Source organism: Pristiophorus japonicus, chromosome 16 (genome assembly GCF_044704955.1).
Source record: "Pristiophorus japonicus isolate sPriJap1 chromosome 16, sPriJap1.hap1, whole genome shotgun sequence".
In the NCBI taxonomy this organism is placed as follows: domain Eukaryota; kingdom Metazoa; phylum Chordata; class Chondrichthyes; family Pristiophoridae; genus Pristiophorus; species Pristiophorus japonicus.
Window position 1 is genome coordinate 135,163,778 of NC_091992.1, and position 72,089 is coordinate 135,235,866.

Genomic DNA, 72,089 nt, shown 5'->3' on the forward strand with positions numbered 1-72,089 from the left:
CGGTCCGGGGTCAAACAGGGCTGCGCCATCGCTCCAACCACCCTCTCAATCTTCCTCGCTGCCATGCTCCAGGTGCGTGCAGAGAGCCGGGAGGTGTGTGGAGAGAGTCGGGAGGTGCGTGGAGAGAGCCGGGAGGTGTGTGGAGAGCTCGGGAGGTGTGTGGAGAGAGTCGGGAGGTGTGTGGAGAGAGTCGGGAGGTGCGTGGAGAGCTCGGGAGGTGTGTGGAGAGCTCGGGAGGTGTGTGGAGAGAGTCGGGAGGTGCGTGGAGAGAGTCGGGAGGTGTGTGGAGAGCTCGGGAGGTGCGTGCAGAGAGCCGGGAGGTGCGTGGAGAGAGCCGGGAGGTGCGTGGAGAGAGCCGGGAGGTGCGTGGAGAGCTCGGGAGGTGCGTGCAGAGAGTCGGGAGGTGTGTGGAGAGAGTCGGGAGGTGCGTGGAGAGCTCGGGAGGTGCGTGGAGAGAGTCGGGAGGTGTGTGGAGAGCTCGGGAGGTGCGTGCAGAGAGCCGGGAGGTGCGTGGAGAGAGCCGGGAGGTGCGTGGAGAGAGCCGGGAGGTGCGTGGAGAGCTCGGGAGGTGCGTGCAGAGAGTCGGGAAGTGTGTGGAGAGAGCCGGGAGGTGCGTGGAGAGCTCGGGAGGTGCGTGCAGAGAGTCGGGAGGTGCGTGGAGAGCTCGGGAGGTGCGTGGAGAGAGTCGGGAGGTGCGTGGAGAGAGTCGGGAGGTGTGTGGAGAGGTGAGGCTTGTGCAGCTACAGGGAGAAGGCAAAAAAACAGCAGAAAAAAATAGAAAGGTGACGTCACAGCCAAAGGGGTAAGTGATAGGCTGATGACTGGTAAGTAGTTTTTCTTTTTTCTCTTCTATATCAGTGAGTAACTTGGAGCACTGTTGTTGCCAATTTAAGCTAATCTAAGGGTTGAGACATGGCAGGAGAACTCGGAAACGTGATATGCTCCTCCTGTACCATGTGGGAAATCAGGGACGCCTCCAGTGTCCCTGTCGACTATGTGTGCGGGAAGTGTATCCGCCTCCAGCTCCTGACAGACCGCGTTGCGGAGTTGGAGCTGAGGGTGGATTCACTCTGGAGCATCCACGATGCTGAGAATGACGTGAGTAGCACGCTTAGTGAGTTGGTCTTACCGCAGGTAAAGGGTCCGCAGCCAGATAGGGAATGGAAGACAAGCAGGAAGAACAGTGCAAGGAAGGTAGTGCAGGGGTCCCCTGTGGTCATCCCCCTGCAAAACAGATACACTGCTTTGAGTACTGTTGAGGGGGATGACTCATCAGGGGAGGGCAGCAGCAGCCAAGTTCATGGCACCGTGGCTGGCTCTGCTGCCCAGGAGGGCAGGAAAAAGAGTGGGAGAGCGATAGTGATAGGGGATTCAATTGTAAGGGGAATAGATAGGCGTTTCTGCGGCCGCAACCGAGACTCCAGGATGGTATGTTGCCTCCCTGGTGCAAGGGTCAAGGATGTCTCGGAGCGGGTGCAGGACATTCTGAAAAGGGAGGGTGAACAGCCAGTTGTCGTGGTGCACATTGGTACCAACGATATAGGTAAAAAATGGGATGAGGTCCTATGAGACGAATTTAAGCTGCTAGGAGCTAAATTAAAAAGTAGGACCTCAAAAGTAGTAATCTCAGGATTGCTACCAGTGCCACGTGCTAGTCAGAGTAGAAATCACAGGATAGCTCAGATGAATATGTGGCTTGAGCAGTGGTGCAGCAGGGAGGGATTCAAATTCCTGGGGCATTGGAACCGGTTCTGGAGGAAGGTGGGACCAGTACAAACCGGACGGTCTGCACCTGGGCAGGACCAGAACCAATGCCCAAGGGGGAGTGTTTGCTAGTGCTGTTGGGGAGGAGTTAAACTAATATGGCAGGGGGATGGGAACCCATGCAGGGAGACAGAGGGAAACAAAATTGAGACAGAAGCAAAAGACAGAAAGGAGATGAGTAAAAGTGGAGGGCAGAGAAAACCAAGGCAAAAAACAAAAAGGGCCACTTTGCAGCAAACTTCTAAAGTGTGTTAAAAAGGCAAGCCTGAAGGCTCTGTGCCTCAATTCGAGGAGTATTCGGAATAAGGTGGATGAATTAACTGCGCAGATAGCAGTTAATGGATACGATGTAATTGGCATCACGGAGACATGGCTCCAGGGTGACCAAGGCTGGGAACTCAACATCCAAGGGTATTCAACATTTAGGAAGGATAGACAGAAAGGAAAAGGAGGCGGGGTGGCGTTGCTGGTTAAAGAAGAAATTAATGCAATTGTAAGGAAAGACATTAGCTTGGATGATGTGGAATCGGTATGGGTGGAGCTACGGAATACCAAGGGGCAGAAAACGCATGTGGGAGTTGTGTACAGACCACCAAACAGTAGTAGTGAAGTTGGGGAGGGCATCAAACAGGAAATTAGGGGTGCATGCAATAAAGGTGCAGCAGTTATCATGGGTGACTTTAATATGCCTATAGATTGGGCTAACCAAACTGGAAACAATATGGTGGGGGAGGATTTCCTGGAGTGCATGAGGGATGGTTTTCTAGACCAATATGTCGGGGTACCAACTAGAGGGGAGGCCATCTTAGACTGGGTGTTGTATAATGAGAGAGGATTAATTAGCAATCTCGTGCGAGGCCCCTTGGGAAAGAGTGACCATAATATGGTGGAATTCTACATTAGGATGGAGAATGAAACAGTTAATTCAGAGACCATGGTCCAGAACTTAAAGAAGGGTAACTTTGAAGGTATGAGGCGTGAATTGGCTAGGATAGATTGGTGAATGATACTTAAGGGGTTGACTGTGGATGGGCAATGGCAGACATTTAGAGACCGCATGGATGAATTACAACAATTGTACATCCCTGTCTGGCGTAAAAATAAAAAAGGGAAGGTAGCTTAACCGTGACTATCAAGGGAAATCAGGGATAGTATTAAAACCAAGGAAGTGGCATACAAATTGGCCAGAAATAGCAGCGAACCCAGGAACTGGGAGAAATTTAGAACTCAGCAGAGGAGGACAAAGGGTTTGATTAGGGCAGGGAAAATAGAGTATGAGAGGAAGCTTGCAGTGAACATTAAGATGGACTGCAAAGGTTTCTATAGATATGTAAAGAGAAAAAGGTTAGTAAAGACAAACGTAGGTCCCCTGCAGTCAGAATCAGGGGAAGTCATAACGGGGAACAAAGAAATGGCAGACCAATTGAACAAGTACTTTGGTTCGGTATTCACTAAGGAGGACACAAATAACCTTCCGGATATAAAAGGGGTCAGAGGGTCTAGTAAGAAGGAAAAACTGAGGGAAATCCTTATTAGTCGGGAAATTGTGTTGGGGAAATTGATGGGATTGAAGGCCGATAAATCCCCAGGGCCTGATGGACTGCATCCCAGAGTACTTATGGAGGTGGCCTTGGAAATAGCAGATGCATTGACAGTCATTTTGCAACATTCCATAGACCCTGGATCAATTCCTATGGAGTGGAGGGTAGCCAATGTAACCCCACTGTTTAAAAAAGGAGGGAGAGAGAAAACAGGGAATTATAGACCGGTCAGCCTGACATTGGTAGTGGGTAAAATGATGGAATCAATTATTAAGGATGCCATAGCAGCGCATTTGGAAAGAGGTGACATGATAGGTCCAAGTCAGCATGGATTTGTGAAAGGGAAATCATGCTTGACAAATCTTCTGGAATTTTTTGAGGATGTTTCCAGTAGAGTGGACAAGGGAGAACCAGTTGATGTGGTGTATTTGGACTTTCAGAAGGCTTTCGACAAGGTCCCACACAAGAGATTAATGTGCAAGGTTAAAGCACATGGGATTGGGGGTAGGGTGCTGATGTGGATTGAGAACTGGTTGGCAGACAGGAAGCAAAGAGTAGGAGTAAATGGGTACTTTTCAGAATGGCAGGCAGTGACTAGTGGGGTACCGTAAGGTTCTGTGCTGGGGCCCCAGATGTTTACATTGTACATTAATGATTTGGATGAGGGGATTAAATGTAGTATCTCCAAATTTGCGGATGACACTAAGTTGGGTGGCAGTGTGAGCTGCGAGGAGGATGCTATGAGGCTGCAGAGTGACTTGGTTAGGTTAGGTGAGTGGGCAAATGCATGGCAGATGAAGTATAATGTGGATAAATGTGAGGTTATCCACTTTGGTGGTAAAAACAGAGAGACAGACTATTATCTGTGTTGTAGAGAGTAGAAATATATATATAGACTTAGGCATTAGGCACCTGCTGGATATTTAAAACTCACATAAGCTTAAATGGACACACACATAAAATGGCTGCCCAGGCATGATGGGAAATCAGGTAGTCAAGCTGTGAACTGTTGAACGTTCACTGACCGAGCAATAACCCTGTGAGGCCCACTGTAGGAATGCCTGGGAAGACAGAGATAAGAAGGAAACCATCTCCTGTGAACAAGGCCATAAACCAATTAATTCCCCAGGAAGAAAGATAAGAGGGAAACCATTTGCTGTAAACAAATAATTGCTATATACCAATTATTTCTCCCAGATGAAAGAACTAGGGAGAGAACCTATAAAGTCATCGATCAGCCCAAGCTGACAATAACCGAACATATGGTTCCCTGGATACTAGGAGAATTCTATTGGGTTAAAAGAACCTATATGTAATCTATAATCGTTGTGATTGGCTTGTGTCCAGCCGTGATGGGCTGTGTAACTGTAGTAAACTGTTTTGTAACTGTTGTGAAACATATAAAGGTACATGTAACTCTTTGTTCTGTGGAGAGAAACCTGGATACGGTCCTGTGTGTTTCCTCCCCGCTGAGCGTTATTAAATGCCGCCAGGCATTGGAACCGACTCTGAGTGTTGAGTGATTCTTCTAAGAAAACACTAACGCTAACAATGGCGTAGTCGACGGGATTTCCCGGAGTCGCTGGACGCCCTTGGAAAAAACCCGGGTGAGTATAAAAAACAATTTTTAAGTATAAAGGGTGCGGAAGGTGGAAGCTGGTTGATCGACATGAGGAGACGGTCTAATATCTCAAACGCCTAGCCTGAGCCTGAATTAAGAGGACTTTTGTCCCACGTGACGGCCAGGAACCAAGTAGGCGTCGGGAACACACTTAGACCGTGGGATCGTGATACCGAGAGACATCTTCCGGACCCAGTAGTGAAATTTGAAATACCCCGGGGTAGAACCAAGCGGTGTACAGCGGCTAACGGAATCCAAACCTGTGAACAGGGTCGGACCAACGGGCTGAGCGGTGGTAGGTAGTCGTTAAGGATACGTAGAGCACTGCGGGAATTGCTTAAACGCGTTTTTAAGAATTGTATAAGTTTGTGTAACAGCAGAACTTGTGACCTGACAGTAGCCAAGAGACAGTTTACTACAAGTCGCGCTAGAAAGAAAGCGGACCGCTGAGAGTAGATTCCTAACGGTACTAGTCCTACCCAGGAATGGCCATGAAAACAAGTAAACTCGAGTGGGGACCAGAAGGGTCGCTTACCCGCCACCTGGCGGAAAAACAAAAGAAGCTAATTGAAAAAATGATTAAAGCAGGGTGGAATCCTCAGGAACTAGTTATGTGAGGAATTATTTAGATAAAACTACGAATTCCCTGAAAAGTCATGGATCCAAAAATAGAGCCGGCCAAAACAAGAAGAGAGACTGTTGTAAATGTATGATCGTTGAGTGAGAAGTGTCTGTGTGATTTTTGACTGCAGAATGAATTTTTTATGTTTTCATGTTCCGAAAGCCTGGTTGGAAGAGGAATTCAAGTGTCTGTTTATTTTAGAAACAGAGTGAAAGTCTTTTTTTAACCCTTTGTAATGTTGTCCTGTATGTGGGAAGTTTTAAGAAATTTAAGTTCGAAACGCAGGTGTGGATTTATTCGGATGATAAGTTACGGAGCTAGGAAAATAAACAAATAAAGAATAGGTTTGTTGAGCAAAATATTTATTTGACATGCTCACTTACTTGCCGAAAGAAAACATGCAATGATTGATTGGGTTGAAAGACATAAATTTAGTCTCGGAATGAGATAAAGAATGCTTTAAAAAAAAGAGCTTCTAAAAAAAAAAGTTTTAAATAAAGATTGAAATTACAACGTTTGAATTGGGATTTTGAGATATTCAGAGAAGGCACAGGAAATACTGAGGTGGATTTAAAAAAAAAGAAAAAGATTAAATTAAATCTGATCAGGTCAAACTCCTGGGCAAGTGGCGAGCTATCTGCGAAGGTGTAAAAGGAACTTTTGGAAAATGTTAAAAACAGCAAGCTTTAGTAACGACTTTGAAACTGGAGCATTTTGAGATAACGAAAGGCAGCACTCAAACTCTCAAAGCTGGACTCCATTCCAGTTATGGAGAAAAAGAAAAAGATAAAGACGCCACTTTGAAAGTAAACAAATGATTTTAAATTAACAACTTTATGGAGTTACGAACCCTCCGTGTAAAATACAAAACCTAATTTGAAGAAAGAAAAAAAAGATGTAACGGACTAAATGGAAAAAGACATAACTTACTAAATACTAGTTGATGTTTGCTGTGAAAAAGATATTGGTTTAATTCGAAGAAAAAAAAAAAATTCGGAATAAGTAAAAAACACTCTACATGGATTCGAAATTTAAATTATGAAAAAGTTTCAATGCAGTTTGAAAAGATTTCCAAAATGGACAGTGTTTATCAAAAATGTCCCGAACAGTTTAAACAAGCAGGAGGGTTTTGAAGATAACGAGGAGAAAGAGAGAAATAAAAAAAAAACAGAATTGAATTTCAGTAAACAAAATTGCTATTGTATGTGTGGTCTTGTTTTAAAACCATTAAAAAAAAATTCTTTGGCAAGTACTTGAATTAGAAGTTAAGAAAACATTGGAGTTTACTCTAATGATTTATGCTGTTTTTAACGGATTCCTAATTTCGAAGCCAGTTTTGAAGGCACAAAGACTTTTTTTTTTCAGATGATTACGTGAAGTCACGTAATGACATCAGGTCTTCTTACAAACCTGGAAAGGAGTTAACCCTTTCCATTGACAGCCGTTTTATACTGAACATTATTAATTTGGATTTCTTAATAGGAAAAAAAAAGACTCACCTAACAGAGGAAACAAAAATAAAAACAGAACTAGCTTATGTAATAATACTTGCCTGATACAATAAAGAAATAGATACTCAATAAAACAAATTGAAGAGTTAAAAGCTAAGATAAACAGGCTGGAAGAGATAACGGGTCTAGACGGATAGTGCAATGCGCAGCCATAGCACCATCACCTCTGGCAATAGAGCCAATGTACCCCACGGTGGGTAGGTGTAGTCCACAAACCCAACCTAACGGTAAAGCAGACAGCGATGTTTGGAGGAATAGCTTTGGCCTTGGTCATAATAGGAGTTTGGGTAATATTTAAGTGGGTAAAGACACGGGCGCATGCCCTACAGATTCAGCTCGAAATGGTTCGATTATAACCTTGTCCTTCTGATTTTGCAGGGTGACAGGGACACTCGTAGAGCAAAAAACTTAACCCCTGGTGACGACCAGGCCGTCTGTTTAAAATTACAGATAATACTTACCGGAATGGGAATACGAAAGGCGCTACTCGTAATATGGATAGCCCTGCGACATGCACGTACCCTGGGCAACACCGACGGACAGCAGAGCACGCTGGAAATAAACAACTATATGAACTATGGAGTCTTGTTTAATTTAACGGACGGAATGTGCATCCCAGCAGCCAAGGACTGGAGCAAGGACAGGACTTATTTTAATGCATGGTTACAAGTGAATCCTAATAAGAATCCTAATAAGAATAAGAGTATGTGTACAGTGCTCCACGGGTATAAGGAGCAGATGCATTAAACGGAGGGATGTCAAAGGGCCTGATGAATGTACTTTCGGCATAATTTGCGCGCCTCCGGGACAATCCCGGCAATCAGTCATCCGCAAGAAGGGAATGGGGCTGTGTGGGTATTACGAGAAGGCGGGGGCGGCTGCAATATAATTGTATGTATGTTTCTCACCCCCTCCGACACCGCGCCCCATAAGAATCACTACATTGCCCGAAGAACTGCCTTGTCCCATAACTACTAAGGGACCAGAAAATGGGATTGCAATGTACAACGAAGGGGAATTATTGTATGATAATGTTAAACATGAAATTGTGCCTGTTCTGATCAATATTTCAGGCATCCAGATGCCGGAATATTGTACCGAACAGTCAAGGAAGATGTACAATGTATTAAGTAAAGTCGTAATGCAGCAGGCTGCCGATGCCATGGGTGCCAGTAGGTTCCGGGGACAGGGGTTAGCACCCAGGGTGAAGAGGGAAATAGTAAATGATGTTGCTACCGTTTTCAATACAGGAACCTCCGTAGTGAACTCGATAGACATACAAGGGTTAAATGAGAGGGTAGAACAGCTTAAAGGGGTGATGAAGGGGTTATTGGAGAGGGTGGAGCAAAACCAGGAAGACCAGGCCAACCTAGGAAAGGAGGGTGCCGAAATCCAGTTGGATGGCATCTCAGTCCTGGAAGCTCACGCCAAAACCATCAATCACCTCATTGATAGAGAACAAGAAGATACAATAAAGCAAAGACAGGGGCAACTCTGTCATGCTTATGGTCTGTGGATGGTGGGACAGATCCGCCACAACCTCGACCAGATCCAACGCGGGGAAGTACCCGATTGGATAGACAGTTCACATTTGGCTCAGTTGGCGAACCAAAGGGGGACACTGGATAATTGTACTCTGAAGGGACTGACCCGAGTATACCCCGCAATTCCAGATTGCCAGATGGGTAGGACTACCGGGATAGGGATAGTCCTGTTGATCCCCATAGCAACGCCGGACTCAGGGCCGTTCCCCTTATACCAACTAGAGAATATCGGAGTAATGTCTCCATACGCTACTACCTAACCACCACCTCTGCCGTTCGTCGAAACAACATACTTACTGGGATTTCCCAGTCAGATTGCAAGCAAAGGGGGGAAATCACAGTATGCCCTCACCCGGTGGGCCGAGGGGAACTAGACGAGTGCGGGTTTAACCGAACCAACGGGTGTGTACTAGAAATAGTGCCCGCACACATGCACTTCGCGAGGGCAGGCTACGGAGGGAGGGGAAGATACTGCGTCTCTACTACTGAGCGTTCATACCAGTATAATGACCTGCAGTGCCCTATACCGCAGCCAAACTTTTGCTTTACACCACTACGACCTGTCGCGATCGGGCAAGCGCATATCACCCAGGTTAGGCGCAGGAAGTCCGAAGTTATTGAAGTAACTGATCAGCTCCATGATCATTTGCAGGATTATGACGAGCCAGAGCAGGTCCCTATCCCACATCTAACCGAAGTATTACGGGAGTTGAGGCTCAGAGTGGGTCAATCTGTAAAACTCTATCACCAGCTACAAACTAAAATCAAAGAACTGGAAGAAGATACCGAGGTAGACTTACAAAGTCAGAGTTGGTGGAGAAAGGTCTGGGACTGGGGAATAAATGTGAACATCCACCCATGGATCCGAATTATTTCACACACACTGGTCGGAATACAATTAATCTTAGCAATAACATGGGGCGTGATGGCCTGCCAGGTATGCAGGTGCCACAAACGGCGGAAACGGACTAATCACCGTTCCCTGGATATTAAACAGGCCTGTTTGATAAGGGGACGGGAGGAGCTAGCCTTTGTTAATTTGATTTGAGCAACCGGAACTCCTGAAACCGCGTGACTGGCCAGCACGTTGAGGCAAGGAGTACCGGGCAGTGCACAAATATCAGATAAAGGCAGTATTTCGGTTAAAAGGGGACTAGGACTAGTCCCTTTACCGAAAGGGGGAATTGTTGTAGAGAGTAGAAATATATATATAGACTTAGGCATTAGGCACCTGCTGGATATTTAAAACTCACATAAGCTTAAATGGACACACACATAAAATGGCTGCCCAGGCATGATGGGAAATCAGGTAGTCAAGCTGTGAACTGTTGAACGTTCACTGACCGAGCAATAACCCTGTGAGGCCCACTGTAGGAATGCCTGGGAAGACAGAGATAAGAAGGAAACCATCTCCTGTGAACAAGGCCATAAACCAATTAATTCCCCAGGAAGAAAGATAAGAGGGAAACCATTTGCTGTAAACAAGGCTATATACCAATTATTTCTCCCAGATGAAAGAACTAGGGAGAGAACCTATAAAGTCATCGATCAGCCCAAGCTGACAATAACCGAACATATGGTTCCCTGGATACTAGGAGAATTCTATTGGGTTAAAAGAACCTATATGTAATCTATAATCGTTGTGATTGGCTTGTGTCCAGCCGTGATGGGCTGTGTAACTGTAGTAAACTGTTTTGTAACTGTTGTGAAACATATAAAGGTACATGTAACTCTTTGTTCTGTGGAGAGAAACCTGGATACGGTCCTGTGTGTTTCCTCCCCGCTGAGCGTTATTAAATGCCGCCAGGCATTGGAACCGACTCTGAGTGTTGAGTGATTCTTCTAAGAAAACACTAACGCTAACAATCTGAATGGTGACAGATTAGGAAAAGGGGAGGTGCAACGAGACCTGGGTGTCATGGTACATCAGTCATTGAAGGTTGGCATGCAGGTACAGCAGGCGGTTAAGAAAGCAAATGGCATGTTGGCCTTCATAGCGAGGGGATTTGAGTACAGGGGCAGGGAGGTGTTACTACAGTTGTATAGGGCCTTGGTGAGGCCACACCTGGAGTATTGTGTACAGTTTTGGTCTCCTAACTTGAGGAAGGACATTCTTGCTATTGAGGGAGTGCAGCGAAGGTTCACCAGACTGATTCCCGGGATGGCGGGACTGACATATCAAGAAAGACTGGATCAACTGGGCTTGTATTCACTGAAGTTCAGAAGAATGAGAGGGGATCTCATGGAAACGTTTAAAATTCTGACGGGTTTAGATAGGTTAGATGCAGGAAGAATGTTCCCAATGTTGGGGAAGTCCAGAACCAGGGGTCACAGTCTAAGGATAAGGGGTAAACCATTTAGGACCGAGATGAGGAGAAACTTCTTCACCCAGAGAGTGGTGAACCTGTGGAATTCTCTACCACAGAAAGTTGTTGAGGCCAATTCACTAAATATATTCAAAAAGGAGTTAGATGTAGTCCTTACTACTTGGGGGATGAAGGGGTATGGAGAGAAAGCAGGAATGGGGTACTGAGGGAATGATCAGCCATGATCTTATTGAATGGCGGTGCAGGCTTGAAGGGCCGAATGGACTACTCCTGCACCTATTTTCTATGTTTCTATGTTTCTATGTTTCCACCTCACACTCGACAAGCTCCCTGCTGGAGTGGAACTAAACTACAGAACCAGTGGGAACCTGTTCAACCTGCGCCGTCTCCAGACCAGGTCCAAGATCACCCCAACCTCTGTCGTCGAGCTACAGTACGCGGACGACGCCTGCGTCTGTACACATACAGAGGCTGCACTCCAGGATATAGTCGATGTATTCACTGAGGCGTACGAAAGCATGGGCCTTACGCTAAACATCCGTAAGACAAAGGTCCTCCACCAGCCTGTCCTCACCGCACAGCACTGCCCCCCACTCATCAAGATCCACGGCGTGGCCCTGGACACCGTGGACCATTTCCCATACCTCATGAGCCTCTTGTCAACAAAGGCAGACATTGATGCGGAGATTCAACACCGCCTCCAGTGTGCCAGTAAAGTCTTTGGCCGCCTGAGGAAAAGAGTGTTTGAAGACCAGGCTCTCAAACCTACCACCAAACTCATGGTCTACAGGGCTGTAGTAATACATCCCTCCTGTATGGCTCAGAGACATGGACGATGTATAGAAGGCACCTCAAGTCGCTGGAGATATATCACCAACGATGTCTCTGCAGGATCCTGCAAATCCCCTGGGAGGACAGACGCACCAACATCAGTGTCCTCGACCAGGCTAACATCCCCAGTATTGAAGCACTGACCACACTCGATCAGCTTCGTTGGGCAGGCCACTTAGTTCACATGCCAGACATGAGACTCCCGAAACAACTAATATATGTGGAGCTCCTTCATGGCAAACGAGCCAAAGGTGGGCAGCGGAAACGTTACAAGGACACTCTCAAAGCCTCCCTGGTGAAGTGCGATATCACCACTGACACCTGGGAGACCCTGGCCGAAGACCGCCCTAAGTGGAGAAAGTGCATCCGGGAGGGCGCTGAGCTCTGTGAATCTCAACACTGCGAGCGTGAAGCGGTCAGGCGCAGGCAACGGAAGGAGCGTGCGTCAAACCAGCCCCACTGACCACTTCCCCTGACGAATGTCTGTCCCACCTGTGACAGAGTCTGTGGTTCAGCCACCAAAGGACTTACTTTAGGAGTGGAAGCAAGTCTTCCTCGATTCCGAGGGACTGCCTATGATGATGATCGTGAAAGGCACGACATAAATTAAATTCTTTCTTTTTCTTTTTAATCACAGCCATCAATCTCGATCAGTGAGTCTACACTGACCCAGACACGGTGAGGAAACCTCTGGTGGGGGAGAGCTTTGGGAACCAGAGGTCCAAGGTCACCTCTTCCTCCCGAGCTCGCTGCACCCCCTCCCCCACATCACAGCTCACATCACTCACTTACTGCAGCACAAAATGTGATTTGTAATCATTTGGAAAACAGGAGGCTGGACAGTAACAACGAATTGACTGTGTAGAAGACAGGGTTCATTATCCAGATACTTGCAACTTCTGAAAGTTAATTGGGGGAGAAATTGGACCCAGTTTTGCCCAAGGTCGCTAGAAAGGTGTCTGGCCTGATATTGGGTCGCGGCATTTTTCAGGCGTTGCTGGTGGCCACCCAAGACAGACGTTAGGCCCCTGATATATGTAAATGAGAGAGGCCAGCGTCCATTTTAAGGAGAAATTTCTCCTGATCTCAGTCCTAACTGGCCGACTCCTTACCCTGAGACTGTGACCCCTGGTTCTAGACTCTCCAGCCCGGGGGAAACATCCTCTCAGCATCTACCCTGTCAATCCCCCTCACAATCCACGGCGGTGTGCGAGGCAGTAATTTGGTCTCGGAGGCCAGTGCAGGATCGTGAACAGATCAAACTCCCCTCGCACAGTTTATTGCAGGGTGGGAGCTGCAAACTCGTTGTACTATCTGATCACGAATTCACAAACCTCACGGGCAAGAGCTTGAATCAACTCGCGTCCAGCAGACCCCGGGGTAACAGCGGCAAGTCGGCTGTGCAAAGAGAACAGAACTCTTTGCGTTTCAAAGAGGGCTCTGTGCCCATGGATAAAGAAAGACCCAAGTGCTCCAGCGCTGTCAATAAAATTCTTATGATCCAGCATCGCTCAATCAGAATAAGAAATCGCAGAGCAAGAAAGAGAGTGGCTGATGTTCCGTTCGATACGCCCCCGCCCTCCCCCCCAAGACCGAGATGTGTGAGGTCCTAGTCATTCCTATTGATTTATTTACCTCACATAAGTGGAGAGACTGGAGAAGCTTTGATCCTTTGGAGCAGAGACGGTTAACAGGAGATTTGACAGACATGTTCCAAACCATGAGGGGTTCTGACAAGAATAGGTCGGCAGAAACTGTTTCCAGTAGCAGGAGGGTCAGTAACCAGAGGGCACAGATTGAAGGTGATTGGCCAGAGGCAACATGGAGAAAGATTGTTTTACGCAGTGAGTTGTTATGATCCGAAAGCAGATTTAATAATAACTTTTAAAAGGAAATTGGATAAATACTTGAAGGGAAATATTACAGGGTTAGAGTGGTGGGGGGCAGGGGCAATGATTGGATCGCTCTACCAAAGAGCTAGCACAGACATGACGGCCTCCTCCTGTGCTGTGTCAGTCTATGATCCCATCAGCCTGTCTCTGAGAGTTTACGTTCCCCTGAGTGCTGTTCTTCATCTGCACAGCATGAATGTAACCCTCACCTCGGGGCTCACTATCCTGGTATTGGACGGATTACCGTCCCTGCCTCTGGGCATTTTCATCCTGGATCCATGGGATTTAGGCGTAGTGGGGATTCCCATCCCGATACACCGGGGATTCCCATCCTGAGGCGCCGGGATTCCCATCCTGATACACTGGGGATTCCCATCCTGGTCACCGGGGATTCCCATCACTATACACCGGGGATTCCCATCATTATACAGCGGAGATTCCCATCCTGATACACCGGAGATTCCCATTCTGGGACAGCGGGGGGAAATTAATGAAAATAACCTACACTGGTTTACAAGTAAATTACGGTTATAAAGTCATAGTAACATAGAAAATAGATGCAGGAGTAGGCCAGTCGGCCCTTCGAGCCTGCACCGCCATTCAATGTGATCATGGCTGATCATGCAACTTCAGTATCCCATTCCTGCTTTCTCTCCATACCCCTTGATCCCTGTAAGAGTCACATCTAACTCCCTTTTGAATATATCTAACGAACTGGCCTCAACAACTTTCTGTGGGAGAGAATTCCACAGGTTCACATTTCTCTGAGTGAAGAAGTTTCTCCTCATCTCAGCCCTAAATGGCCTACCCCTTATCCTTAGACTGTGATCCCTGGTTCTGGACTTCCCCAACATTGGGAACATTCTTCCTGCATCTAACCTGTCCAAACCCGTCAGAATTTAATATGTTTCTATGAGATCCCCTCTCATTCTTCCAAATTCCAGTGAATATAAGCCTAGTCGATCCAGTCTTTCTTCATATGTCAGTCCTGCCATCCCGGGAATCAGTCTGGTGAACCTTCGCTGCACTCCCTCAATAGCAAGAATGTCCTTCCTCAGATTAGGAGACCAAAACTGAACACAATATTCCAGGTGAGGCCTCACCAAGACCCTGTACAACTGCAGTAAGACCACCCTGCTCCTATACTCAAATCCCCTAGCTATGAAGGCCAACATGCCATTTGCCTTCTTCACCACCTGCTGTACCTGCATGCCAACTTTCAATGACTGATGTACCATGACACCCAGGTCTCGTTGCACCTCCCCTTTTCCTAATCTGTCAACATTCAGATAATATTCTGCCTTCGTGTTTTTGCCACCAAAGTGGATAACCTCACATTTATCCACATTATACTGCATCTGTATTAGAATTCACTGAAGCTGGTTCAAATCCCTTTGTCCAAATTCCCGCAGTAATCAGGGTGAAATATTTTAAGATGAGTTGGACAGAGAATTAAAACCGCTGATAGACGAGAACCATAAGCAACTGCAACAGTGGTTTGACACTGACTGGATGGTGGATTCACTGGAGATTGTTTCCCTCATACCTTTTGCCTTGTGCACCTGTTTACTCTTTTCCCTTTACACAACTCAAACACCGAGGCAATCGCAATATCGTTCTCATTCAAACTGTGAAACATTGTGTAGCACAGATCTGAGGTCTGCGATAAAGGAGCATGGTGGAAAATGAGGGTCAATAGGGAACAAAAGAATCAGGAGCAGGAGTCGGCCATTCGGCCCCTCGAGCCTGCTCCGCCATTCAATAAGATCATGGCTGATCTTCGACCTCAACTCCACTTTCCCGCCCGATCCCCATATCCCTCGATTCCCCTAAAGTACAAATGTCTATCTCTCTCTACCTTGAATGTTTCTATGGGGTATGGTGAGAAAGCAGGAAGGGGGTACTGAAGTTGCATGTTCAGCCATGAACTCATTGAATGGCGGTGCAGGCTCGAAGGGCCGAATGGCCTACTCCTGCACCTACTTTCTATGTTTTCTATGTTTCTATATTTGAATATACTCAGAGACTCAGCCTCCACAGCCCTCTGGGGCAGAGAATTCCAAAGACTCTCAACTCTCTGAGTGAAGAAATTCCTCTTCGTCTCCGTCCTAAATGGCCTCTGACTAGTTTTAGACTCTTCAAAATTGACAGAGATCGATAGATTGTTGTTGGGTAAAGGTATCGAGGGATACGGAGCAAAGGCGTGTAAATGGGGTTGAGGTACAGATCAGCCGTGGTCTCATTGAATGGCGGCAGGCTCAAGGGGCTGAATGGTCTACTTCTGTTCCCAATTGTTGCTATTGCTATGGTTAATGTGTCAGCTGTGGCTCAGTGGATAGCACTCTGTCTCTCGCCTCTGAGTCAGGAGGTCGTGGGTCCAAGTCCTACTCCAGGGACTTAAGCACAAAAATCTAGGCTGACACTCCCAGTGCAGTATTGAGGGAGTGCCGTACTGTCGGAGGGGCAGTACTGAGGGAGTGCCGCACTGTTGGAGGTGCAGTACTGAGGGAGCGCTGCACTGTCGGAGCTGCAGTACTGAGAGAGTGCTGCACTGTTGGAGGGGCAGTACTGAGGGAGCGCCACACTGTTGGAGGGGCAGAACTGAGGGAGTGCCGCACTGTCGGAGGGGCAGTACTGAGGGAGCGCCGCACTGTCGGAGGGGCAGAACTGAGGGAGTGCCGCACTGTCGGAGGGGCAGAACTGAGGGAGTGCCGCACTGTCGGAGTGGCAGTACTGAGGGAGTGCCGCACTGTCGGAGGGGCAGAACTGAGGGAGTGCCGCACTGTCGGAGGGGCAGAACTGAGGGAGTGCCGCACTGTCGGAGGGGCAGAACTGAGGGAGTGCCGCACTGTCGGAGGGGCAGTACTAAGGGAGCGCCGCATTGTCGGAGGGGCAGTACTGAGGGAGTGCCGCACTTCGGAGGGGCAGTACTGAGGGAGTGCCGCACTGTCGGAGGGGCAGTACTGAGGGAGTGCCGCACTGTCGGAGGGGCAGTACTGAGAGAGCGCCGCACTGTCGGAGGGGCAGTACTGAGGGAGCGCCGCACTGTCGGAGGGGCAGTACTGAGGGAGCGCCGCACTGTCGGAGGGGCAGTACTGAGGGAGTGCCACACTGTCGGAGGGGCAGTACTGAGGGAGTGCCGCACTGTCGGAGGGGCAGTACTGAGGGAGTGCCGCACTGTCGGAGGGGCTGTCTTTCAGATGAGACGTTAAACCGAGGCCCCGTCTGCTCTCTCAGGTGGATGTAAAAGAACCCACGGCACTATTTCGAAGAAGAGCAGGAGGAGTTATCCCCGGTGTCCTGGGGCCAATATTTATCCCTCAATCCACATCACTAAAACAGAGCATTCCCGTTGTCAGCCGTGGCTCAGTGGGCAGCACTCTCTCTCTCGCCCCTGAGTCAGAAGGTCCAGAGACTTGAGCACAAAAACCCAGGCCGACACACCCACTGTCAGAAGTGCTGACGTTAAACTGAGGCCTGCCTGCCCTCTTGGACAGGTGGACACTAAAAAACAGATTATCTGGTTGTTACCACGTTGCTGTTTGTGGGAGCTTGCTGTGCAGAAATTGCTTCTGTGTTTTCTGCCATACAGCAGCGACTACACTCCTAAAAGTGCTTCATTGGCTGTAAAGCGTTTGGGATATCCTGAGACTGTATAAACATGAGTCTTTCTTTTATTGAGAGGGCCCTGTGATTTATGTTGCCCTCTCATGGCACGTTGGGCTGAGTGATTGCTTTGCACTGCGCAGTGACGTCATTGCTCAGTCAGATAGCAGCGTGCTCCCCTGACTAACACTACACACAGTTATGGATGTGTTGCCAGTGAATAATGCATCTGTAATTTACTCCCAGGTTTCAGGTGACCGTCATCAGCCAGAGACAGAAACTTGAGTTGCTAATGGATGTCAACTGATCTCCAGAATAAATTGCAGACTTGAACTCACTCTGCAGAACCTATAATTTTTATAATACGCGTACTACAGATTCAATAAAAAGCTCGTGAGAGTGGGAGGCAGACCTTCAATTACGTTGATTGAGACTGGGGAATATTGTGAAAAGCTGCAGACTACTTCAGCAAGGCATGAGTCAATGCAGGCTAAAATAAGGAAATCACTTTTCTAAAAGAGAATTCGAGATATCCCCCAATTCATGAAGCTTTTGTGAGAAAATAGACCCTTAAAGAATGGGAGAATGTTGGGAAGGGGTTAATCACTGCTGCTGTGAATTGGGTTGCCAGTCAATGCTCCCTCTGCACACTCCCTTTCGTGGGCCGCACGGACCACCCATCGAACAGCTGGTGAGCCAGATGTGCGGGAGTTCCTCAGCGCTCTGTGGCCAGTCAGCCGCACAACTTCAAAGAAACATTGCTTATTACGCCATTCTCATCCTTGTTTACTAATCCCTCCATGGCCCTCGCCCCTCCCTATCTCTGTAATCTCCTCCAACCCCACAACCCCCCCGAGATCTCTGCGCTCCTCTAATTCTGCCCTCCTGAGCATCCCTGATTATAATCGCTCCCCCATCGGTGGCCGTGCCTTCAGCTGCCTGGGACCCAAGCTCTGGAACTCCCTCCCTAAACCTCTCCACCTCTCTACCTCTCTTCCCTCCTTCAAGACGCACCTTAAAACCGACCTCGTTGACCAAGCCCTGTGCTAATTTCTACTTATACGGCACGGTGTCAAATTTAAAAAAATCTGATAATACTCTTGTGAAGCGCCTTGGGACATTTCACTTTGTTAAAGGCGCTCTATAAATACAGGTTGTTGTTGTTAATAATTCACTTACTCCTGAATGCACCAGCCCTAACTACAACTGCCGTGCTTAGTAGGTAACGAGTGGGTAAGTACTGCAATTGCACATCCTTACATAGATTTCAACGGCGCATCGATCGGCGAGGTTCCGGGGGAGCGAGGCTTGGAGAGGAGCAACAACAGCAACGTGTATTTATATAGCGCCTTTAACGGAGTGAAAGCTCCCAAGGTGCTTCACAGGAGTATTATGCGATAAAAAATTGTCATCGAGCTGCATAAGGAGAAATTAGCCCAGGCCACCAAAACATTGGTCAAAGAGGTAGGTTTTAAGGAGCGTCTTGAAGGAGGAAAGAGAGGTAGAGAGGCGGGGAGGTTTAGGGAGGGAGTTCCAGAGCTTGGGACCCAGGCAACAGAAGGCACGGCCACCAATGGGGGAGCGATTATAATCAGGGATGCTCAGGAGGGCAGAATTTGAGGAGTGCAGAGATCTCGGGGGGTTGTGGGGCTGGAGGAGATTACAGAGATAGGGAGGGGCGAGGGCCATGGAGGGGTTTGAAAACAAGGATGGGAATTTTGAAATCGCGGCGTTGCTTAACCGAGAGCCAATGTAGGTCAGCGAGCACAGGGGGTGATAGGTGAGCGGGACTGGGTGCGAGTTAGGACACGGGGCAGCGAGCACAGGGGGTGATGGGTGAGCGGGACTGGGTGCGAGTTAGGACACGGGGCAGCGAGCACAGGGGGTGATGGGTGAGCGGGACTGGGTGCGAGTTAGGACACGGGGCAGCGAGCACAGGGGGTGATGGGTGAGCGGGACTGGGTGCGAGTTAGGACACGGGGCAGTGAGCACAGGAGGTGATGGGTGAGCGGGACTGGGTGTGAGTTAGGACACGGGGCAGCGAGCACAGGGGGTGATGGGTGAGCGGGACTGGGTGCAAGTTAGGACACGGGGCAGTGAGCACAGAGGGTGATGGGTGAGCGGGACTGGGTGCGAGTTAGGACACGGGGCAGTGAGCACAGGGGGTGATGGGTGAGCGGGACTCGGTGCGAGTTAGGACACGGGGCAGTGAGCACAGGGGGTGATGGGTGAGCGGGACTGGGTGCGAGTTAGGACACGGGGCAGTGAGCACAGAGGGTGATGGTTGAGCGGGACTCGGTGCGAGTCGACACAAGCTGCCGAGTTTTGGATCACCTCTAGTTTACGGAGGGTAGAATCTGGTAGGCCAGCCAGAAGTGCATTGGAATAGTCAAGTCTGGAGGTAACAAAGGCACGGATGAGGGCTTCAGCAGCGGATGAGCTGAGGCAAGGGTGAAGATGGGAAATATTACGAAGGTGGAAATAGACAGTTTTAGTTATGCTACGGGGCAAATTGGACAGCAACGTCCTGATTTCCGCATTTAACTGCGCATGTGCGGACTCCGGACTTGCTGTGCGATTTACTCCATAATAACGGGGAGTGCTGATAGGCTCACCGCTATTCCTGCCGCAAACTCCGAGCCGTTAAGGTGCTGGAGAGCGTGGATAACAGAGGAAGCGACATATTACATAGAATCTACAGCACAGGAACAGGTCATTCAGCCTAACTGGTCTATGCTGGTGTTTGTACTCTGCACCAGCTTCCTCCCACTCCAATTAGCTCTTCCCACCCTGTCCCCATATCCCCCTATCCCTTTCTCCCTGAGAGACAGCATTGGATGAGAGAGGGCATTGGGAGAGAGAGGGGATTGGGTGAGAGGAGATTGGGTGAGAGAGGGAATTGGGTGAGAGAGGGAATTGGGTGAGAGCGTGGATTGGGTGAGAGACGGGATTGGGAGAGAGCGGGGATTGGGTGAGAGCGGGGATTGGGTGAGAGAGGGGATTGGGTGAGAGAGGAGATTGGGAGAGAGCAGGATTGGGAGAGAGTGGGGATTGGGTGAGAGAGGGGATTGGGTGAGCGAGGGGATTGGGTGAGAGAGGGGATTGGGAGAGAGCAGGGATTGGGTGAGAGAGGGAATGGGTGAGAGAGGAGATTGGGAGAGAGAGGGGATTGGGTGAGAGGGGATTGGGTGAGAGACGGGATTGGGAGAGAGCAGGGATTGGATGAGAGAGGGGATTGGGTGAGAGAGGGGATTGGATGCGAGAGGGGATTGGGTGAGAGCAGGGATTGGGTGAGAGAGGGGATTGGGTGCGAGAGGGGATTGGGTGAGAGCGGGGATTGGGTGAGAGAGGGGATTGGGAGAGAGGAGATTGGGTGAGAGAGGGAATTGGGAGAGAGAGGGGATTGGGTGAGAGCGGGGATTGGGTGAGAGAGGGCATCAGGAAAATCAGACGATGCACATTTTGAAAATGACAGTACTATCACGTGATGCACAGTGTATTATTCTGCTGCTCAAGTGGGCCTGTCCGTTTGAGAGCAGAACCACCAATAGCCGCCCATTCACACAGCCCCAGGACACTCCGAGACTGTGTTGTGTTTGGTCGGGGTTCTGTCGACGCAGCGTTTGAAGATTGATTTGTATCTGTGACAAAGAGTGAAATATGGAGTGTACTGAATGCCACGTTTCGTGTGTTGCTAGATTACAGCTGGGTAGGCGTTAACTTTAATGGTTTTTAAATAGATTTTTATTTCAACAAAAACCGCAAGAAAAACCTTCAAAGATAATTGTTTTGAATATTCAAATCTCCGCCACATTTCATAAAACAAAACGTAAAAATTAAGAGTGTATGAAGATGTTCCCTCCAGTCATTATCTCACTACCCCCGATGACCTGTTTATTTCCCCCATTTGATATTCCCAGCAGGGACTCAGTCACCTTGTTCACCCTATACACAGGTTCAAGGGCTGTGTCTGTACCATATGACTGGTCCTTCTCACAACACCTAACTTTGGTCATAAAAATTCATGTGATACTTCCAGAGGGATGTTCTGTGCCAAAATCACTCCCTGAGACACATTAATATGTACATCCCATCACAACCTCATCAATCACAGATCCCAGCCAGAATGCTCCGTGTGATGCACTTGCAAATACTCCAATATTGGGACATTATTGAATAAATCCCCTTACCTGGAGGAAGGAGCTTAGATATGTGTTAAATATTTATAGAGATGATATCACTGGTATTAAATTTCAAATGCATGCTTTTGCCTATTTTGGAAGATGTTCTTTCCCGAATAGCTCAACTTAATCCGTACCCTTTAACCCTTCAACAAGCTCACACAGGTCAGGCTGGAATCCATTACCCTGCCGTAAGAAACCAGAGAAAGGGATAGTGGTGGCAAGAGAGAGGGAAGGAGAGAGAGGGAGGGAGAGAGATAGGAACAGAGAGGCAGAGAGGGAGAGAGAGAGAAGGAAAGAGCGAGAGATAGGGATAGAGACAGAGAGAGAGAGACAGAGAGAGGGATATTGGTGGCAAGAGAGAGGGAAGGAGAGAGGGGAAGGGAGAGAGATAGGAACAGAGAGGGAGAGAGAGGAGGAAAGAGAGGCAGAGAGAGGGATAGCTCGAGGACAGAGAGAGAGAGAAAGAGAGGACAGAGATAAGTAGAGAGGGAGGGAGGGAGAAAAAGAAACAGTGAGAGAGAGATAGAACAACAATTTGTATTTATATTATTGTGTTCCGAACACAGATGAGACTGCACACAGGGAGGTTAAAGTAACAGTGACCTCAGTCTTTAATAAGACACTCCAGAGCGAGGAACAGGCTTTAGGGGCCGGCTTATATACAGTGCTCCCAGGGGATGCTGGGATCCTTTGGGACTTCAGGGGATGCGCTCCCTGGTGGTGGAACATGGAAGTGCATGCTTTACAGATACACAACATCACTCCCCCCCCAAAGTCAAAGTGAAAACTATTTACAAGGTGAGGCGGTCGGGAGCCTTTCTTTCCCTGGTGGACCGCCTCGGTACAAATGTCTGTTCTGGTGTGTTGGCTGTGCCCTCGCTGGGCTGGCGTGTTGTTGGCCCTGCAGGGCTGCTAGGTGAGCCTGGCCTTGCTGGGCTGTTGGGCGTGATGGGTTCGATTTCCTGGTCCGGGGTGGTGTCGTTGATCCTTTGGGTGTGTGTTGTGGGCTCGAATAAGGTGGTGTCTGCTGTGGGTTGTTCAGGGCAGTCTGTGAACCGCAGCCTCGTTTGGTCCAGGTGCTTTCTGCAAATTTGTCCATTGTCTAGTTTGACTACAAACACCCTACTCCCTTCTTTAGCTATCACCGTGCCCGCGATCCACTTGGGACCATGTCCATAGTTTAGCACATACACAGGGTCATTCAGATCAATTTCCCGTGACACAGTAGCGCGACCATCGTTTACATTTTGTTGCTGCCGCCTGCTCTCTACCTGATCATGCAGGTTGAGGTGAACCAGCGAGGGTCTGGTTTTAAGTGTCCTTTTCATGAGTAGCTCAGCCGGGGACACCCCTGTGAGCGAGTGGGGTCTCGTGCGGTAGTTGAGCAGTACTCGGGACAGACGGGTTTGGAGTGAGCCTTCTGTGACTTGTTTAAGGCTCTGTTTGATGGTTTGTACTGCCCGCTCTGCCTGCCCATTGGAGGCTGGTTTAAACGGGGAGGAGGTGACATGTTTGATCCCATTGCGGGTCATGAATTCTTTAAATTTGGCACTGGTGAAACATGGCCCGTTGTCACTGACCAGTATGTCAGGCAGGCCGTGGGTGGCAAACATGGCCCTCAGGCTTTCAATGGTGGCGGTGGCGGTGCTTCCCGACATTATTTCACATTCAATCCATTTTGAAAAAGCATCCACCACCACCAGGAACATTTTACCGAGAAACGGGCCCGCATAGTCGACATGGATCCTCGACCATGGTCTGGAGGGCCAGGACCACAAACTAGTGGTGCCTCTCTGGGCGCGTTGCTCAACTGAGCACATATGCTGCATTGCCGTACACAGGACTCTAAGTCAGAGTCGATACCGGGCCACCACACATGGGATCTGGCTATCGCTTTCATCATTACTATACCCGGGTGTGTGCTGTGCAGATCCGAGATGAACGTCTCCCTGCCCTCTTTGGGTAGCACTACGCGGTTACCCCACAACAGGCAATCTGCCTGAATGGACAGCTCGTCCTTTCGCCGCTGGAACGGCTTGATTAGCTCTTGCATTTCAATGGGGCTGCTGGCCCAGCTCCCATGCAGTACACAGTTTTTTACTAGGGACAGCAGAGGTTCTTGGCTGGTCCAAGTCCTAATCTGGCGGGCTGTGACAGGTGATTTATCATTTTCAAACGCTTCTATGACCATCAATAAATCTACGGGCTGCGCCATTTCCACCCCCGTGGTGGGCAATGGTAGTCGACTGAGAGCATCCGCACAGTTCTCGGTGCCTGGCCTGTGGCGGATGGTATAGTTATATGCTGATAGCGCGAGTGCCCACCTTTGTATGCGGGCTGAGGCATTAGTATTTATCCCCTTGTTTTCAGCGAACAGGGATATGAGGGGCTTGTGATCAGTTTCCAGCTCAAATTTGACGCCAAAAAGTTACTGCTGCATTTTCTTTACCCTGAACACACACGCTAATGCCTCTTTCTCAATCATGCTGTAGGCCCTCTCGGACTTAGACAAGCTCCTGGAAGCATAGGCGACAGGTTGCAACTTCCCCGCAACGTTAGCTTGTACGACGACGCATCACATGCTAGCACAAGTCTTTTACACGGGTTATACAATACAAGCAGCTTGTTGGAGCATAAAATGTTTCTGGCTTTCTCAAAAACAATTACCTGTTTTTTTCCCAATTCCAGTTCTTACCTTTGCGCAATAACGCATGTAGGGGCTCTAAGAGGGTGCTTAACCCCGGTAGGAAGTTACCAAAATAGTTGAGGAGTCCCAGGAACGACCGCAGCTCCGTGACATTCTGTGGCCTGGGCGCGTTCCTGATAGCTTCTGTCTTGGCGTCTGTGGGCCGAATGCCGTCCGCCGCGAGCTTTCTCCCCAAAAACTCCACTTCTGTTGCTATAAAGACGCATTTCGACCTCTTCAGCCACAGCCCTACGCGATCCAGTCACTGGAAGACCTCCCCCAGGTTTTGTAGGTGCCCGATGATGTCCTGACCATGACCAATATGTCGTCCTGAAAGACCACCGTGTGTGGCACTGACTTGAGTAGGCTCTCCATGTTTCTCTGGAAGATCCCTGCAGCCGACCGAATTCCAAATGGGCATCTGTTGTAGATGAACAGACCCTTGTGCATGTTGATACAGGTGAAGCCCTTCGAAGACTCCTCCAGCTCCTGCATCATGTAGGCCGAAGTCAGGTCGAGCTTGGTGAACGTCTTGCCTCCAGCCAGCGTCGCAAATAGGTCGTCTGCCTTAGGTAGCGGGTATTGGTCCTGTAGCGAGAAACGATTAATAGTTACTTTATAATCGCCGCAAATCCTGACCGTGCCATCACTTTTGAGTAATGGAACAATCGGGCTGGCCCACTCACTGAATTCCACTGGGGAGATGATGCCTTCGCGCTGCAGGCTGTCCAGCTCGATTTCCACTCTCTCCCTCATCATGTGTGATACCGCTCGCACCTTGTGGTGAATGGGTCATGCCTCTGGGACCAAGTGGATCTGCACCTTCGCCCCAGAAAAGTTTCCAATGCCTGGCTCAAAACGGGAAGTAAATTTGTTAAGAACCTGGGTACATGAGGCCTCATTGACATGTGATGGTGCTCGGATGTCATCCCAGTTCCAGCGGATTTTGCCCAGCCAGCTCCTTCCAAGCAGTGTGGGGCCATCGCCCAGGACAATCCAGAGTGGCAGTTCATGCACCGTGCCCTCGTAGGTGACCTTGACCATGGCGCTGCCCAGGACAGTGATAAGCTCTTTGGTGTACATTCTCAGTTTTGTGTGGATGGGGCTCAGGGTTGGTCTGAATGCCTTGTTGCACCACAGTCTCTCAAACATCTTTTTACTCATGACGGATTGGCTTGCGCCAGTGTCCAGTTCCATGGCTACAGGTAAGCCATTCAATTTTACATTTAGCATTATAGGTGGACATTACATCAAAAATGTGTGCACCCCGTGTACTTCAGCATCTGCCTCCTCTCTCTGAAGCTCGAAATTACTTTGATCCATCATGGACCAATTTTCCTCTGCCACGTGGTGGTTAGCAGGTTTTGCAGAGCTTGCAGCTCGTCTGCAAGCTATTTGGAGTTGCCCCATTGTTCCACAGCTCTTGCAAACATAACCTTTGAAGTGGCATGAATAGGCTGAATGGAAGCCTCCACAACGCCAACAAGATGTGAATTGCCTTGCATTCATCCTTTGTTGGGGACTCTGAGTCATCTGGGTCACCTGAGGCCTGCTGGCAGTTGCAGACTCGTGGTTTCTGCCCGGTACATTTCTGCTCGCAAACACAGTTCCAGTTAATTTATGAACATTGCTAGCACTTGCGTGCTGAGAGATTTGTTTGGTGTTATCACTGGTGGACATAAACGCCTGTGCTATCGCAATGGCCTTACTGAGGGTCAGTGTCTCTACAGTCAAAAGTTTTCGTAGGATGGTCTCGTGGCCAATGCCCAGTACAAAAAAGTCTCTGAGCATCTGCTCCAGGTCGCCATCAAACTCACATTGTCCTGCAAGTCGCCTTAGCTCGGCGACGTAGCTCGCCACTTCCTGACCTTCAGATTGCTGGCACGTGTAGAACCAATACCTCACCATCAGCACGCACTCCCTCAGGTTAAGGTGCTCCCGAACCAGTGTACACAGCTCCTCATCCTACTTATCTGTGGGTTTCACCGGAGCCAGAGGATTCTTCATGAGGCTGTAGGTCGGTGCCCCGCAGACTGTGAGGAGGACCGCTCTCCTTTTTGCAGCGCTTCCTTCTCCATCCAGCTCGTTGGCTACAAAGTACTGGTCTAGCCGTTCGACATAGGCTTCCCAGTCCTCACCCTCCGAGAACTTCTCCAGGATGCCCACAGTTTGCCGCATCTTTGCGTTGGATTCGTATACTCGTCGCCAGTTATTGTGTTCCTAACACAGATGAGACTGTACACAGGGACGTTAAAGTAACAGTGACCTCAGTCTTTATTAAGACACTCCAGAGTGAGGAACAGGCCTTAGGGGCCGGCTTATATACAGTGCTCCCAAGGGATGCTGGGAACCCTTGGGACTTCAGGGGATGAGCTCCCTGGTGGCGGAACATGGGAGTGCATGCTTTACAGATACACAACAGGGGGGAAGAAAGTTACCGATTGTGGTTCAGGGAGAAGGTTTTCCATTTAATGTTACAATCAGAATGAGAGCCAATTATTGCCAGCCAGCCCTCTGAGCAATCCTGGACTGGGACGCCGCTAATTTAATAACTATATATATACTAGCTATGCAGGATTGAGAGTCTGTGGCTAATTCCTTTTGATAAATTGGAAAGTTATCGAGCTGGAACATTTTCATAGCTCTGGCTGGCGCGTTGTCCGTGATATCCAGCGATCTCACATTACAGTTTGAGATTTATTAGGCTGTTTACATTGGAGATTGTTCTTTAAGAAAAAGCCATATGTATTGATTAAAGCAGCAACACTGGGACTGAGAGCCCCGTCACAAGCCTGTGCCTCGGGCGGAGGCTAACCTTGCCCAGTCTCTGAACGATGGCTCTGCTCGTTGTTACCCCACTGCAGTTTCAAGTGTCGTTTCTCACATTCTCCCAACGCATAAAACAACGCAACTGACAAATTAATGACTGCGTCGCTGGAAAGTTATGAATGTGTTTCTTTTTTTAAGTCCATACATTAACTTTCCAGACTGTGTGGGTAGTGAGTGATGGTCTGTCACCGGCTTTCAGCTCCCGTTATACAGAAGCAAACACTTTGCTGATTCAACTCGCTCAAGGAAACCACTTTGTCCTCGGGCCATCTTACTGCCCCCCCTCCTCCGGCTCCACCCTTCATGGTGGGGGGGGTGAGGGGAGGGGGTAATGGAGGCTTGAGGGGGGGGGTAATGGGGGCTGGGGGCGAAGGGGAGGGGGTAATGGGGGCTGTGGGGAGGGAATAATGGGGGCTGGGGGAGGGGTTAATGGAGACTGGGGGAGGAGGTAATGGGGGCTGGGGGGGCAATGGGGGCTGGGGGAGAGGGTAATGGAGGCTGGGGTAGGGGGTAATTGGGATTGGGGGGAGGGGGTAATGGGGGATGGGGAGGATGGGGTAATGGGGGCTGGGGGGGGTAATGGGGGCTGGGGGAGGGGGTAATGGGGGCTGGGGGGAGGGGGTAATGGAGGCTGGGGGGAGGGGGTAATGGGGACTGGGGGGAGGGGGTAATGGGGGCTGGGGAGGATGGGGTAATGGGGGCTGGGGGAGGGGGTAATGGGAGCAGGGGGATGGGGTTGTGGGGGAAGGGGTGTAACGGGGCAGGGGGATAATGTGGGCAGGGGGAGGGGGGAGGGGCAGGGGAGGGGGTAATGGGGCGGGGGAGTGAGGAGCAGTGGCTGGGGGCACAGGGACTGGGGGTCCACAGGGTCTGAGGGGGGCCAGGGGCAGGGGGTGAGGGGGCAGGGGTGAGGGGGGTAGGGGGCTTAGGGGCTGGGGGGGTGAGGGGGGGTAATGGGGGCAGCGGCTGGGGGGGAGGGGGGTGCGGGGGTAATGGGGGCTGGGGGGGTAATGGGGCAGGGTCTGTGGGAGGGGGGGATTGACAGGGGCTGGGGGCTAACTGTAAACTGCTGAAAGGGGGCCACTCCTGCACCCAGAGGCCGAGGCTCAGCAGGCTGTTTGCTCACGGGCGGAGGGGGCTTTATAGTTGAACCAAATCCTGCCCTTGTCTGAAGCGGTTGGTGTGTGGGGCTGGGTGAGGCAAATTGGCTGCCCAGCTTGTGCAGTGGTGGTTGCTTTTCTCCAGGCAGGACCCATCAAAGCAGCGACCCTCTCTTCCAAGGGTGTCAGTGGATACAGATTTGCCGGGCCTCCTCCTGTTCGAGTTCTTTATCGTTTGTTGTGTGCCACTTTCTTCTGCAAAGATGAAAATATAACTTTTTAGAGAGGGTGTCTTTCTGGTGGGTGGGACATATAGAGCTGGTCACATTTACAATTGCAATTCCATTGAATAAATGAAAACATTACACTAACTACTTGTGTGGAGGTTGGGGGGGATGCGGGACAGTGGGGGGGGGGGCGGGGGGGGAACGGGACAGGCAGACGCGTGCGGAGATCGGGTGTACACAGGGCAGGGTCGGCTGTGCCCCCCCCCACCCTCGCTCAGTCGGAGAGCCGGGGGTGGGGGGGGGGGGTGGGGGGTGCATTGGGGGCGATTTTCTCGGGTGCGCCAGGCGGGCACAACGCTGAACTACCTGCCACATTGGCGCTCCCCAGACACCTGCCGCCATTTCTCTGCCTCGGGGAAATGGGCGAAGCCCGTCTCTGTCAGGGGGAGAGCCTGTTGTGTGGCGCGGGGTCCCAGGCCATTGGGATCCCGATGCAATGCTCAGGTCCCCAGTGGGGCCACTGGAGGAAACGCAGCAGCCAATTTGCGCACAGCAAGCTCCCACACACAACAATGTGATAACGAGTGCTACTCACTGAGTCACCCATCATCATCATCATCATCATCACAGGCGGTCCCTCGAAGCGAGGATGACTTGCTCCCACGCCAAAAAGGGATGAGTTCACAGGTGTTCCAATGAAGGACCAAATATTCCAGATCCCGAACTACATCCTGAAGGGTGGAAGATGCCTGTGGGTGGATTTTTTTAACGTGTGGTGACCGTTGCACACCAGCCCCCACACGGGCTTGACAGAGCGAGGTCTTGGTCCAGTGGCAAGGACCAAGGATGACTGGAGACCTGCTAGATCGGTATATGAGGGAGAAGGGAATAGAGGGTTGTGCTGATAGAGTTAGATGAGGAAAGACGGGAGGAGGCTCGAGTGGAGCACAAACGCCGGCATGGCCTGGTTGGGCCCAATGGCCTGTATCCGGGCCGTATATCCGCTGTAATCTCTCCCCTCGGTATTTCCATTGCCAGGGTTGTGATCTGGCTCATTGCTCCAGTATTTGTGAAGATTACTGGAGCCTGCCACATCGCAGACAAGTGTTGCCACTGGGCTGGTCATTAAATACCAATCACTGCATTGATTTCTCATCCAAACACCTTTACGTTCAATTTGGGAATGTTCCGGCACATTATTACATGGATATTGTCTTTTTGTTGCACGCACATAAGTCTCAGCAAATAGGGGTCAGGGGTCGGCAGTTAACGCGAGTGTGACTCTGTACAGTTTGCAAGGACAGCCCTGCCTCATCCACATATCTTCACAACACATACCAGACCAGTGAGCAGCTCCCTGAGCCAGCAACCAATGTGCTTTTAATCCAATCTGTAACTGCACAGCTGGTGATCGCAAATAAAGCTTCTCCACTTATCGTTCATGTTGCAATCAAGAAAAATAGCAAGACTTGCATCCATATAGCGCCTTTCACAACCTCAGCACATCCCAGAGCGCTTCACAGCCAATGAAGTACTTTTGGAGTGTAGTCAATGTTGTAAGGGGTATGGCGAGAAAGCAGGAATGGGGTACTGAAGTTGTATGTTCAGCCATGAACTCATTGAATGGCGGTGCAGGCTAGAAGGGCCGAATGGCCTACTCCTGCACCTATTTTCTATGTTTCTATGTTTCTATGTAATGTAGGAAACGCGGCAGTCAATTTGCACACAGCAAGCTCCCACAAACAGCAATGTGATAATGACCCAGATAATTTGTTTCTAGTCATCACGATTGAGGGATAAATATTGACCCAGGACACCGGGGATAACTCCCGTGCTCTTCTTTGAAATAGTGCCATGAGATCTTTTACATCCACCTGAGAAAGCAGACAGGCCCTTGGTTTAATATCTCATCCGAAAATCGGCCCCTCCGACAGTGCAGTGCTCCCTCAGTACTGCCCCTCCGACACTGCAGTGCTCCCTCAGTACTGCCCCTCCAACAGTGCAATGCTCCCTCAGCACTGCCCCTCTGACAGTGCAGTGCTCCCTCAGTACCGCCCCTCCGACAGTGTGGTGCTCCCTCAGTACAGCTCCTCCGACAGTGTGGCGCTCCCTCAGTACAGCTCCTCCGACAGTGTGGCGCTCCCTCAGTACTGCCCCTCTGACAGTGCGCGCTCCCTCAGTACTGCCCCTCCGACAGTGCGGCGCTCCCTCAGTACTGCCCCCGACAGTGCGGCACTCCCTCAGTACTGCCCCACCGACAGTGCGGCACTCCCTCAGTACTGCCCCTCTGACAGTGCAGCGCTCCCTCAGTACTGCCCCACCGACAGTGCGGCACTCCCTCAGTACTGCCCCTCCGACAGTGCGGCGCTCCCTCAGTACTGCCCCTCCGACAGTGCGCACTCCCTCAGTACTGCCCCTCCGACAGTGCGGCGCTCCCTCAATACTGCCCCACCGACAGTGCGGCACTCCCTCAGTACTGCCCCGCCGACAGTGCAGCACTCCCTCAGTACTGCCCCACCGACAGTGCGGCACTCCCTCAGTACTGCACTGGGAGTGTCAACCTAGATTTTTGTGCTTAAGTCTCTGGAGTCAGACTTGAACCCACAACCTTCAGACTCAGAGGCGAGAGAATGACACACTGAGCCACAGCTGACACTATCGATTTACAAATTCCTTCACTATTTTCCTTTCTGCTATTCTATCTTAAAAACATAGAAATTAGGTGCAGGAGCAGGCCATTCGGCCCTTCGATCCTGCACCGCCCCAGTTGATCCAGTCTCTCCTCCTATGTCAGTCCTGCCATCCCAGAAATCAGTCTGGTGAACCTTCGCTGCACTCCCTCAATAGCAAGAACATCCTTCCTCAGATTAGGAGACCAAAACTGAACACAATATTCCAGGTGAGGCCTCACCAAGGCCCTGTACAACTGCTGTATGACCTCCCTGCTCCTATACTCAAATCTTCACACACTCTCCGTGATCTGAGCCGCCTGGATCTTCAGATGCCCGGAGAGATTTTGTGCAAGGTGTAGCCTGGTGCCTGACTATTGAGAGGACTGTACGCTTTCACTGGGATCCCCCACTCCGTCACCTCTGATACCCGACTTCATGGTGAGGCCACTAAGGAGTTCAGTCCGCCTGCCTCACTCTTTACCAGGGCGAGCGCAAGAGAGAGAGAGCAGGTTCCGTGCTCACAGAGGGCAGGATTAAAGCCCGCGTCCTGGAGGTGAATGTTGGAATTCTGCCACGGGGCTAGGAAATCAGCTCATGCTCCCAGTTTGTGATATCAAATGCTCCTGACTGAATGATGGTGCAAGGTCCCACTCTTCGAGTATTGTCTACGCTATATTGCTCCTGTAAATCTACAGGCGCAGTTGTTACAATCGCTCTGTCTCTCAATCCGAGCAGCTCACCATTCTTCTGCCAAGGACGTTTCTCCTTAGAACAGAATTTCTATAAATTTCACATAACGTAGACAATTTGATAATTTTCGTATTGTGCCGTGCTTAATCATATAATCAGCAACTCAATCTCAGACAATATCAGGCACTAACTCTCACTGGGGTACAGTCCCACACACACTGACTCTCACTGGGGTACAGTCCCACACACACTGACTCTCACTGGGGTACAGTCCCACACACACTGACTCTCACTGGGGTACAGTCCCACACACACTGACTCTCACTGGGGTACAGTTCCACACACACTGACTCTCACTGGGGTACAGTCCCACACACTGACTCTCACTGGGGTACAGTCCCACACACACTGACTCTCATTGGGGTACGGGTCCCACACACACTGACACTCACTGGGGTACGGGTCCCACACACACTGACTCTCACTGGGGTACAGTCCCACAGACACTGACTCTCACTGGGGTACAGTCCCACACACACTGACTCTCACTGGGGTACAGTCCCACACACACTGACTCTCACTGGGGTACAGTCTCACACACACTGACTCTCACTGGGGTACAGTCCCACACACACTGACTCTCACTGGGGTACAGTCCCACACACACTGACTCTCACTGGGGTACAGTCCCACACACATTGACTCTCACTGGGGTACGGGTCTCACACACACTGACTCTCACTGGGGTACAGTCCCACACACACTGACTCTCACTGGGGTACAGTTCCACACACACTGACTCTCACTGGGGTACAGTCCCACACACTGACTCTCACTGGGGTACAGTCCCACACACACTGACTCTCACTGGGGTACGGGTCCCACACACACTGACACTCACTGGGGTACGGGTCCCACACACACTGACTCTCACTGGGGTACAGTCCCACAGACACTGACTCTCACTGGGGTACAGTCCCACACACACTGACTCTCACTGGGGTACAGTCCCACACACACTGACTCTCACTGGGGTACAGTCTCACACACACTGACTCTCACTGGGGTACAGTCCCACACACACTGACTCTCACTGGGGTACAGTCCCACACACACTGACTCTCACTGGGGTACAGTCCCACACACATTGACTCTCACTGGGGTACGGGTCTCACACACACTGACTCTCACTGGGGTACAGTCCCACACACACTGACTCTCACTGGGGTACAGTCCCACACACTGACTCTCACTGGGGTACAGTCCCACACACACTGACTCTCACTGGGGTACAGTCCCACACACTGACTCTCACTGGGGTACAGTCCCACACACACTGACTCTCACTGGGGTACGGGTCCCACACACACTGACACTCACTGGGGTACGGGTCCCACACACACTGACTCTCACTGGGGTACAGTCCCACAGACACTGACTCTCACTGGGGTACAGTCCCACACACACTGACTCTCACTGGGGTACAGTCCCACACACACTGACTCTCACTGGGGTACAGTCTCACACACACTGACTCTCACTGGGGTACGGGTCCCACACACACTGACTCTCACTGGGGTACGGGTCCCACACACACTGACTCTCACTGGGGTACAGTTCCACACACACTGACTCTCACTGGGGTACGGGTCCCACACACACTGACTCTCACTGGGGTACACTCCCACACACACTGACTCTCACTGGGGTACAGTCTCACACACACTGACTCTCACTGGGGTACGGGTCCCACACACACTGACTCTCACTGGGGTATGGGTCCCACACACACTGACTCTCACTGGGGTACAGTCCCACACACACTGACTCTCATTGGGGTACAGTCCCATACACACTAACTCTCACTGGGGTACAGTCCCACACACACTGACTCTCACTGGGATACAGTCCCACACTCACTGACTCTCACTGGGGTACAGTCCCACACACACTGACTCTCACTGGGGTACGGGTTCCACACACACTGACTCTCACTGGGATACAGTCCCACACACACTGACTCTCACTGGGGTACAGTCCAACATACACTGACTCTCACTGGGGTATGGGTCCCACACACACTGACTCTCACTGGGGTACAGTTCCACACACACTGACTCTCACTGGGGTACGGGTCCCACACACACTGACTCTCACTGGGGTACACTCCCACACACACTGACTCTCACTGGGGTACGGGTCCCACACACACAAGGCACAAGTCAGGAGTGTGATGGAACACGCTCCACTTGCCTGGATGAGTGCAGCTCCAACAACACTCAAGAAGCTCGACACCATCCAGGACAAAGCAGCCACTTGATTGACACCCCATCCACCACCTTCAACACTCACTCCCTCCACCACCGGCGCACCGTGGCTGCAGTGTGTACCATCTACAAGATGCACTGCAGCAACTCGCCAAGGCTTCTTCAGCAGCACCTCCCAAACCCGCGATCTCTACCACCTAGAAGGACAAGGGCAGCAGGCGCATGGGAACACCACCACCTCACGTTCCCCTCCCAGTCACACACCATCCTGACTTGGAAATATATCGGCCGTTCCTTCATCGTCGCTGGGTCACAATCCTGGAACTCCCTCCCTAACAGCACTGTGGGAGCACCTTCACCACACGGACTGCAGCGGTTCAAGAAGGCGGCTCACCACCACCTTCTCAAGGGGCAATTAGGGATGGGCAATAAATGCCGGCCTTGGCCAGCGACGTCCACATCCCGTGAATGAATAAAAAATAGATTTCCAAAGATTCACAATCTTTTGAATGAAGAAATTTCTCCTCAGCTCAGTCTTAAATGTCCGACCCCTTATTCTGAGACTGTGACCCCTGGTTGTAGACTTCCCAGCCCGGGGAAACATCCTCCCTGCATCTACTCTGCCAAGCCCCTCTCATTCTTCCAAACTCCAGTGAATATAGACCTAGTCTACTCAATCTCTCCTCATAGGACAATCCACCAATCCCAGGAATCAGTCTGGTGAACCTTCATTGCACTCCCTTTATACTAAGTATATCCTTCATTAGGTAAAGAGATTAAAACTGTACACAGTACTCCAGGTGTGGTCTCACCAGGCCCTCTATAATTGCAGTAAGACATCTTTACACTGATGGGATGAGAACCTTTATACCATACAGCAGCTTCAAAGAAGCCCAGAGGCGGTGGGTGGGGAGGGCTGTGGGTGAACTGAGATTGTCGGTCAGTCCACAGTGTGCTGCACAACTTAGCCATCATGAGGTAGCAGCAGCTGGTAGTGGAAGACCCACCTGCAGTGAGAGTAGCTGATGGTGATGGGGACGATGCAGATGACGAGGAGGATTAGGAGGATGAGGAAGCCATGCGACTAACTGAGGAGGGCGGGCCGTCGAGCCCCTTTAACGATTGCTCGAGCCTTGCACCAGCAGCTCATCCGGGAACGCTTTGCTGCCTGAAGGCTCAGCGAAAACTGTTCCACACGGACCATGTTTACTGTTTGGACCTGTTCTGTAATGTTGTGTTGTGTTAATGGAGCAAATGATGGAAATGATTCAGTTATAATTTAAAATATATTTTATTCAAAAGTTTAACACTTGTTCGTACTTAAATTAACTTTAATAAAAATATTCTTGCATCAAACTTTAAAGTTTTTGGTTAAGATCACTTACAACCTTAAGATCACTTACAGACTTTAAAACTTGTAAATTTACATCACTTACAAAAAATGTTTAATTTGAGAACAATTACAACAGTAACAATAATAACAACAGCAGCAGCAAAGAAAGGCTGCACCCATCTCTCCTCCACCTTATTCTAAGACCGCCCGCTGCACTTGGTCTTAGTGACTCCACCCCTGCCCGCAGGCGATGGTGCAGTGTTTCTCGGGTTGGTACCAAGCTTATTCTTTCTAACATCTCGGGTAATGCACACTTCTTGATGAGGGGCATGGGCAGGTGGTAATGTGGAGGGCCCGGCTTGGGCCTCTTCAGAGGTTGGTCTGGGGATTGGAGTGGGAGTGGCAGTTGATTCTGACAATGGCCGCGGGGTCTGGGCATGTTCCCTTATTGCAGCAGCTACCTGCGACATTCCCTCCCTCATGTTCACCGACAGTGTATCAGCTACCTCCGACATTCCCTCCCTCATGTTCACCGACAGTGTATCAGCTACCTGCGACATTCCCTCTCTCATGTTCACCGACAGTGTATCAGCTACCTGCGACATTCCCTCTCTCATGTTCACCGACAGTGTATCAGCTACCTCCGACATTCCCTCCCTCATGTTCACCGACAGTGTATCAGCAACCTCCGACATTCCCTCCCTCATGTTCACCGACGGTGTATCAGCTACCTGCGACATTCCCTCCCTCATGTTCACCGACAGTGTATCAGCTACCTGCGACATTCCCTCCCTCATGTTCACCGACAGTGTATCAGCTACCTGCGACATTCCCTCCCTCATGTTCACCGACGGTGTATCAGCAACCTCCGACATTCCCTCCCTCATGTTCACCGACAGTGTTCTCATTTCTCATGTGAGAGAGTTGTTACTTCTCCCGACAGTCCCGATACCTCATTACCCACCCCACTGATGGTGTCCAGGAGTGATTGCGTAAGGTCAATGCTCTCCGCACTCATTGCCATCATGTGGACCACATCTGTTGGATCCTGCACCTCAGGAGAGCGCTGTCGAGCTCTCCTTCCCCTCCTCACCCTGGGTGCGCCTCGCTGCACCCCACTGGGACCCGCAGCCTCGGGCTGTGAGAAACCATGGAATGTCCTAACACTCGTACCACTCAGGAAAGGGGCTGGCCCCAGCACCTCCTCCAGAGTGAGTACAAGAGTGGGGGCTTCATCCTCCCCCTCCTCCTGCCCCTCCCCTCCCCCTCACCCCCATGCTCTTGGTCTGGAAGGTGGGATTAGAAGATGTTCTCTTCTTCAGGCTTGTCCGCGCCTGAATCTTTGTCTGCATCGTCAGGGTTGGCCTCAAGTTCTGCAAAATATAACAGAACAGACAAATGGTTAGCAGCAGAGGAGGGGGCAGGGTGGTATGAGTAGACACACACAGCACAGGCAGCAGGCTGATTTGAAGGCCCATGAAGAATGATAGCACATTGCATCAACCGAAGCGTAGCTGACGGAGACATCCCCATGAACCGAAGCCTGGCTAGCCCACGCAGTACTTAACATTTAGCAAAGCCAGACTGTGGAATTTGCAGGACTTACCCTCTCCCTCGAGTGTGGGCCCAGCTTGTGCAGTGGTGGTTACTTTTCTCCAGGCAGGACCCATCAAAGCAGCGACCCTGTCTTCCAAGGATGTCAGTGGGTGCAGATTTGCCGGGCCTCCTCCTGTTCGAGTTCTTTCCCTTTCGTTGTGTGCCACCTTCCTCTGCAAAGATGAAAATACAACTTTTTAGAGAAGGTGTCTTTCTGCTGGGTGGGACATACACAGATGGTCACATTTACAATTGCAATTCCAGTGAATAAATGAAAATATTACTTACACAAACTTCTTGACCAAGGTCCTGCCACTTGCGCTGGCCTCCAGACCTCGGGGTGGTCACTATTGCACAGTAATCTTCTGCAAGTTGGTTCCAGCGTTTCTTCATTTCTTTTGGTGAAACTTTTAACTCTTTTGAGTTTACCTGCAAAACATAAAAACATTAAACGGTGCCACCCGACCTGGGTGACACTCCAGACATTTACAAGGCCCTTTTTTTTTTTCCCCCCCTTTTTTTTTTTGTGAGGTGAAACTTTTATGTGACCTCTGCTGGTGTCCAGCTGGTGCCATTTGGCCTCAATTATAGGAACCAGGGCCTCCACTTCATCCTGTTAGAAATTCTTGATCCTTGAGCTGCATTGCATATTGCAGTTCTGATTTTTCCAATGAGAATTAAGGTTCTCACACACAACTGACTCTTTAAAAATGGGCGACTGTAGACCGGGAGGTGCACTGAGCATGTGTGCCCATAGCAGTCACGTAAAAAAATGTTTTTTTTCGCGCATGCGCAGAAGGGCAGGGAGTGGGGCATCATTCTTTCGGCGCAGACATTATGCTCCATCCCCCGAAGCTAAAGGACAGGCTGTGCGGCACCAATTTCAAAAATTAGAACGGGGAAACTTTCAAGTTATTTTTTGGAGTAGTCGGGGCCAAAGAAATGGGCGTAACTCTTGAAATATGGCAAAAAAACAGCATTGGGGAAAATTGAGCCCTATAGCCTCTCTGCCATGTTCTTGCCCACTCACAGACTGTCTATATCCCTTGGGAAGGGAGTGGGGGAGAAGGGGATGATTGACGAGGAGCAGTCACTGAACCTGACAATGTGTAAAGCAAGTGAATTAACAGACACAACGGATATGACAAGATGCTGCAGCACCCGGAATTAATGACTGTGCCCATTGATAGTGCAACGGAGAACCTTCTACCCAGCATGAGTCATCCACTTCCTCTCAATGGCCTTTCATGCTGCTGACTGTGCCGACAATTACTGACAGAGGGGCAAACCCTGGGGGAGGGAGGGAAGTACGTTCAGGACAAAGTATTGCCCCACATGTATTTAAACTAACTGCATCTGTCTCTCATCTGGCAGGTGGCATCTTTGATTTCTTACTGTGTTTGATGGGACAGTGTAGAGGGAGCTTTACTCTGTATCTAACCCCATGCTGTACCTGCCCTGGGAGTGTTTGATGGTACAGTGTAGAGGGAGCTTTACTCTGTATCTAACCCCGTGCTGTACCTGCCCTGGGAGTGTTTGATGGTACAGTGTAGAGGGAGCTTTACTCTGTATCTAACCCCCTGTACCTGCCCTGGGAGTGTTTGATGGGACAGTGTAGAGGGAGCTTTACTCTGTATCTAACCCCCTGTACTTGCCCTGGGGGTGTTTGATGGGACAGTGTAGAGGGAGCTTTACTCTGTATCTAACCCCCTGTACCTGCCCTGGGAGTGTTTGATGGGACAGTGTAGAGGGAGCTTTACTCTGTATCTAATCCCCTGTACCTGCCCTGGGAGTGTTTGATGGGACAGTGTAGAGGGAGCTTTACTCTGTATCTAACCCCCTGTACCTGCCCTGGGAGTGTTTGATGGGACAGTGTAGAGGGAGCTTTACTCTGTATCTAACCCCCTGTACTTGCCCTGGGAGTGTTTGATGGGGCAGTGTCGAGGGAGTTCCCCGTGTGTCCTGTGTTCCCCATGTGTCCTGTGTTCCCGTGTTTCCTGTGTTCTCCGTGTGTCCTGTGTCCCGTGTGTCCTGTGTTTCCGGTGTGCTCCCCCGTGTGTGCTGTGTTCCCCGTGTGTTCCCCATGTGTCCTGTGTTCCCCATGTGACCCATGTTCCCTGTCTGTCCTGTGTTCCTATGTGTCCTGTGTTCCCCATGTGTTCCCTATGTGTCCTGTGTTCCCCGTTTTTTCCCCGTGTCGCCCGTGTTCCCCGTGTGTCCTGTGTTCCCGTGTGTTCCCCATGTATCCTGTATTCCCGTGTGTTCCCCGTGTGTCCTGTGTTCTCCGTGTGTCCTGTGTTTACTGTGTGTTCCCCGTATGTCCTGTGTTCCCCATGTGTCCTGTGTTCCCCGTGTGTTCAGTGTTCCCCGTGTGTTCAGTGTTCCCCGTGTGTTCAGTGTTCCACGTGTGTCCTGTGTCCTGTGTTCCCCGTGTGTTCCCCTGTGTCCTGTGTTCCCCGTTTTTTCCCCGTGTCACCTGTGTTCCCACAGTGTCCTGTGAAACCCGTATTTACCCCGTGTGTCCTGTGTGTCCTGTGTTCCCTGTGAGTCCTGTGTTTCCTGTGTGTCCTGTGTTCCCTGTGTGTTCTCCATGTGTCCTGTATTCCCCGTGTATTCCCCGTGTGTCCTGTGTTTCCCCGTGTGTCCTGTGTTCCCTGTGTGTTCCCTGTGTGTCCTGTGTTCCCGTGTGTTCTCCATGTGTCCTATATTCCCCGTGTGTTCTGTGTTCCCCGTGTGTTCCGTGTTCCCCGTGTGTCCTGTGTTCCCCATGTGTTCCGTGTTCCCCGTGTGTCCTGTGTTCTCCCAACTCAAGGAAGAACATAGAACACAAGTTAGATTGTGAAAAATACAGGAGAAATTAAAGACAAGAGACGACACTGAACATGTCTTCCTCTGTACTGGATTGAACTGGAACAAATTGCAAGATGACCATTAGCCGTGTTTGGCTGGAAACCCATCAACACAAAACTCAGTTTGCCCGGTTTATGAGGCTGCGAAGTCAGATGGGTGAAAGGTTCCCCTTGTTCTCTGCTTGCCGTTGTTTTCTCATCTTCTTTCCAGTGTTCTGCACAAAACGCTCATCAATCAGCCATTTGCTGCAGAAGACTCGGCAGGAGGCTGTGAGTGAAATTAAATCCAGGACTTCAATATCGCCAAGGCTTCGGGATAAGGTCTTATATCACTGCTCAGCCTTTCATTGTTCTCTTATCTCGAGCACTTTGATAATTTGCGCTGAAGTGGAGTGGAATAGAAAATCATGAACTTTATTCCTAAAGTTTTACCTCATAAACTTGAGCAAAGTTCCTCATTGAGTGCAATGACCCAGCAACAACATGCATTAATATATTACCTTTAACGTAGAAAAGCAGGTCGAGAGGAAAGGACTTAAAGCACAAGGCTGAGAATTTTGAGGTATTTGGGGGTATTTGTGGGGTTAGGAACCAATGCAGATCAGTGATGTGATAGGTGAGCAGCACTTGGTGCGGGACAGGATACAGGCCACAACGCTCACGTTTACAAAGCCTGGAGGATATGAGGTTGATGTCCACAGATCCCTGAAGGTAGTAGGCTATGTAGATAAGGTGGTTAAGGCGGCATACGGAATACTTGCCTTTATTGGCCGAGGCATAGAATACAAGAGCAGGGGGGTTATGCTTGAACTGTATAAAACACTGGTTAGACCACAGCTGGAGTACTGCGTGCAGTTCTGGTCACCACATTACAGGAAAGAATGTTGCCAGGACTAGAGAATTTTAGCGATGAGGAAAGATTGGATAGTCTGGGTTTGTTTTCTTTGGAACAGAGGAGGCTGAGGGTAGACCTGATTGAGCTGTATAAAATGATGAGGGGCCGAGATAGAGTGGATAGGAAGGACCTGTTTCCCTTAGCAGAGGGAGCAACAACCAGAGGGCATAGATTTAAAGTAATTGGGGGGAGGTTTACAGGAGATTTGAGTGGAAATGTCTTCACCCAGAGGGTGGTGGGGGTCTGGGGAACTCACTGCCTGAAAGGGTGGTAGAGGCAGAAACCCTCACCACATTTAAACAGTACTTGAAGTGCCGTAAGCTACAGGGCTACGGACCGAGAGCGGGAAAGTGGGATTAGGCTGGGTAGCTCTTGTTCGGTCAGCGCGGACACAATGGGCCGAAATGGCCTCCTTCCGTGCCGTAAATCTCTGTGATTCTATGATTCTTGACCAGGACATGATTGGAATAGTCGAGTCTGGGGGTGACAAAGGCAGAGCTGAGAGTTTCAGCAGCTGGGCTGAAGCAAGGTTGGAGGCGGGCGATGGAAAGGTTACGGGGTCAGAAGGTCAGCTCGGGGTCAAATAGGATGCCGAGGCTCTGAATAGTCTGGTTCAACCGGAGGCGGTGGTCAGCGGGATCGGTGACTAGGGTGTGGAGTTTGTGGCAGGGACCGAAGACGCCAAGGCTGGTTGTCAGGTGTAGCTGGAAGGGATAGAGATAGAGTAGATAGTGTAGATAGAGAGGAGGTGGAGAGATACACAGTACAATATCTACACCACAGAAACAGGCCATTCACCCTAACGGGCCCATGCCGGTGTTTATGCTCCACACAAGCCTCCTCCCACTCTTCTTCATCTCACCCGGTCCTTCTATTCCTTGCTCCGTCATAAGAACATAAGAACATAAGAATTAGGAGCAGGAGGAGGCCATACAACCACTCGAGCCTGCTCTGCCATTGAATAAGATCACGGCTGATCATCGGCCTCAACTCACTTTCCCGCCCGAACTCCACATCCCTTGTTTCCCCTAGAGTCCAAAAATCTATCGATCTCAGCCTTGAATATATTCAGAGACTCAGCATCCACAGCCCTCTGACGTAGACAATTCCAAAGATCCACAACCCTCTGAGTGAAGAAATTCCTCCTCATCTCTGTCTTAAATGGCCAAACTCTTACCCTGAGACTGTGACCCCTGGTTCTAGACACTCTAGCCAGGGGAAAACAACCTTTCAGCATCTACCCTGTCAATGCTCCTCAGAATCTTGTATGTTTCAATGAGATCACCTCTCATTCTTCTAAGCTCCAGAGAGTATAGGCCCATTCCACACAATCTCTCCTCATAGGACAGCCTTTGCATCCCAGGAATCAATCTAGTGTGTGTTTATCTAGCTTCCCCTTAAATGCATCAATGCTATTCACCTCAACCACTCCCATGTAAACATAAGAAATAGGAGCAGGAATGGGCCATTCGGCCCCTCGAGCCTGCTCCACCATTCAATAAGATCATGGCTGATCTGATCTTAAGCTCAGCTCCACTTCCCCGCCCGCTCCCATGTGGCAGCGAGTTCCACATTCTCACCACTCTCTGGGTAAAGAAGTTTCCCCTGAATTCCCCATTGGATTTATTAGTGACTATCTTATATTTATGGCCCTTAGTTCTGGTCTCTCCCACAATTTACAGCACGGAAGGAGGCCATTTCGTCCCATCGTGTCTGTGCCGGCCGACAAAGAGCTATCCAGCCTAATCCCACTTTCCAGCTCTTGGTCGGTGGCCCTGCAGGTAGAGCAGAGTGTGGTCAGCTTACATGTGGAAACTGTCTCCATGTCTATGATGGTGTTGTCAAGGGACAGCGTCCAGATAAGGAAGAGGAGAAGGGGGCTGAGGATAGACTGCAGAGGGAATGGTGTGGGGATAGGGAGAAGCCATCACTGGTGATGCTCTGGCCAGGATTGGATAGACAAGAGTGGAACCAAGGCTCACTTCCCCCGTAAAGGAAAACCACAGCAAAACTGGCCAGAACATTCTAACTGCACCTCAACCAACCATTCGTATCGGCTTAGCATTGCCTCTTTGCTTCTGTTCTGTGTGTTAATGGATTTCCCATGGTTACGGTCCCAACCAAGGGTTGTTAGTCCTGCAACAATAGCCTCCATGTGATTCAGGCCCAAGTGGTCTTCAAACAACAAGCTTTAATACACATTGATCAGTAACAGTATTGTTCTGACACAGCTGTTCTACAGTATTACAGTGAACGGTCAACAATCAATACAACTTGTTTCCTCCATCAAGCTGGAGTATTGTGTCCAATTCTGTGCACCGCACTTTAGGAAGGATGTGAAGGCCTTAGAGAGGGGTGCAGAGAGGATTTACGAGAATGGTTCCAGGGATGAGGGACTTCAGTGACGTGGATAGACTGGAGAAGCTGGGGTTGTTCTCCTTGGAGCAGAGAAGGTTGAGAGGAGATTTGATCGAGGGATTCAAAATCATGAGGGGTCTGGATATAGAGAGAGAGAAACTGTTTCCATTGGTGGAAGGGTCGGGGACCAGAGGACACAGATTTAAGGCGATTGGCAAAAAAACCAAAAGCGACACGAGGAAAAAAATGTTTACGCAGCGAGTGGTTAGGATCTGGAATGCGCTGCCTGAGAGGATGGTGGAGGCAGACTCAATTGTGGCTTTCAAAAGGGAATTGAGAGAAAAATATCTGCAGGGCTACGGGGAAAGGGTGGGGAGTGGGACAAGTGAAGTGCTCTTGCATGGGCTGAATGGCCTTCTTCTGTGCTGTAACCATTTGATGATTCAAGTGCCATGGGATCTTTTTTGCTTACCTGAGAGAGCACATGGGGCCTCATCTGAATGATGGTACCTCTGACAGTGTGGCAGTCCCTCAGTACTGCCCCCCCGACAGTGCAGCACTCCCTCAGTACTGCCCCTCCGACAGTGCGGCACTCCCTCAGTACTGCCCCTCCGACAGTGCGGCACTCCCTCAGTACTGCCCCTCCGACAGTGCGGCACTCCCTCAGTACTGCCCCTCCGACAGTTCGGCACTCCCTCAGCGCTGCCCCTCCGACAGTGCGGCACTCCCTCAGTACTGCCCCTCCGACAGTTCGGCACTCCCTCAGCGCTGCCCCTCCGACAGTGCGACACTCCCTCAGCACTGCACTGGGAGAGTCAGCCTGGATTTTGTGCTCAAGTCTCTGGAGCAAGGCTTGAACCCACGACCTTCTAGCATCAGGGGCGAGAGAATGTTATCCACTGAGCCTCGGCTGCCACATATTTCCTGGCCAACATTCATCCTTTAACCAACACCACCAAAACACATCAACTGGTCAAACAAAAATTACTTGCCTACGAAACACTTTGGGACATCCTGAAGATGTGAAAGACACTATTTAAATGCAAGTTTCACCTTTCTTTCTGTGCCCTTCTTAAAATTAAATGTAGCTGCAGCTTTTGAAAGAGGATTACAATTATTGTCAGTCTTACTGTGTGACTCCGAATGTTGTTCTGATGCCCACACTGATACGCTGTTTATTCCCAAGCACACACAATTAGTGTGACTAAAACATTGCACAGCTTTCCTCCGACTGGTACCGTGAAGGGAAGATAAAGAATTTGCCAGTCACTTAATGCTTTCGGTCAGCCAAGCGGCCCTCTCTCTGCTGGAGAATCTCAAGTCAAATTACTGAGAGATCACACAAAGGGAGTTATTGCCCGCCTGATATAGCCTGCACTTGCGCCCCAGTAAAGGCGATAATCCTACCCAGCCGCGTCTGAAGTTGGTTGGCCCAGAGCCATGGTTTAAGGGTGCTGCTGCACTTTGAGCAGCTAAAATCACACCACTCACCACCACAGATCGCTTGTTCAGCTAATGCCTTTGACGAGCAGGGATTTTAGCAGTCAAACGCGAAGAATCCTGGGCCCAGTCACAGCTCCACTCCTCCAGGCCCCAACAATGAAGAAAAACTTGCATTTCTATAGCGCCTTTCAGGTCCACCAGACATCCCAAAGCACTTTCCAGACAATGAAGTACTTTTGGAGTGCAGTCACTGTTGTAATGGGGGAAACGCAGCAGCCAATTTGCACACAGCAAGCTCCCACACACAGCAATGTGATAATGACCAGATAATCTGTTTTAGCGCTGTTGATTGAGGGATAAATATTGGCCCCAGGACACTGTGAATTGCAACCAATGTTTGAGCAAAGTCCCACAAACAGCAATGTGATAAATGATCAATGAATCTGTGTAGCAGTGGTGTTACTTCACTGATAAATGTTGGATACATTACCAGTCGCAACCTGGAGTATTTAATCCCTGCGGTGTCCACCAGTCACGAAAGGGCGTGCCTTATAGACACTTGCAATATCATCAATTAGTTGTATACGTTTTGCTGGTTTTGTTGAAGTAGGACTCTTGCTTTATTTAAAATGCCAAATATTGAGGTGTCAGCCGTGGCTCAGTGGGTCGCTCTCTCGCCTCTGTTGTCCAAAGGTTGTGGGTTCAAGTCCCACTCATAAGAACATAAGAATTAGGAACAGGAGTAGGCCATCTAGCCCCTCGAGCCTGCTCCGCCATTCAACAAGATCATGGCTGATCTGGCCGTGGACTCAGCTCCACTTACCCGCCCACTCCCCATAACCCTTAATTCCCTTATTGGTTAAAAATCTATCTATCTGTGATTTGAATACATTCAATGAGCTAGCCTCAACTGCTTCCTTGGGCAGAGAATTCCACAGATTCACAACCCTCTGGCAGAAGAAATTCCTTCTCAACTCGGTTTTAAATTGGCTCCCCCGTATTTTGAGGCTGTGCCCCCTAGTTCTAGTCTCCCCGACCAGTGGAAACAACCTCTCTGCCTCTATCTTGTCGATCCCTTTCATTATTTTAAATGTTTCTATAAGATCACTCCTCATCCTTCTGAACTCCAACGAGTAAAGACCCAGTCTACTCAATCTATCATCATAAGGTAACCCCCTCATCTCCGGAATCAGCCTAGTGAATCGTCTCTGTACCCCCTCCAAAGCTAGTATATCCTTCCTTAAGTAAGGTGACCAAAACTGCACGCAGTACTCCAGGTGCGGCCTTACCAATACCCTGTACAGTTGCAGCAAGACCTCCCTGCTTTTGTACTCCATCCCTCTCGCAATGAAGGCCAACATTCCATTTGCCTTCCTGATTACCTGCTGCACCTGCAAACTAACTTTTTGGGATTCATGCACAAGGACCCCCAGGTCCCTCTGCACCGCAGCATGTTGTAATTTCTCCCCATTCAAATAATATTCCCTTTTACTGTTTTTTTTCCAAGGTGGATGACCTCAATTTTCCAACATTGTATTCCATCTGCCAAACCTTAGCCCATTCGCTTAACCTATCTAAATCTCTTTGCAGCCTCTCTGTGTCCTCCACACAACCCGCTTTCCCACTAATCATTGTGGCATCTGCAAATTTTGTTACATACACTCTGTCCCCTCTTCCAGGTCATCTATGTATATTGTAAACAGTTGTGGTCCCAGCACCGATCCCTGTGGCACACCACTAACCACCGATTTTCAACCCGAAAAGGACCCATTTATCCCGACTCTCTGCTTGCTGTTAGCCAGCCATTTCTCTATCCATGCTAATACATTTCCTCTGACTCCGCGTACCTTTATCTTCTGCAGTAACCTTTTGTGTGGCACCTTATCGAATGCTTTTTGGAAATCTAAATACACCACATCCATCGGTACACCTCTATCCACCATGCTCGTTATATCCTCAAAGAATTCCAGTAAATTAGTTAAACATGATTTCCCCTTCATGAATCCATGTTGCGTCTGCTTGATTGCACTATTCCTATCTAGATGTCCCGCTATTTCTTCCTTAATGATAGTTTCAAGCATTTTCCCCACTACAGATGTTAAACTAACCGGCCTATAGTTACCTGTCTTTTGTCTGCCCCCTTTTTTAAACAGAGGCGTTACATTAGCTGCTTTCCAATCCGCTGGTACCTCCCCAGAATCCAGAGAATTTTGGTAGATTATAACGAATGCATCTGCTATAACTTCCGCCATCTCTTTTAATACCCTGGGATGCATTTCATCAGGACCAGGGGACTTGTCTACCTTGAGTCCCATTAGCCTGTCCAGCACTACCCCCCTATTGATAGTGATTGTCTGAAGGTCCTCCCTTCCCACATTCCTGTGACCAGCAATTTTTGACATGGTTTTTGTGTCTTCCACTGTGAAGACCGAAGCAAAATAATTGTTTAAGGTCTCAGCCATTTCCACATTTCCCATTATTAAGTCCCCCTTCTCCTCTTCTAAGGGACCAACATTTACTTTAGTCACTCTTTTCCGTTTTATATATCTGTAAAAGCTTTTACTATCTGTTTTTATGTTTTGCGCAAGTTTACTTTCGTAATCTATCTTTCCTTTCTTTATTGCTTTCTTAGTCATTCTTTGCTGTCGTTTAAAATGTTCCCAATCTTCTAGTTTCCCACTAACCTTGGCCACCTTATACGCATTGGTTTTTAATTTGATACTCTCCTTTATTTCCTTGGTTATCCACGGCTGGTTATCCCTTCTCTTACCGCCCTTCTTTTTCATTGGAATATATTTTTGTTGAGCACTATGAAAGAGCTCCTTAAAAGTCCTCCACTGTTCCTCAATTGTGCCACCGTTTAGTCTGTGTTTCCAGTCTACTTTAGCCAACTCTGCCCTCATCCCACTGTAGTCCCCTTTGTTTAAGCATAGTACGCTTGTTTGAGACACTACTTCCTCACCCTCAATCTGTATTACAAATTCAACCATACTGTGATCACTCATTCCGAGAGGATCTTTTACTCGGAGATCGTTTATTATTCCTGTCTCATTACACAGGACCAGATCTAAGATAGCTTGCTCCCTTGTAGGTTCTGTAACATACTGCTCTAAGAAACAATCCCGTATGTATTCTATAAATTCCTCCTCCAGGCTACCCCGTGCGATTTGATTTGACCAATCGATATGTAGGTTAAAATCCCCCATGATTACTGCCGTTCCTTTTTCACATGCCTCCATTATTCCCTTGATTATTGCCCGCCCCACGGTGAAGTTATTATTTCGGGGCCTATAAACTACGCCCACCAGTGACTTTTTCCCCTTACTATCTCTAATCTCCACCCACAATGATTCAACATTTTGTTCATTAGAGCCAATATCATCTCTCACAACTGCCCTGATATCATCCTTTTATTAACAGAGCTACCCCATCTCCTTTCCCTTCTTGTCTATCTTTCCGAATCGTCAGATACCCCTGTATGTTTAATTCCCAGTCTTGGCCACCCTGCAACCACGTTTCTGTAATGGCCACCAAATCATACCCATTTGTAATGATTTGTGCCGTCAACTCATTTACTTTATTTCGAATGCTGCATGCATTTAGGTAGAGTGTTTTAATACTAGTTTTTAAACCATGATTTTTATTTTTGACCCCCCTCCTGTAGCCCCTTTAAGGGACATATTGTCCCTTCCTATCACCTTGTGGTATACACTTACCCCAGTGCTACTCTGCTCTGTTGCCTCCTGCCTTTTGCATTCTTTCTTGGGGTCCTGTTCATCTGAGCTCTCACCCACTCTAACTAGCTGAGAGCCCTCTCCTGAGTTCCAAATACTCCTCGCATTGAGGCACCGAGCTTTCATGCTTGACTTTTTATTACACTTTGACCCTTTAGAATTTTGCTGTACAGTGGCCCTTTTTGTTTTTTGCCTTGGGTTTCTCTGCCCTCCACTTTTACTCATCTCCTTTCTGTCTTTTTCTTTTGTCTCCATTTTGTTTCCCTCTCTCTCCCTGCATTGGTTCCCATCCCCCTGCCATATTAGTTTAACTCCTCCCCAACAGCACTAACAAACACTCCCCCTAGGACATTGGTTCTGGTCCTGCCCAGGTGCAGACCGTCCGGTTTGTACTGGTCCCACCTCCCCCAGAACCAGTTCCAATGCCCCAGGAATTTGAATCCCTCCCTGCTGCACCACTGCTCAAGCCACATATTCATCTGAGCTATCCTGCGATTTCTACTCTGACTAGCTCGTGTCACTGGTAGCAGTCCCGAGATTACTACTTTTGAGGTCCTACGTTTTAATTTAGCTCCTAGCTTCTTAAATTCGTCTCGTAGGACTTCATCCCTTTTTTTACCTATGTTGTTGGTACTAATGTGCACCATGACAACTGGCTGTTCTCCCTCCCTTTTCAGAATGTCATGCACCCGCTCCGAGACATCCTTGACCCTTGCACCAGGGAGGCAACATACCATCCTGGAGTCTCGGTTGTGGCCGCAGAAACGCCTATCTATTCCCCTTACAGTTGAATCCCCTATCACTATTGCTCTCCCACTCTTTTTCCTGCCCTCCTGTGCAGCAGAGCCAGCCACGGTGCCATGAACTTGGCTGCTGCTGCCCTCCCCTGATGAGTCATCCCCCTCCACATTACTCAATGCAGTGTATCTGTTTAGCAGGGGGATGACCGCAGGGGACCCCTGCACTACCTTCCTTGCACTGCTCTTCCTGCTGGTCTTCCATTCCCTAGCTGGCTGTGGACCCTTCACCTGCAGTAAGACCAACTCGCTACACGTGCTACTCACGCCATTCTCCGTATCGTGGATGCTCCAGAGTAAATCCACCCTCAGCTCCAATTCCGCAATGCGGACCATCAAGAGCTGGAGGCAGATACACTTCCCGCACACCTAGTCATCAGGGACACCCGAAGTGTCCCTGAGTTCCCACATGGTACAGGAGGAGCATAACACGTGACCGAGTTCTCCTGCCATGACTTATCCCTTAGATACACTTAAATTGGCAACAACAATGCTAAAGTTTACTCACTGTTATAGAAGAGAAAAAAGAAAAACTACTCACCAATCACCAGCCAATCACTCACCCCCTTGGCTGTGATGTCACCTTTCTGTTTCTTTCTACTTATTTTTTGCTTCTCCCTGTCGCTGCACAAGCTCGCCACTCACTGACGCTACCCGACTCCTTATCTTGCGCCCTTTTGTAGGCCTCCACGCACCCCGGACTGTCGCCTCTCACCGACGCTGCCCGACTCCTTATCCCGCGGCCTTGAGACTTGAGCACAAAATCGAGGCTGACACTCCCAGTGCAGGACTGAGGATGTACTGTCGGAGGTGTCATCTTCTGGATGAGATGTTAAAGCAAGACCTTGTCTACTCTCTCAGGTGGATGGAAAATATCCCATTGCACTATTTCGAAGAAGAGCAGGGGAGTTCTCCCCAGTGCCCTGGAGTATTACTTGGTTCCAATCCCTACTCACCAGCTATTGCCAGGTTGGAGGTGCCCCCTTACCCACCCATCCAGAGAGGATAATTATTCATTGCTGGGATGTTGAGAGATGAAGCGAGCTGTCGGCTGAGTCAGAAGGCCCAGGGTTTAAAGCCCGCTCCCAGATAGTCCCAACACGTGGCGATTGGAGCTCTGGCTCGGATGCCTGCTTTGATATCCAGTGAGTCACTTGCACCTACCTGGTGGGTATGGGTTCTCCTCCTGTAAACACTCCGACTGTATAAGCCTAACTACCCCATCGGCTGGTATAAAGGCATGGAAAGAGTGTTCATATCTAATAGAAATGTATCACATTTAAAGTGTAAATAATGAAAGATCATATCCACTGGTCAGTGAGACAGTAACACCCAAGATTAGCACTAGGAGTTTAAAGTTAGATGGGCTATTAGCATATGAAATGAAGTACGACAAATGGCTATTAAAGTCAAGACATCACAATCTTGAATGAGAGATTAGGCACATGCTGGAAGAAGCAGAAGAAAAATATGAAAGATCATATGGTAAGTGCAGGAAAATGGGCCCAAGGTCAATGGTAACATGGTGCGAGCATGACTCTAAACATGTTAAACTGGTTCAATGAATCGGCAGGTTTGTGTAGTGCGTAAAATTGCATTATGATAATGAGAACCAGACTGAGATGGCATCTGTTTGAGGCCTGGAGTTTTTTTTAAATTAAAGCTAATTTTGAACATAAGAATTAGTGTGGGCCATTCAGCCCCTCCAGCCTAGACTATTGTTCAATTAGATCGTGGCTGATCCATTCCTCAAATCCACGTACTCGCCTTTGACTATATGCCTCGATACCTTTATCTAGTAAAATTCTATCAATCTTATTCTTGTAAATTTCAATTGACCCAGCTTCCATGGCCTTTTGGGGGAGAGCAAAGTGTGAAAGAGTGCTTCTGATTTCATCCCTGAATTGCTTAATCTATCAAATTCTTTTATCATTTTGAACACCTCAATTAGATTATCCTCAACCTTCCAAACTCAGGGGAATACAAGCTGCGTTTATGCAATCTATCCCATAATTTAATCTTCTGAACCCTAGTATAATTCTGGGGACTCTGCGCTGCACCCTCTCCTTCCTGAGTTGCGGTCCTCTAGATGGGGGTCTCACCAAGGTTCTATACATCCCGATCGCGAGAGGACACCACCGCAGGTCAGGAGTATAAGAGCTGGCGCATGTCACTACAAATTCCAGTGCGAGCTGCTACAAGTGTACAACGGCTTCGAGGTGGGCGACGTCATCAAAACCCAGGTCGTGGTTTGGAGCATGGGCAGGAACATCGGCGGGGCCCAGGTACAACGGAGGAGCGGGAAGGTCGGGGCGGTGGAGCGGCGCGAGATTGTGCCGGAGTTGTGACGAATGATTGAGGTGGAAGGGTGGCGAGAGATCGAGGCAGAAATGTGGTGAATGATCGGGGTGGAGGAACGGTGAGAGGTCATGGCTGAGACTCAGTGAGTGATCGCGGCAGAAGTGCGGCAAATGTTTGGTGCGGAGGAGCGGCGAGAGATCGTGGAGGAGATGCGGCGAGAGAGCGTGGTGGAGGTGCGACAAATGAAGGTACGAGACCCAGAAGAGCCAAGGGCCCAGGGGCAGCACGGACCAGACCACACTGCGATGTGTGCGCGCACTAGGTCCGTGCAGCAGAGCAGGTCTCCAGTCGTCTTGGTTAACCCTTGCCATTGGATAAAGACCTAGCTCTGTCGAGCCCGTGTAGTGGCTGATGTGCAACGGTCATCACATGTTAAAAAAATCCACGCACAGGCATCTTCCAACCCCTCAGTTGGAGTTCAGGACTGGAATAGAAACATAGAAAATAGATGCAGGAGCAGGCCATTCGGCCCTTCGAGCCTGCACCACCATTCAATATGATCATGGCTGATCATTCAAACTCAGTATTCCATCCCAGCCTTCTCTCCATACCCCTTGATCCCTTTAGCCATAAGGGCCACATCTAACTCCCTTTTGAATATGTCCAACGAACTGGATTCAACAACTTTCTGTGGCAGAGAATTCCATAGATTAACAACTCTCTGGGTGAAAAAGTTTCATCTCATCTCGGTCCTATATGGCTTACCCCTTATCCTTAGACTGTGTCCCCTGTTTCTGGACTTCCCCAACATCGGGAACATTCTTCCTGCATCTAACCTGTCCAGTCCTATCAGAATTTTATACGGTTCTATGAGATCCCCTCTCATTCTTCTAAATTCCAGTGAGTATAAGCCATTCTTTCCTCATATGTCAGTCCTACCATCCCGGGAATCAATCTGTTGAACCTTCGTTGCACTCCCTCAATAGCAAGAACATCCTTCCTCAGATTAGGAGACCAAAACTGTACACAATACTCAAGGTGTGGTCTCACCAAGGTCCTGTACAACTGCAGCAAGACCTCCCTGCTCCAAAACTCAAATCCCCTCGCTATGAAGGCCAGCATGCCATTTGCTTTCTTTACTGCCTGCTGTACCTGCATGCCAAACTTTCAATGACTGATGTACCATGACACCCAGGTCTCATTGCACCTCCCCTTTTACTAATCTGTCACCATTCAGATAATAATCTGCCTTCCTGTTTTTGCCACCAAAGTAGATAACCTCACATTTATCCACATTATACTGCATCTGCCATGCATTTGCCCATTCACCTAACCTGTTCAAGTCACCCTGCAGCCTCTTAGCGTCCTCCTCACAGCTCACACCGCCACCCAGCTTAGTGTCATCTGCAAACTTGGAGATATTACATTCAATTCCTTTGTCTAAATCATTAATGTATATTGTAAATAGCTGGGGTGACGTCCCCTGTACATTTATGGTGATGTCCGCTGTACATTTCCAGATAATATGTTGCTAAGTGAAACTGTAAAAATAAATCTTTTACAAAAGTATTGTACAAGTCACTGTACTGTACCTACATAATATGCTCCCTTTTGAACTGTGGCTGGCTAACTTATTGCAAGTATGAGTTGCTGCCCTTTTTAATCCCTCTGATTAGGAAATACTGAAAGAATAAATGAAGAACGTTCCAGGCTGAAACAAAATTATGTACCCAGCAAGATAGAATAATATGCTACTGTCTGAATGAGAAGTGGAAAATAATAAAATTATGCATATTCCATGTTATCCTGTAACTCCTTTAAGTTGCAGGTCTCATTTGTCTCCCAACAGACATAAGTGTACTATATAGGCAAATGTTGACTTGTGATTATTACTTACTTGTGAATATCGGGTCCTTCATTGAAACATCTGCGAACTCATTCCTTTTGGTGTGTGATATATATGTGAACTTGTCTTTACTCTGTACAACCACCAGAGGGCTCATCCTCTGGAGTCCCAAGGGATCCCATAAGGTATTTAAGGAGGCTTCACAGGTTGGAGAGGAACTCTGGAGACCTGCAATAAAAGACTAAGGTCACACTTTACTTTGAGCTCACAGTGTTCAGTCTGACTCTTTCTCCATACACAACAACTGGCGACGAGATACAGATAGCGAACTCAAAAGGTGCAGAGAACAGTGGGCATTCTGGAGAAATTCTCGGAGGGAGATGATTGGGAAACTTTTGTGGAGCGACTCGACCAATACTTCGTGGCCAACGAGCTAGATGGGGAAGAGAACGCTGCCAAACGAAGGGCGATCCTCCTCACCGTCTGTGGGGCACCAACGTACGGCCTCATGAAGAATCTGCTCACTCCAGCGAAACCCACGGAAAAATTGTACGATGATTTGTGCACACTGGTCCGAGAGCATTTGAACCTGAAGGAAAGCGTTCTGATGGCGAGGTATCGGTTCTACACCTACAAAAGGTCTGAAGGCCAGGAAGTGGTGAGTTATGTCGCCGAGCTAAGACACCTTGCAGGACATTGCGAATTTGAAGGACATTTGGAGCACATGCTCAGAGACTTTTTCATACTTGGCATTGGCCACGAAACCGTACTTCGCAAACTTTTGACTGTAGAGACCCCAACCTTGAGTAAGGCCATAGCGATAGCTCAGACGTTCATTGCCACCAGTGACAATACATAGCAAATCTCTCAGCACACAAGTGCTTCTACAAGTACTGTGCACAAAGTGATGCTGTTTTCGAATTGCAACGTACAGGGCAGGCCACACGTGCCTGCAGCTGCATGTCCGCAGATGTCTCAGAGTCCACCATCAAGGGTGATGAATGCAAGGCCATTAACGCCTTGTTGGCGCTGCGGGGGTGATCATCGTTTCCATGCCGTTTCAAAGGGTACATTTGCAAGGGCTGTGGAACAATGGGACACCTCCAACATATGTGCAGGCGAGCTGCAAATCCTGTTAAACCTGCAAACCACCATGTTGCAGAGAAGGACAGATCCACGGAGGATCACGATGAACCAGAGGAGGCAGAGGTACACGGGGTGCACACATTCACCACGAATTGTCCCCCGATAATGCTGAATGTTGAACTAAATGGACTCCCGGTGTCAATGGAACTGGACACGGGCGCGAGCCAGTCCAGCATGGGCAAGAAGACATTCGAAAGATTGTGGTGCAGCAAGGCCTCAAGGCCAGTCTTAACTCGAATTCATATGAAACTAAGAACTTACACAAAAGAACTAATTCTCGTAATTGGCAGTGCTACTGTAAAGGTCTCCTACAATGGAGCGGTGCACAAGCTACCACTCTGGGTGGTACCAGGTGATGATCCCATGCTGCTCGGCAGGAGCTGGCTGGGAAAGATACACTGGAACCGGGACGACGTCTTGGCCCTCCAAACCGTGGTCTAGGGTACACATCGACTATGCAGGCCCATTCTTGGGTAAAATGTTCCTTGTGGTTGTAGACGCGTACTCCAAGTGGATTGAATGTGAGATAATGTCGGCTAGCACGTCCGCTGCCACCACTGAAAGCCTGCGGGCCATGTTTGCCACTCACGGCTTACCCGATGTCCTGGTGAGTGACAACGGGTCATGTTTTACTGATGCTGAGTTCAAAGAATTCATGACCTGTAACGGGATCAAACATGTCACCATCTGCCCCGTTTAAACCAGCGTCCAATGGTCAGACAGAGAGAGCAGTGCAAACCATCAAGCAAGGCTTGACGAGGATAACTGAAGGCTCACTGCAGACTCGCCTATCCCGAGTCCTGCTTAGCTACCGCACGAGACCCCACTCACTCACTGGGATCCCACCTGCTCAACTGCTCATGAAAAGAGCACTTAAGACAAGATTCTCGTTAGTTCACCCTGATCTACATGAACAGGTAGAGAGCAGGCAGCCTCAACAAAGTACATACCATGATAGCGCAAATGTGTCACGCGAGATTGAAATCAATGATCCTGTATTTGTATTAAATTATGGACAAGGTCCCAAGTGGCTTCCCGGCACTGTCATGGCCAAAGAGGGGAGCAGGGTGTTTTGGGTCAAACTTTCAAATGGACTCATTCACCGGAAACACTTGGACCAAATAAAACTCAGATTCACAGACTATCCCGAGCAACCCACCTTGGACCCTACCTTTTTTGATCCCCCAACATACACACCAGTGGCAACCGGCACCACGGTTGACCACGAAGCAGAACCCATCCACAGCAGCCCTGCAGGGACCAACACACCAGGCAGCCCAGCAAGGCTAGCTGCACAGCAGCCCAGCGAGGGCCGAACAAATGATTCAACAACACCAGCTTTCACACCGAGACAATCAACCAGGGCAAGAAGGGCCCCAGATCGACTCACATTGTAAATAGTTGCACTTTTGACTTTGGATGGGGAGTGTTATTATATATGTGGACTTGTATTTACTCTGTACAGCCACCAGAGGGCTCATCCCCTGGAGTCCCAAGGGATCCCATAATCCCTTGGGAGCACAGATATTTAAGGAGGCTTCACAGGTTGGAGAGGCACTCTGGAGACCTGCAATAAAAAGCTAAGGTCACACTTTACTTTGAGCTCACAGTGTTCAGTCTGACTCTTTCTCCATACTCAACAGTGTGGAAGCAAGTTATCGTTCAAGGGCCCGCCTATGATGATGATGAAGATGTCAAGCCTGTTAAATCAGCCTGTGAATCCTTGCATTACAATCCTTTTCCAAGTGTCAAAATACAAACACAATAACGAGAGAGATTACAGTTAGCTGGACCTGTTCCTGAGTCAGCAACATCCTCCCAGCCACATCATACGCTAGTTATTCCACCCATTGGAGTCTGCACCAGCAGCTGCTAGTGCCTCTGCATTCCACTTTTTCACCAAGATGTTCTTACAATTTAATATGTAATGGTTGGTCATCAACAGCTGTTTTGGGCAAGAAAGAAAGACTTGCATTTCTATAGCGGCTTTCACAACCACCGGACGTCCCAAAGTGGTTGACAGCCAATGACGTACTTTTCGAGTTGTAATGTGGGAAGCGCGGCAGCCAATTTGCGCACAGCAAGCTCCCACAAACAGCAATGTGATAATGACAATTTTGATTGAGGGATAAATATTGGCCAGGACACTGGGGATAACTCCCCTGCTCTTCAAAATAGTGCCGTGGGATCTTTTACATCCACCTGAGAGGGCAGATGGGGCCTCGGTTTAACGTCTCATCCAAAAGACGGCACCTGCGACAGTGCGGCACCCTCTCAGCACTGCACTGGGTGTGTCAGCTTAGAGTATGTGCTCGAGTTTCTGGAGTGGGACTTGAGTGCACGACCTTCTCATTCAGGTGAGAGTGCGACCCCGAAGGGTCATGAAACGTTTGTTTATCCTGCAAGGGCAGTCTCTGAGACGCTCAACTAGCTCACTTTTTATACCGAAGCCTACCCCATGGAGCCTGCGTTCTTCCTCTGGTTTGCCTTTCCAGAATAAGGTGTAACCACCACCTTGTTCCTTGAGCTGGCCTTCCCCTGCCCGTCGGGTCTCACTTAGGGCAGTGATGGCGACATCAAATTGTCCGAGTTCCCGGGCAACGATGGCAGTGCGATGTTCCGGCCTTTCGCTGTTGGGGTTGTCCATCAGGACCTGACGTTCCAGGTCACGAACTTCATTTTAAAGGGTGGAAGATGCCTGTGCGTGAGTTCTTTTAACGTGGGGTGGCTGTTGCACACCGGCAACCACACGGACTTGAAAGATCAAGGTCCTGGTCCAGTGGCAAGGGGGTCCGAGATGTTTGGAGACCAGGCTCTACTGTATGGGCCTAGCACACACACACACACACACACACACACACACATTCCTACTGCCCTCTCTCCCTGGATATAGGATGCAGTGTAGGCCTCCCAATCTCACTGCTCACCCACGCTGCACCACTCCTTGGCTCCTGGGCCCTGACCTCGCTCCTGGGCCTTGATCTCACTCCTGGGCCCTGACCTCGCTCCTGGTTCTGGACTTCCCCAACATCGGGAACATTCTTCCTGCATCTAATCTGTCCAATCCCGGCTTCTCCCGATCTCACTCCTGGGTCCCGGCCTCGATCCTCCTCCCGACCTCGATCCTGGGCCCCGACCCTCACAGAGCCATTGGCTGACACTTGGTTCTGACCAAAGTTGGCTCTCGTGTAAAACATAATCCACCTTGATCTCTGGTTCAGGTGTTGACAGGCTTTGCAGTTGCAAGTTTATAAATTATTATTCTTGGTGAGTTTGTCCCATTTAATTTGTGAATGAAGCATGTCAGTGAGTGAGGGTCAGTCAGTGAGGGGTCAGTCAGTGAGGGGTCAGTCAGTGAGGGGTCAGTCAGTCAGTGAGGGATGGTCAGTCGGTCAGTCAGTGAGGATCAGTCAGTGAGGGATGGTCAGTCGGTCAGTCAGCGAGTGTCAGTCAGTCAGTGAGGGTCAGTGAGGGGTCAGTCAGTGTGGGGTCAGCAAGTGAGGGTCAGTCAGTCAGTCAGTCAGTGAGGGTCAGTCAGTCAGTGAGGGTCAGTCAGTGAGGGGTCAGTCAGTGAGGGTCAGTCAGTCAGTGAGGGTCAGTCAGTCAGTGAGGGTCAGTCAGTGAGGGTCAGTCAGTCAGTGAGGGTCAGTCAGTCAGTGAGGGTCAGTCAGTGAGAGGTCAGTCAGTGAGGGTCAGTCAGTGAGGGTCAGTCAGTGAGGGGTCAGTCAGTGAAGGGTCAGTCAGTGAGGGGTCAGTCAGTGAGGGTCAGTCAGTCAGTGAGGGTCAGTCAGTCAGTGAGGGTCAGTCAGTGAGAGGTCAGTCAGTGAGGGTCAGTCAGTGAGGGTCAGTCAGTGAGGGTCAGTCAGTCAGTGAGGGTCAGTGAGGGTCAGTCAGTCAGTGAGGGTCAGTCAGTGAGGGGTCAGTCAGTGAGGGTCAGTCAGTGAGAGGTCAGTCAGTGAGGGTCAGTGAGGGTCAGTCAGTCAGTGAGGGTCAGTCAGTGAGAGGTCAGTCAGTGAGGGGTCAGTCAGTGAGGGTCAGTCAGTGAGGGTCAGTCAGTGAAGGGTCAGTCAGTGAAGGGTCAGTCAGTGAGGGTCAGTCAGTGAGGGTCAGTCAGTCAGTGAGGGTCAGTGAGGGTCAGTCAGTCAGTGAGGGTCAGTCAGTGAGGGGTCAGTCAGTGAGGGTCAGTCAGTGAGGGTCAGTCAGTCAGTGAGGGTCAGTCAGTGAGGGGTCAGTCAGTGAGGGTCAGTCAGTGAGAGGTCAGTCAGTGAGGGTCAGTGAGGGTCAGTCAGTCAGTGAGGGTCAGTCAGGGTCAGTCAGTGAGGGTCAGTCGGTGAGGGTCAGTCAGGGTCAGTCAGTCAGTGAGGGTCAGTCAGTGAGGGGTCAGTCAGTGAGGATCAGTCAGTGAGGGGTCAGTGAGTGAGGGTCAGGGGTCAGTGTGCGGCGGGCGATGTGGACGCTGCCGGAGCGGCGGCGCCGGTTGCCAGGGTGACGGGGCCTAACCGCCACTTGCAGCCTGGGCACCGAGCGGGACGGGCAGCCAGCAATAGCGAGCGGTGAGTGCCGAGGGTGGAGAAGGGGAACGGGGAGTGCGAGCGGTCGTTCCGGGGCCAGCGGCTGAAGCTGGACTCGGCGGTGGACAGTGAGTGAGTGAGGGGGAGGGAGGGAGGGGAGAGAGTGTGAGGGGGAGGGAGGGAGGGAGGGGAGCGAGTGTGAGAGGGAGGGAGTGAGGGGAGAGAGTGTGAGGGGGAGGGAGGGAGGGGAGAGAGTGTGAGGGGGAGGAAGGGAGTGAGGGGAGAGAGTGTGAGGGGGCGGGGACGGGGGGAGAGAGTGTGAGAGGGAGGGAGGGAGGGGAGAGAGTGTGAGGGGGAGGGAGGGAGGGGAGAGAGTGTGAGGGGGAGGGAGGGAGGGGAGAGAGTGTGAGGGGGAGGGAGGGAGGGAGGGGAGCGAGTGTGAGAGGGAGGGAGTGAGGGGAGAGAGTGTGAGAGGGAGGGAGGGAGTGAGGGGAGAGAGTGTGAGAGGGAGGGAGGGAGGGGAGAGAGTGTGAGAGGGAGGGAGGGAGTGAGGGGAGAGAGTGTGAGGGGGCGGGAGGGAGGGGAGAGAGTGTGAGGGGGAGGGAGGGAGTGAGGGGAGAGAGTGTGAGGGGGAGGGAGGGAGGGGAGAGAGTGTGAGGGGGAGGGAGGGAGTGAGGGGAGAGAGTGTGAGGGGGAGGGAGGGAGGGAGGGGAGCGAGTGTGAGAGGGAGGGAGTGAGGGGAGAGAGTGTGAGAGGGAGGGAGGGAGTGAGGGGAGAGAGTGTGAGAGGGAGGGAGGGAGGGGAGAGAGTGTGAGAGGGAGGGAGGGAGTGAGGGGAGAGAGTGTGAGGGGGCGGGGACGGGGGGAGAGAGTGTGAGAGGGAGAGAGGGAGGGGAGAGAGTGTGAGGGGGAGGGAGGGAGGGGAGAGAGTGTGAGGGGGAGGGAGGGAGTGAGGGGAGAGAGTGTGAGGGGGCGGGGACGGGGGGAGAGAGTGTGAGAGGGAGGGAGGGAGGGGAGAGAGTGTGAGGGGGAGGGAGGGAGGGGAGAGAGTGTGAGGGGGAGGGAGGGAGTGAGGGGAGAGAGTGTGAGGGGGAGGGAGGGAGAGGAGAGAGTGTGAGGGGGAGGGAGGGAGGGAGGGGAGAGAGTGTGAGGGGGAGGGGAGAGAGTGTGAGGGGGCGGGGACAGGAGGAGAGCGTGAGGGTGCGGGGGGAGACTCGGGCCGGGCTCCGCTTAAAGGCGCCCACACCTGTTGACAACAACTTCAAAAATAATAAAACTCATCAGGTTGTCCATCAATATAATAAAAAATAAATTAAACATTAAACGAGCCAGTCTGACCTGTTGATATCCACAGGTGTGAGAAAACTGTAAAAAGAAAGACTCGCATTTATATGATGCTTTTCACCAACTCAGGATATCCCAAAGCACTTCACAGACAATTAAGAACTTTTTGAAGTGTGGTCACTGTTGTAATGTTGGAAACCAATTTACACACAGCACTGTGACCACGACCAGATAATCTGTTTGTGATGTTGATTGGTGGATAAATATTGGCCCCAGGACACGGGGGATAACTCTCCTGCTCTTCTTCAAAATAGTGCCATGGGATCTTTTACATCAACTTGATAGGGCAGGGCCTCAGTTTAACATCTCACCTGAAACACAGCACCTCCGACAGTGCAACGCTCCCTCAGTACTGCCTCTCCGACAGTGCGGCGCTCTCTCAGTACTGCCCCTCCGACTGTGCGGCACTCCCTCAGTACTGCCCCTCCGACAGTGCGGCGCTCCCTCAGTACTGCCCCTCCGACAGTGCAACGCTCCCTCAGTACTGCCTCTCCGACAGTGCGGCGCTCTCTCAGTACTGCCCCTCCGACAGTGCAACGCTCCCTCAGTACTGCCTCTCCGACAGTGCGGCGCTCTCTCAGTACTGCCCCTCCGACAGTGCGGCGCTCCCTCAGTACTGCCCCTCCGACAGTGCGGCGCTCCCTCAGTACTGCCCCTCCGACAGTGCAACACTCCCTCAGTACTGCCCCTCCGACAGTGCAGCACTCCCTCAGTACTGCCCCTCCGACAGTGCAGCATTCCCTCACTATCGCCCCTCCGACAGTACAGCACTCCCTCAGTACTGGCCCTCCGACAGTGCGGCGCTCCCTCAGTACTGCCCCTCTGATAGTGCAACGCTCCCTCAGTACCGCCCCTCCGACAGTGCAGCACTCCCTCAGTACTGCCCCTCCGACAGTGCAGCACTCTCTCAGTACCGCCCCTCCGACAGTGCAGCCCTCTCTCAGCACTGCACTGGGAGTGTCGGTCTGGATTTCTGAGCTCAAATCTTTGGAGTGGGATTGAACCCTGAACCTTCTCACTCAGAGGCGAATGTGCTACCCACTGAGCTAAGGCTGACACTTGCAATCAAACTGTAACTTTCCTCAGCCTTGACTATTAAACATTAAATGACAAACAATAGAACTAAACCCCTTTGCCGCTCTCTCCTCCTTTATGACGCTCCTTAAAACCTACTTCTTTGACCAAGCGTTTGATCACATGTCCTAATATCTGCTCGATGTCACATTGTGTTTGATAATCGCTCCTGTGAAGCGCCTTGGGTGTTTTACTATGTTAAAGGCGCTATATAAATGCCAGTTGTTCTGTAGCAACTATAACTTATTCATTCGTGTTTCTGGCGTTGCTCCTTTAGGCAGGAGATTTATTTTTTGTATCACGAGTAACTATCGATGTTGCAGCCATCCTCCAAAACCATGAGATTTCAGTTTTAATTATTTTCATTAATATTTAATCAGAAGGATAAGAAAGTGTTATTTTAATGCAATGCAGTTAGAACTGTTGGCTCCAGGTGTGCTCTTGGCTTTGTGCATTGATCTTTATCTTCCTGTTAAATGTTCAATAAGATCTCAGTTTCTTTTTATATTAATGTTGAGAGGGACTGTTTCACCATGGAACAGACTGCCGCTTAAGGTTATGGTCGGATTCAGCTGCCGAGTGCTGGACAGCTCCCACTGCCACAGCTGGCTTTTATCTTGCAGGAGGAGAGATGATTTATTCCGGTGGTAGTGTAGTGGTTATGTTTTACTGGACTAGCAATGCAGAGAATTTGAGCTGGCAATCGCACCGTGGACTGTTTGAGAATTTGAAATCAGTTTTTTTTTAATGTTGGAACTAAAAAGCTGCTGTCAGTAAAAGTGACTATGAAGCTGTGGGATTGTCGTCAAAACCCAACTGGTTCACTCATTTCCTTTTTACCCGCCTGGCCAACATGCAACTCCAGTCCCACCCCAACGTGGTTGACTCTTAACTGTCTGAAGTTACCTGGCATAGCCACTCAGTTATAGAAAACCGTTGCAAGGATTGAATGGTGTGGGAGTACCTTCACCACACGGACTGCAGCAGTTCAAGGAGAAGTAGCACCTAGGGATGGGGAATCAAAGCCAGTCTTGCCAGCAATCTAGGAATGAATTAGAATGAATAAAAAAGCGTTCTGATCCAGGTTAGCTGCTGTGTGTCCAGCTCGGGTGGGGTGCTGCACCCAAAGTCATTGCTTCCTTCGCATTGTCCTGCACACAAGCTGCAATGTAAACCAGGAACCGGTTTTGTTTTGGCTGGAAGGACCGGCGAAGAGAGCTGGAAACACTCAGACTGTCGGGCAGCATCAGTGGAGAGAACCTTTCCGGGGCCTTTCCTCAGACTGCCACGCTTGAAACGTTAGCTGGTCTGTTGTTTCCACAGATGCTGCCCGATCTGCTGAGTATTTCCAGCATTTGATGGTTTTGTTTTAGATTTCCAGTGTTTGTAGTCTTTTATACTTTTGCATTTTGATATTTTCTTGGAAACCGATGAATGAAGCACCATGTGTCTAAAATTGGCATGAGTTAATAATAATCCCATAATTTGTATTCTGTGATGTTATTATTTGAACTGGCTTGTTGCCCTCATGTTTGGTACATTAGGTATCAATACCAAGTGGGGTCTTCAAGTGATGCAAGACTAGTCTGGGTGGGGTGGTGGAGCAGATAATTGCAGCTTTAATTCAGTCCGTGATTTAAAGTCAAACATTCTGACTAAGAAAGCAATATAGAAAGGAAAGATAGATTACGAAGGTAAACTTGCGCAAAACATAAAAACGGATAGTAAAAGCTTTTACAGATATATAAAACGGAAAAGAGTGACTAAAGTAAATGTTGGTCCCTTAGAAGATGAGAAGGGGGATTTAATAATGGGAAATGTGGAAATGGCTGAGACCTTAAACAATTATTTTGCTTCGGTCTTCACAGTGGAAGACACAGAAACCATGCCAGAAATTGCTGGTCACGGGAATGTGGGAAGGGAGGACCTTGAGACAATCACTATCACTAGGGGGGGTAGTGCTGGACAGGCTAATGGGACTCAAGGTAGACAAGTCCCCTGGTCCTGATGAAATGCATCCCAGGGTATTAAAAGAGATGGCGCAAGTTATAGCAGATGCATTCGTTATAATCTACCAAAATTCTCTGGACTCTGGGGAGGTACCAGCGGATTGGAAAGCAGCTAATGTAACGCCTCTGTTTAAAAATGGGGGCAGACAAAAGGCAGGTAACTATAGGCCAGTTAGTTTAACATCTGTAGTGGGGAAAATGCTTGAAGCTATCATTAAGGAAGAAATAGCGGGACATCTAGACAGGAATAGTGCAATCAAGCAGACGCAACATGGATTCATGAAGGGGAAATCATGTTTAACTAATTTACTGGAATTCTTTGAGGATATAACGAGCATGGTGGATAGAGATGTACCGATGGATGTGGTGTATTTAGATTTTCAAAAGGCATTCGATAAGGTGCCACACAAAAGGTTACTGCAGAAGATAAAGGTACGCGGAGTCAGAGGAAATGTATTAGCATGGATAGAGAATTGGCCGCCGAACAGAAAGCAGGGAGTCGGGATAAATGGGTCCTTTTCCGGTTGGAAATCGGTGGTTAGTGGTGTGCCACAGGGATCGGTGCTGGGACCACAACTGTTTACAATATACATAGATGACCTGGAAGAGGGGACAGAGTGTAGTGTAACAAATTTTGCAGATGACACAAAGATTAGTGGGAAAGCGGGTTGTGTAGAGGACACAGAAAGGCTGTAAAGAGATTTAGATAGGTTAAACGAATAGGCTAAGGTTTGGCAGATGGAATACAATGTCGGAAAGTGTGAGGTCATCCACCTTGGGAAAAAAAACAGTAAAAGGGAATATTATTTGAATGGGGAGAAATTACAACATGCTGCGGTGCAGAGGGACCTGGGGGTCCTTGTGCATGAATCCCAAAAGGTTAGTTTGCAGGTGCAGCAGGTAATCAGGAAGGCTAATGGAATGTTGGCCTTCATTGCGAGAGGGATGGAGTACAAAAGCAGGGAGGTCCTGCTGCAACTGTACAGGGTATTGGTGAGGCCGCACCTGGAGTACTGCATGCAGTTTTGGTCACCTTACTTAAGGAAGGATATACTAGCTTTGGAGGGGGTACAGAGACGATTCACTAGGCTGATTCTGGAGATGAGGGGGTTACCTTATGATGATAGATTGAGTAGACTGGGTCTTTACTCGTTGGAGTTCAGAAGGATGAGGGGTGATCTTATAGAAACATTTAAAATAATGAAAGGGATAGACAAGATAGAGGACGAGAGGTTGCTTCCACTGGTCGGGGAGACTAGAACTAGGGGGCACAGCCTCAAAATACGGGGGAGCCAATTTAAAACCGAGTTGAGAAGGAATTTCTTCTCCCAGAGGGTTGTGAATCTGTGGAATTCTCTGCCCAAGGAAGCAGTTGAGGCTAGCTCATTGAATGTATTCAAGTCACAGATAGATAGATTTTTAACCAATAAGAGAATTAAGGGTTACGGGGAGTGGGCGGGTAAGTGGAGCTGAGTCCACGGCCAGATCAGTCATGATCTTGTTGAATGGCGGAGCAGGCTCGAGGGGCTAGATGGCCTACTCCTGTTCCTAATTCTTATGTTCTTATGTTCTTATATATTTCCATTATAAATTATTTTGTCCATATTTATCATGGAAACTGCCCATGATAAACGTTTGTAAAAAAAAAATGGTATAAGTCACAAGCTCCGGCTGCTAAACTTTTATTTTGGCGAAGGCATCCATCTGAATTCTGGGAAAATTGAAAATAGCGTCTTCCACATGGAGCATCTTCACTCTTGTCTATCATGAAACAAACCTGACATTTTCATCCAATAGTCCTGTTGCTCACTAGGCTCCTTACAAAGGCTATATTAACCCCTTGTCCTCCAGCTCCAGCGTTGTGTTGTGCCAATGAGTATCCAGAATCAGCATACAAGGATTAACTCCCAATGCTACATCATATTGGAAAGCCATCAACTTGAGCTAGTTTGTTTGCCTGTTAGATTTTCCTCAAGACACAAATTTGTTTTGGGGCCCACGCAATAGTGATTTCAAGTGTTAAATCAGTTAATCATCGCAAAGGCAAGGCAGGGCCATCTTCAGCAATGCCATGAGATGTTTGGGACAGTCAATCTATGCCAGCTCATGGTATTGTTCGAGATGGCCCTGTCTCACAGGAGTGCCACTGCCATGCCTGATTATTAAAGGTGTTGTACTCAATTTGCACAATCTGTGGGGCATGGGGGGTGGTGGAAGGGGACAGCCTGTAGACTCTTGCAAATCTCTGGTCGTTCAACTTATTGGGCAGAGGCTTTATGGTGGCAGAACTTCGGTAGAGCGGCAGAAAGTGAAAAAGTTGAAAAGATATATTTGCTATGCATAATCACTGATAGTAATCTCTGTAATCTCCTCCAGCCCCACAATCCCCCGAGATGTCTGCGCTCCTCTAATTCTGCCCTCCTGAGCATCCCCAATTATAATCGCTCCACCATCGGTGGCTGTGCCTTCTGTTGCCTGAGCTCCAAGCTCTGGAACTCCCTCCCTAAACCTCTCTGCCTCTCTTTCCTCCAAGATGCTCCTTAAAACCTACCTCTTTGACCAAGTTTTTGGTCACCTGCACTAATTTCTACTTATGTGGCTCAGTATCAAATTTATATCGCATAATACTCCTGTGAAGCACCCTGGGACGTTTAACTACGCTAAAAGTTCTATATAAATACAAGTTGTTGTTGTAATGCCAAAGGATTTTACATTTCTGTGTCAGCCTGATCAATTGGGGCTAGTCTGAGGTTATAGTAAGAAAAGTATGGTTAGAATTTATAATTCGAGAAAACATAGAAATATAGAAAATAGATGCAGGAGTAGGCCATTCGGCCCTTCGAGCCTGCACCACCATTCAATATGATCATGGCTGATCATGCAATTTCAGTACCCCATTCCTGCTTTCTCTCCATACCCCTTGATCCCTTTAGCCGTAAGGGCCACATCTAACTCCCTTTTGAATATATCTAACGAACTGGCCTCAACAACTTTCTGTGGTAGAGAATTCCACAGGTTCACAATTCTCTGAGTGAAGAAGTTTTTCCTCATCTCGGTCCTAAATGGCCTACCCCTTATCCTTAGACTGTGACCCTGGTTCTGAACTTCCCCAACATCGGGAACATTAACCTGTCCAATCCCGTCAGAATTTTATATGTTTCCATGAGATCCCCTCTCATTCTTCTAAATTCCAGTGAATATAAGCCTAGTCGATCCAGTCTTTCTTCATATGTCAATCCTGCCATCCCGGGAATCAGTCTGGTGAACCTTCGCTGCACTCCCTCAATAGCAAGAATGTCCTTCCTCAGATTAGGAGACCAAAACTGTACACAATATTCAAGGTGTCGCCTCACCAAGGCCCTGTACAACTGCAGTAAGACCTCCCTGCTCCTACACTCAAATCTTTTCACTATGAAGGCCAACATGCCATTTGCCTTCTTCACCACCTGCTGTACCTGTATGCCAACTTTCAATGACTGATGTACCATGACACACAGGTCTCGTTGCACCTCCCCTTTTCCTAATCTGCCACCATTCAGATAATATTCTGCCTTCCTGTTTTTGCCACCAAAGTGGATAACTTCACATTTATCTACATTATACTGCATCTGCCATGCATTTGCCCACTCACCTAACCTGTCCAAGTCACCCTGCAGCCTCTTAGCATCCTCCTCACAGCTCACACCGCCGCCCAGTTTAGTGTCATCTGCAAACTTGGAGATATTACATTCAATTCCTTCATCTAAATCATTAATGTATATTGTAAATAGCTGGGGTCCCAGCACTGAACCTTGCGGTACCCCACTGGTCATTGCCTGCCATTCTGAAAAGGACCCGTTTATCCCGACTCTCTGCTTCCTGTCTGCCAACCAGTTCTCTATCCATGTCAATACATTACCCCCAATACCATGTGCTTTAATTTTGCACACTAATCTCTTGTGTGGGACCTTGTCAAAAGCCTTTTGAAAGTCCAAATACACCACATCCACTGGTTCTCCCTTGTCAATTCTACGAGTTACATCCTCAAAAAATTCTAGAGGATTTGTCAAGCATGATTTCCCTTTTATGAATCCATGCTGACTTGGACCAATCCTGTCACTGCTTTCCAAATGTGCTGCTATTACATCCTTAATAATTGATTGCAACATTTTCCCCACTACCGATATCAGGCTGACCGGTCTATAATTCCCTGTTTTCTCTCCCTCCTTTTTTAAAAAGTGGTGTTACATTAGCTACCCTCCAGTCCGTAGGAACTGATCCAGAGTCTATAGAATGTTGGAAAATGACCACCAATGCATCCACGATTTCTAGGGTCACTTCCTTAACTATTCTGGGATGCAGACTATCAGACCCTGGGGATTTATCGGCCTTCAATCCCATCAATTTCCCTAACACAATTTCCTGACTAATAAGGATTTCCTTCAGTTCCTCCTTCTCGCTAGACCCTCGGTCCCCTAAAAGGCAAGTTCTATTTTTGTTATGTAACACTGAGGGATGTAGAGAAAATAACAGTAGCTGGTGAATGTAGCAAGTTATTTTATGATCATTGGCTGATGCTGTCCTATAACTACGTATTGAGCAGGAAAGGTATGGATACCCACCTGAGAGAGGGAGTCGTGATGCTAAACCCAAAAATATGTCTACCATTTAAAAATAAAAAAATTATCAATCTTACCGTATCATTTATCTTCTGTGTTATTTGTAAATAAACCTGACCTTGTATTTTAGCCTATATACATCGATGTGACGTTATTTTGTTATTGAGAGAACATATGGTTACAGCCTTCTAGAACTAGGGGGTCACAGGGGTAAGGGGTTGGCCATTAAAGACTGTGATGAGGAGTAATTTCTTCACTCAGGGTTGTGAATCTTTGGAATTCCCTACCCCAAAGGGGTGTGGATGCTGAACCATGGAGTAAAAAGACAAAGACCGATGGATTTTTGGCCACCAAGGGAATCGGGGATAAGGTGATCGGGCGGGCAAGTGGAGTTGAAGTAGAAAATCAGCCGTGATTTTATTGAATGGCAGAGCAGGCTCGAGGGGCCGTATAGCCTACTGCTCCTAATTCGTATGTTCTTATGTTTGTCTCTGAGTCGGAATGTTGTGAGTTCAAGCCTCACTTCAGAGACTTGAGCACGTACTCTAGGCTGATGCTTCAGTTCAGTACTGAGGGAGTGCTGCACTGCTGGAGGTGCCGTCTTTCAATGAAATGTTAAATCTAGGCCCAGTGGGCTCTCTCAGATGGACGTAAAAGATCTCACAGCAATATTTGAAGACGATTTCTCCTGATGGCCTGGCCACCATTCCTTCCTCAGTCCACACCACCAAAACAAATTGTGGTCATCATCTCATTGCTGTTTGTGAGATCTTGCTGTATGCAAACTAGCCACTGTGATTGCCGACATAACAACAGTAACTATACTTCAAAAGTAATTCATTAGCTGTAAAGCGTTTGGGTCATTCTGGGGATTTGAAAGTTGCTAAATAAATGTAAATTCTTTCTGTCTGTCTTGCCTTCCCCATTCCAGGAATGACTAATTGTAACAGTACTGAAATCCTGCTGTGGAGCTTGAAATCATAACCTTCCGCTTCTGAGACAGCATTGCCCAATGAAAATAACTTTGTAAATTCTGAAATTATATGCTTGTTTTTTTCTAATTAACCATTACATTTGGATTGCTACTACACTTTCACTCGGAGCGCAGAAGGCTCATTATAACTATGTTCTATATAAGAACGTAAGAATTAGGAGCAGGAGTAGGCCATACGGTTCTTCGAGCCTGCTCCGCCATTCAGTAAGATCATGGCTGATCTTCGACCTCAACTCCACTTTCCCGCCCGATCTCCGTATTCCAAGATTCCCCGAGAGTCCAAAAATCTATCGATCTCAGCCTTGAACGACTGAGCATCCACAGCCCTTTGGGGCAGATAATTCCAAAGCTTCACAACCCTCTGGGTGAAAAAATCCCTCCTCATCTCAGTCTTAAATGGCCGACCCCTTATCTTGAGACTGTGCCCACAGGTTCTTGACTCTCCAGCCAGGGAATCAACCTCTCAGCATCTACCCTGTCAATTCCCCTCAGAATCTTGTTTCAGTGAGATCACCTCTCATTCTTCTGAACTCCAGAGAGTATCGGCTGAATCGCTCCTCATAGTTTAACACTCATCCCAGGGATCAATTCAGTTAAACTTCGTTGCACCGCTTTCTTAGACAAGTATGTCCTTTCTCAGATAAGGAGACCAAAACTGGGCACAGTACCCCAGGTGTGGTCTCACCAAAGCCCTGTCTGCGCACATTCAGAGACTTAACTCCAAGTCATAGTCAACATCCTCACTGAGGTGTACGAAAGCATGGGCCTTACATAGAAATATAGTAAATAGGTGCAGGAGTAGGCCATTCGGCCCTTCGAGCCTGCACCGCCATTCAATGAGTTCATGGCTGAACATGCAACTTCAGTACCCGATTCCTGCTTTCTTGCCATACCCCTTGATCCCCCTAGTAGTAAGGACGACATCTAACTCTTTTTTAAATATATTTAGTGAATTGGCCTCAACAACTTTCTGTGGTAGAGAATTCCACAGGTTCACCACTCTCTGGGTGAAGAAGTTTCTCCTCATCTCGGCCCTAAATGGTCCTTATCCTTAGGCTGTGACCCCTGGTTCTGGACTTCCCCAACATTGGGAACATTCTTCCTGCATCTAACCTATCTAAACCCGTCAGAATTTTAAACGTTTCTATGAGATCCCCTCTCATTCTTCTGAACTCCAGTGAATACAAGCCCAGTTGATCCAGTCTTTCTTGATATGTCAGTCCCGCCATCCCAGGAATCAGTCTGGTGAACCTTCGCTGCACTCCCTCAATAGCAAGAATGTCCTTCCTCAAGTTAGGAGACCAAAACTGTACACAATACTCCAGGTGTGGCCTCACCAAGGTCCTGTACAACTGTACTCAAATCCCCTCGCTATGAAGGCCAACATGTCATTTGCTTTCTTAACCGCCTGCTGTACCTGCATGCCAACCTTCAATGACTGATGTACCATGACACCCAGGTCTCGTTGCACCTCCCCTTTTCCTAATCTGTCACCATTCAGATAATAGTCTGTCTCTCTGTTTTTACCACCAAAGTGGATAACCTCACATTTATCCACATTATACTTAATCTGCCATGCATTTGCCCACTCACCTAACCTATCCAAGTCACTCTGCAGCCTCATAGCACCTTCCTCGCAGCTCACACCACCACCCAACTTAGTGTCATCTGCAAATTTGAAGATACTACATTTAATCCCCTCGTCTAAATCATTAATGCACAATGTAAACAGCTGGGGCCCCAGCACAGAACCTTGCGGTACCCCACTAGTCACTGCCTGCCATTCCGAAAAGTACCCATTTATTCCTACTCTTTGCTTCCTGTCTGCCAACCAGTTCTCAATCCACGTCAGCACACTACCCCCAATCCCATGTGCTTTAACTTTGCACATTAATCTCTTATGTGGGACCTTGTCGAAAGCCTTCTGAAAGTCCAAATACACCACATCAACTGGTTCTCCCTTGTCCACTCTACTGGAAACATCCTTAAAAAATTCCAGAAGATTTGTCAAGCATGATTTCCCTTTCACAAATCCATGCTGACTTGGACCTATCATGTCACCTCTTTCCAAATGCTCTGCTATGACATCCTTAATAATTGATTCCATCATTTTACCCACTACCGATGTCAGGCTGACCGGTCTATAATTCCCTGTTTTCTCTCTCCCTCCTTTTTTAAAAAGTGGGGTTACATTGGCTACCCTCCACTCCATAGGAACTGATCCAGAGTCGATGGAATGTTGGAAAATGACTGTCAATGCATCCGCTATTTCCAAGGCCACCTCCTTAAGTACTCTGGGATGCAGTCCATCAGGCCCTGGGGTTTATCGGCCTTCAATCCCATCAATTTCCCAACTAATAAGGATTTCCCTCAGTTCCTCCTTCTTACTAGACCCTCTGACCCCTTTTATATCCGGAAGGTTGTTTGTGTCCTCCTCAGTGAATACCGAACCAAAGTACTTGTTCAATTGGTCCGCCATTTCTTTGTTCCCCGTTATGACTTCCCCTGACTCTGACTGCAGGGGACCTACGTTTGTCTTTACTAACCTTTTTCTCTTTACATATCTAACATCTTTACACTAAACATCCATAAGACAAAGGTCCTCCGCCAGCCTGACCCCGTCGCACAGCACTGTCCCACAGTCATCAAAATCCACGGCACGGCCCTGGACAACGTGGACCACTTCCCATACCTCGGGAGTCTATTATCAGCAAGGACAAACATTGACGATGAGATTCAACACCGCCTCCAGTGCACCAGTGCAGCCTTCGGCCGCCTGAAGAAGAGAATGTTTGAAGATCAGGCCCTCAAATCTGGCAGCAAGCTCATGGTCTACAGAGCTGTAGTGATACCCGCCCTCCTGTATGGCTCGGAGACGTGGACCATGTACAGTACACACCTCAAATCGTTGGAGAAACACCTCCAACGATGTCTCTGCAAGATCCTGCAAATCCCCTGGGAGGACAGACGCACCAACGTCAGTGTCCTCGATCAGGCCAACATCCCCAGCATTGAAGCACTGACCACACTCGACCAGCTCCGCTGGGCAGGGCCACATTTTTCACATGCCTGACACAAAACTCCCAAAGCAAGCGCTCTACTCAGAACTCCTACATGGCAAGCGAGCCCCAGGTGGGCAGAGGAAACATTTCAAGGACACTGTCAAAGCCTCTTTGATGAAATGCAACATCCCCACCAACACCTGGGAGTCCCTGGCCAAAGACTGCCCTGAGTGGAGGAATAGCATCCGGGAGGGCGCTGAGCACCTCGAGTCTCGTCGCTGAGAGTATGCAGAAAGCAAGCGCAGGCAGCGGAAGGAGCGTGTGGCAAACCAGACTCCCCATCCAC